The 60,948-nt window shown below is 43.8% G+C and overlaps 6 protein-coding genes across 8 annotated transcripts in view; 2 read left to right on the forward strand and 4 right to left on the reverse strand.

Annotated features, from left to right (window-relative positions):
* The window catches only part of LOC139550511 (protein zyg-11 homolog), a 50,533-nt gene extending 43,259 nt beyond the window's left edge, over positions 1-7,274 (reverse strand). The window contains exons 1-5 of one of the 2 annotated variants that reach the window (XM_071361447.1): positions 6,994-7,130; positions 6,274-6,442; positions 5,223-6,034; positions 4,872-5,015; positions 4,535-4,711 (exon numbers count right to left, since the gene is read on the reverse strand). In XM_071361447.1, coding sequence (XP_071217548.1) covers positions 4,535-4,711; positions 4,872-5,015; positions 5,223-6,034; positions 6,274-6,442; positions 6,994-6,996 — 1,305 coding nt within the window. In that variant the 5' untranslated portion in view covers positions 6,997-7,130. Of the gene's footprint in view, positions 1-4,534; positions 4,712-4,871; positions 5,016-5,222; positions 6,035-6,273; positions 6,443-6,993 lie in introns of both variants that reach the window. The other variant, XM_071361446.1, reaches the window with a different exon arrangement.
* An 8,658-nt stretch (positions 7,275-15,932) lies between these two features.
* LOC139550512 (angiopoietin-related protein 1-like) lies at positions 15,933-23,419 on the reverse strand. Its single transcript, XM_071361448.1, has 5 exons — positions 23,026-23,419; positions 19,737-20,606; positions 18,430-18,623; positions 17,058-17,328; positions 15,933-16,930 (listed from the first exon to the last, which is right to left on the reverse strand). The coding sequence occupies exons 2-5, from the start codon at positions 20,536-20,538 to the stop codon at positions 16,743-16,745; spliced, it is 1,455 nt and encodes a 484-aa protein (XP_071217549.1). The 5' UTR covers positions 20,539-20,606; positions 23,026-23,419; the 3' UTR covers positions 15,933-16,742.
* A 5,968-nt stretch (positions 23,420-29,387) lies between these two features.
* Positions 29,388-37,160, forward strand: tada1 (transcriptional adaptor 1). The gene is made up of 8 exons (XM_071361449.1): positions 29,388-29,797; positions 29,998-30,089; positions 30,437-30,502; positions 30,748-30,845; positions 31,881-32,093; positions 35,123-35,274; positions 35,883-36,039; positions 36,264-37,160. The coding sequence occupies exons 1-8, from the start codon at positions 29,724-29,726 to the stop codon at positions 36,414-36,416; spliced, it is 1,005 nt and encodes a 334-aa protein (XP_071217550.1). The 5' UTR covers positions 29,388-29,723; the 3' UTR covers positions 36,417-37,160.
* Positions 37,161-38,298: 1,138 nt separating this feature from the next.
* LOC139550514 (transcription factor Jun-like) lies at positions 38,299-40,144 on the reverse strand. The gene has a single exon (XM_071361450.1). It carries the CDS (start codon positions 39,767-39,769, stop codon positions 38,804-38,806), a length of 966 nt encoding a protein of 321 aa, XP_071217551.1. The 5' UTR covers positions 39,770-40,144; the 3' UTR covers positions 38,299-38,803.
* Positions 40,145-42,093: 1,949 nt separating this feature from the next.
* fggy (FGGY carbohydrate kinase domain containing) lies at positions 42,094-51,582 on the forward strand. 2 transcript variants are annotated; one of them, XM_071361451.1, is made up of 16 exons: positions 42,094-42,230; positions 44,537-44,743; positions 44,958-45,069; positions 45,202-45,353; positions 45,478-45,566; positions 45,680-45,795; positions 45,961-46,089; positions 47,025-47,128; positions 47,517-47,624; positions 47,994-48,055; positions 48,530-48,683; positions 49,363-49,437; positions 49,692-49,812; positions 50,078-50,172; positions 50,770-50,831; positions 51,074-51,582. In XM_071361451.1, the coding sequence occupies exons 2-16, from the start codon at positions 44,546-44,548 to the stop codon at positions 51,150-51,152; spliced, it is 1,656 nt and encodes a 551-aa protein (XP_071217552.1). In that variant the 5' UTR covers positions 42,094-42,230; positions 44,537-44,545; the 3' UTR covers positions 51,153-51,582. The 2 variants fall into 2 exon arrangements, with proteins under 2 accessions (XP_071217552.1, XP_071217553.1); XM_071361452.1 differs by lacking the exon at positions 49,363-49,437.
* Positions 51,583-52,370: 788 nt separating this feature from the next.
* LOC139550516 (peroxiredoxin-6-like) lies at positions 52,371-60,696 on the reverse strand. The gene is made up of 5 exons (XM_071361453.1): positions 60,538-60,696; positions 54,343-54,499; positions 54,040-54,186; positions 52,911-53,057; positions 52,371-52,647 (listed from the first exon to the last, which is right to left on the reverse strand). The coding sequence occupies exons 1-5, from the start codon at positions 60,627-60,629 to the stop codon at positions 52,519-52,521; spliced, it is 672 nt and encodes a 223-aa protein (XP_071217554.1). The 5' UTR covers positions 60,630-60,696; the 3' UTR covers positions 52,371-52,518.
* Positions 60,697-60,948: the final 252 nt, after the last annotated feature.

Consider the following 60,948-nt stretch of genomic DNA (forward strand, 5'->3'; position numbering starts at 1 on the left):
AGCCTGTGTGATTATGCAACTATCAAAATGATTCCACCAATCTTATAACTCCTCTGGGTAGAAACTCTACCACAAAAGTGTATTTTGAACACTCAAATATTTGGGCACAGCACATACTCATGGGAAACAAGGTCCCGGATGAGCCCCCATTTTGTTATGTTCCCCAGCTAGAAAACCAAATAATGTTGCTCAAACTGAAGGGGGAACTAACAAAGAGTCACTGACAACAACCAAAACAAAACAGGTGGGGTTTTAGGAGGGGTTCGTCCACTGAAGTTGACTACTGTAGTAACAACAACTGGAACCTAAAAGACCCCCCCCCCCCCCCCCCCCCGTGAGTGCCCACTAAATTTGACCACTAAGAGGCAAACAAAAGAAAAGCCCACACCAAACTTAAAGACAGACAGGAAGCAAACCAAAAAGGTGGAGCAATACAAAATCAGATAAAGTATTTGCTTGTCTAGAAATCTAAATAGAGCGAGCCAACTAAAGGTGTTAACCCTCCGCATCTATCAAGACAACTGGAGAACTGGGCCAGTCACTCTTAAATAGCATCTGGGCCAGTACAGGTGAAACACCTTCCCACTATTGAGAAGGCAACCAGCCCAGGAATAACACATACTGACTACCGAAGTGACACCAATTGTTGCGCCCTACGTGCTAACGAGCTATACGTGCTAAAAGACCAACCTCAAAACATAAATGGAAAAACCCAAACCTGTAACAACACAACAATGTAAATCACAAGCAATACAACACGAAACAACTAGTGGGGACGAGTGCATTCGGAAAGTATTTAGATGGAAAGTATTTAGACCCCTTGACTTTTTACACATTTTGTGACGTTATTGCCTTATTCTAAAATGGATTTAATGAAATTGTTTCCTCAATCGACACACAATACACCATAAATGTGATAAGTTTTTCATTTTGAATAAATTCGCTAAAATCTCTAAAAAACAGTTTTTGCTTTGTCATTATGGGGTATGGTGTGTAGATTGAGGGAAAAAAACTATTCTAAAATTGTTTAAATAAGGCTGTAACGTAACAACATTTGGAAAAAGTCAAGGGCTCTGTAGACTTTTCGAATGCACTGTACAGTCCATTGGATAAGGAACATTTCATACAGTTCAAATAAATGAGTGGGGAGGGGGGGGGGGGTCGTTGAGCAGAGTTATTTGTTTAACTGTCTGATACTGGTGGGGACAAATGATTTCTGGGCTCTGGCAGGTTTTCTGTACATAAAATCTGTATCGTGGCCTGATGGCCAGCAGCATATCACCCTGCATCCCACTGCTGGCTTGCTTCTGAAGCTAAGCAGGGTTGGTCCTGGATGGGAGACCAGATGCTGCTGGAAGTGGTGTTGGAGGGCCAGCAGCACCCATTTGTCTGGTCTAAAACAATATCCCAATGCCCCAGGGCAGTGTTGGGGACATTGCCCTGAGTAGGGTGTTGTCTTTTGGATGGGACGTTAAACGGGTGTCCTGACTCTTTGTGGTCACTAAAAGATCCCATGGCACTTATTGTAAGAGTAGGGGTGTTAACCCCGGTGTCCTGGCTAAATTCCCAATCTGGCTCTCATACCATCACAGTCACCTAATCATCCCAAGTTTACAATTGGCTCATTCATCTCCCCTCCTATAACTGTTCCCCATGTCATTGCTGTAAATGAGAATGTGTTCTCAAGTCAACTTACCTGGTAAAAAAAGTCAGAGCTGATAGGGTACTCCTGGTTGAGTGGATTGATGGCAGCATTCGCGTGAAACTGAAAGCGCGAACCACTGCTTTTAACCAGGGCAAGGTGACCGGAAACATGACCGAATACAAACAGTGTAGCTATTCTCTCCGCAAGGAAATCAAACAAGCTAAGTCCCAGTATAGAGACAAAGTAGAGTCGCAATTCAACAGCTCAGACACAAGAGGTATGTGGCAGGGTCTACAGTCAATCACGGATTACAAAAAGAAAACCAGCCCCGTTCCGGACCAGGATGTCTTGCTCCCAGACAGGCTAAATAACTTTTTTGCTCGCTTTGAGGACAATACAGTGCCACTGACACGGCCCGCTACCAAAACCTGCGGGCTCTCCTTCACTGCAGCCGAGGTGAGTAAAACATTTAAACATGTTAACCCTCGCAAGGCTGCAGGCCCAGACGGCATTCCCAGCCGCGTCCTCAGAGCATGCGCAAACCAGCTGGCTGGTGTGTTTAAGGACATATTCAATCAATCCTAATCCCAGTCTGCGGTTCCCACATGCTTCAAGAGGGCCACCATTGTTCCTGTTCCCAAGAAAGCTAAGGTAACTGAGCTAAACGACTACCGCCCGTAGCACTCACTTCCGTCATCATGAAGTGCTTTGAGAGACTAGTCAAGGACCATATCACCTCCACCCTACCTGACACCCTAGACCCACTCCAATTTGCTTACCGACCCAATAGGTCTACAGACGACGCAATCGCAACCACACTGCACACTGCCCTAACCCATTTGGACAAGAGGAATACCTATGTGAGAATGCTGTTCATCGACTACAGCTCAGCATTTAACACCATAGTACCCTCCAAACTCGTCATCAAGCTCGAGACCCTGGGTCTCGACCCCGCCCTGTGCAACTGGGTCCTGGACTTCCTGACGGGCCGCCCCCAGGTGGTGAGGGTAGGTAACAACATCTCCACCCCGCTGATCCTCAACACCGGGGCCCCACAAGGGTGCGTTCTGAGCCCTCTCCTGTACTCCCTGTTCACCCACGACTGCGTGGCCATGCACGCCTCCAACTCAATCATCAAGTTTGCGGACGACACTACAGTGGTAGGCTTGATTACCAACAACGACGAGACGGCCTACAGGGAGGAGGTGAGGGCCCTCGGAGTGTGGTGTCAGGAAATTAACCTCACACTCAACGTCAACAAAACAAAGGAGATGATTGTGGATTTCAGGAAACAGCAGAGGGAGCACCACCCCTATCCATATCGACGGGACAGTAGTGGAGAAGGTGGAAAGTTTTAAGTTCCTCGGTGTACACATCACGGACAAACTGAATTGGTCCACCCACACAGACAGCGTTGTGAAGAAGGCGCAGCAGCGCCTCTTCAACCTCAGGAGGCTGAAGAAATTCGGCTTGTCACCAAAAGCACTCACAAACTTCTACAGATGCACAATCGAGAGCATCCTGTCGGGCTGTATCACCGCCTGGTACGGCAACTGCTCCGCCCACAACCATAAGGCTCTCCAGAGGGTAGTAAGGTCTGCACAACGCATCACCGGGGGCAAACTACCTGCCCTCCAGGACACCTACACCACCCGATGTCACAGGAAGGCCATAAAGATCATCAAGGACAACAACCACCCAAGCCACTGCCTGTTCACCCCGCTATCATCCAGAAGGCGAGGTCAGTACAGGTGCATCAAAGCAGGGACCGAGAGACTGAAAAACAGCTTCTATCTCAAGGCCATCAGACTGTTAAACAGCCACCACTAACATTTAGTGGGCATTGTCGGAACTAGAAGCACAAGCATTTCGCTACACTCGCATTAACATCTGCTAACCATGTGTATGTGACAAATAAAATTTGATTTGATTTGATGTGAGCTCGGTGGCAATCCTTACTGCCGTCCGGTACACAGTAGAGTATTACTTTATATTGTATTTGGCCTAGATTTTTTTTATGGGTACAGGAGAGAGAGTAGCCAACTCTGTGTGATAATTTGTGTTTATGCTTTAAGATTAGCCCAGTATTTGTTATTTATTAGTTGTTGTTTTTTTAAAATTAATTTTCTAATGGTTGGAGATATGCACAGCTTCATTCACGTTGCTGTGTTTGGTTGATTTCAGCATCATGAGTAAGCCTAAAGGATTTCAGTGGTGGTTTAGAATGTTTATAATTGTCCCTTAGAGATCTGTCCCTTACATGGATTCTCCTGTACTTTTGTATACTTTTTAGCCAGTAGTTCTTAAAGTAGCGCTCACAAGCCAAAAGTGGTCCCCGAAAATTGTGTACTACATCACATATGTGCAGATATGTGCACCACGTCATTGCTCTCTCCCTCTGCTGTGTGTGCATCATGCTAGCGGTTACTCAAATGGAGAGAGGCTGTAGCTCATCGACTGGAACTCTGGAATTGCTAGGGGGCTGGCCTTGAGGTAATACAGTTATTCTGCTCATAGATCATGACAAAACCCCATGCACAAAGAAAGGTCCATATATAAATGACTGGCCGCATATAGCCCTGACATCAACCCCATCGAACACCTTTGAGATGAATTGGAACACTGACTGCAAGCCAGGCCTAATCATCCAACATCAGTACCCAACCTCACTAATGCTCTTTTGGCTGAATGGAAGCAAGTCCCCACGGCAATGTTTCAACATCTAGTAGAAAGTCTTCCCAGATGAGTGAAGGCTGTTAAAGCAGCAAAGGGGGGGACCAACTCCATATTAATGCCCATGATTTTGGAATGAGATGTTCGACAAGCAGGTCTCCACATACTTTTGGTCATGTAGTGCATGTTAGTGTGTGTGTGTGTATGGGCACATACCTGTTGGTGGCTGGGGAAGCTTCTCATGGCTTCCAGCACCTGATGCACAACTGCGCTGAGCAGGTGGTGGGGCATGCCCACAGCCATGTCCTGATTGGTCAGGTTGAAGATGCAGGCTGAGGCCACCAGCTGGACATGTAGAGATTCTGAGTAGCTCTGCATCCCTCCCAACACCAGCTACAGGAAGGAGAGAAGGGTACCTACATAAGGACTTCATAACACATTCATGACCCATACATAACACATGTATAAGCAGTACATAAGATTTTTGTATAAATGCTTATGTCAACAACCACAATTTCAGCCATTTTATATACTGACATATTCCGACCGTTACCTTCAGGATGTCTGGTCTGGTCTGGTCGTACATGTCGTTAGTCAGCTGGTAGAGATGGACCAGGGCCTCGCGTGTGAAACACTCTCTCTCTCTGTACCTCCTCAGAGATTCACAGATCTGCTTCTCATTGGCCTCGCCGGTCACCTAGAAGACAAACAAGAAGATTATTCGTCAGTCACTTATTCCTCCTTCTTCTGCACATTTTCTGATAGGCCTCGATAGGTCATAGCTGAAACTACTGCTTACACCTTCACAGCTGTCTCAGATCCACCAAAGCAAGTAAATGACAACATGAAGTAGGAGGCATTTTTTGTAATGAACAATAAAATCCCCCCCAGGCGGTCACCTCACCTTTAAGTTGTCCTTCCCAGACAGAACATCACAGGAGCCAGCCCCAGTAGCCAGAAGCCCCAGGAACAAAAGCCCTCTCCTCCCCTCGACGAAGGCCGTGACCGCCCCTTCAGTCACCTTCTTCCTTCCAGACACATCCAGAGACACAAGTGCTGGGAGAATCCCAGAACCCCCCTCCAGAAGCAGCCTCACTGCTTCATCCCCCTCCCCCCCTTCGTCATTCTCTGCGGATGGCGGTGCAGAGGCGAAGCGGTCGTCAGAGAGGTCCAGGTGCCTGAGGGCGTGGAGCTGGCTAAGGATGGAGATCACCCTGGCGGGTGACATGTCCAGCTGCCTCAGCCCGTGGGCAGTCAGGGATCTCAGGGTAAGCCGGCAACCCAGCAGGGCGCTCAGCTCCGTGACGGGGGTGCTGGAGATGTCCAGGACCTCTAGCTGTGGCAGAGTACAGATGTCCTCCAGGAAGGGGTCTGTGAGGTCTGTGTTGGCCAGGTTGAGTGTCCTCAGGCCCTGCAGAGAGCTGAAGCCCACTTGCTCTTCCTCCATCTCCAGGGACGTCCAGCCCAACTGGAACCTGCTCAGTGTGAGCCTCTGCAGGCTGGCTCTGCACTCCGGGTTGGAGGCCAGTCCTGAGAGGATGTGGGCACCAGTGAGGCCCCCAGGGACCCCGGATGCATCCAGCTCCTGCAGCCGGTGAGCGCAGAGGGCCAGACGGAAGGCCTCTGCAGAGAGGGGGGAGGAGCGGACACAAGCTCTGCGCAGACGGAGTTGTTCACAGCTGCGGAAGATACCGACTGTTCTGTCGTTTAGCGTACCTAGGGGATGAAAAAAGAAGAAGTGAAAACGTGAGGTAAGGCTGAAATGTGGATGAGAACAGTGATGACCAGGAGGTTGACACAACAATATCTTGTTTTAAAAAATTACGTAAAATCAACCCATTGAATAGAAATTCCCTTTTTTAAACCCATAGGTTTGTTAACCATTACATTTATTTAATTCCATTTGTGTGTGTTTTGTTGTTGAACATTCTCTGGCGCCCTCCCTCCCTACTCACCCTGGGCAGCCATCTTGTGCAGTAGCTGATCAGCCATTTCCTGTGGGAGCAGTGGGGCCCAGCTGAGCCTCAGGGAGCCGTCTGGGTGCGTACTGCAGAGGGAGTCCAGGCTGAGACACACCTGGGCCAGACACAGCTCAGACAGGGCCACGGGACAGGACTCCTCAGCCTGCAGTCAAACACAGCTGGCTTTGGTTCTGCAGTGCATGACATTGCACCTGATGCAACCACATTTGACATGAATGGATACTTGGTATGTTTCATTTCCATACAGCAATGATAAATGGATGAAAAATGATTAGGCTTTCAGGTACCTGAATCTGTCACTCTGTTTGAAGTGTTTTGTAACCTAAATAGTTTTCAGAATAAACCTTTTACTCAATCAATATTTGATAACTCAAAACTTGTAAAATGTGTAAATATATATATATTTTTTCAACAAGTACTTAGTCATGTCGAAACAACGAGAGCACGTTCAGAGCCACTGACACTGTGAGTGACACAGTAGGATATGCGATTGCGACATGGCTTGTTTCTAAATTTAACCAGAATAGAGTAATGGCGCATTAGATAGTCCCTTTAAATCACCCTCTAATCCTACAGATCTCTTGACCAACCAAGGTGAACAAAAGCAAGGCTCTTGCTATTTTACTATTTGACAGAGACAGCAAGGCAATACGAAAAGGAACTGGGAAGGGGGTAGCCTAATAACTCACTCACCATTTTTTTTTTTTTTAAATACAAATATTTCCCATCACTTTGCAATATCAAATGACTTTCAGAACAAGTATTGTGGTTCAAATTGCAAGACTATCTTCTGTCGTGGATATGCACATGTATATTCCGTTCTTTTTCCGTCAGTTGACATTGGTAAAATCAAGCTACAAAGTACAGTGTCTACTGCTAGTCAAATTACTGTTGAATGTTGATACAGCGACAGCACTTGATCGATAGTTAACGGTGTGTAACTCCAGAGCTCCACGATGTCGAACCCATAGAAATAGTTGATCCACGAGCCGTCGTACTGTAATACCACTTTGTAATTGGTCGGCAGAAGTCAAATGTCATCCAATGGCAACTTCTCTTTCAAGCAGGTGCTATTCTCCTACAATGTTCTATGATACATCATGATCGATTAAATGGCATTTGATTTGCAGTCGATAATGAAATGCACAATAGTTGTATCTTTGACATTTTAGCACATTTAACTTAGTTTGTATCAATCTTTGACATTTTTGAAGAAGGGATTAGTAACTAGTTTTGCCACAAGGAGGGGCCACTGGCCTCGGGAAAATATTACCGGTAAACTACTGTTGATTCCCCTTCATGACTTTGCTAAAAGATGCTCAGTTGCTCCCAATACATAACTTCAAGAACTGTCTCTTTGTTGAAGATTTTAAATGAACAATATTACATCTAGAAATACTCTCCCGCATCCTTTAATTGTGTTGGGTTTAGAATATTATATCAAATCATTTAGATGTAAGTGTTCCAAGGTGGTTGGATGAGTATATGCACTGGGTGGAGATGTCAGTTTACTATAATATCACTTCTCATAAAATAATTTTACAATTATATTTTTCTATGGCTCCCCTTAAACTCTTTGGTACTGTTCCCTTTACTTTCAGCTCCAGCAGCAGCAGCAGCAGTAGCCTAACCCCTAATTCAGCACATTAGCTCATGAGTTTTCCTCTCCAGGCCAGGGCTGGCCCATAAGGCCCCCACTGTTGTTTTCCAAACTTAACTAGGCCATAAAATCAGCTGAGCTCTGAGCAGGAGGGCAGTATTGGGTCTATTACCAGGGACCAAACAGACATCTTGCCCCAAATTTGAGTCCTTCCTATTATGTCACACATTAAGTAGTCAAATGTGGGGCAGGCAGACACATAAGCCACTCCCAAGTGACAAAGCTGGCTCCATAAAAGTAATGGTTTGGTGGGTGGGGATTGGCAAAAAGAGAGAAAAATGATTTATCTATCTAGAATCTAGAATCATCTACAAATGCATGCCACACTTTGGTTGATGAGGGAGCAAACACAATACCTATGTTTAAGTACATAGGGACTGTGGAAAGCTCTTGCTGACAACTGATATCCTCTGAAGGACAGCTAATAGACGTCTAATAGACTAAATACCTGCTAAACTGCAGCCGAAACGTGATTTTAAGATTTAAGACAGCTCTTTTCATGGCTCAAGTCTCGCTTTTATTTGTTATCCTTGGATTCGTTTTCTGTGCTCAGATTTGCTCTTGTGTGCTATTAAAATAAATGTCATTAAGCCTTGGCAAAGGCTCCTGTGTTTCACGTCTCACTGAAATATCATACCACGTTTTAGAGTTATTTGAATAAGAGAGGCAAACTCCTCCAGCTGCCTTTGATCCAGTGATACTTTACAGCTCTCACTGGTTGACTATCAATCTAAAAACGTTATGTCTTAGTGGAGGAGTTACTTATCTCAACTGGCTCAGTTCAGACTCCAGACAGACATGAGCTCTATTAGCTAAATGGTTCTATTTTTATTCAGGGTTATTTTCTTCCCATCTGTATGGTTTTGCATCCCTGGTTAATATCATTAGCTGGTTGTGGGTGTGTTGTGACACATTTGAGAACTGCGTTGGTAGGGATAGATAAATGGACCTCTATGGAGATTCCCAACAGTGTATGTCTCTCTGAGCAATTGTCGTCACCAGGAACCTGGTGGTTGAAGGTTCCACACATTTTTTCCGAAAGTCTTCCGAGTTTAGCACCGTCATGGTGGTCAAAGACTCCTTTCACCCCTGATGATCCCACAGAGGACCACCAGCCGTCCCCAGAGCCAGGCTGTGGCCAGTGCCTGAGTGTGGTCTCCTCACTGGGGCCAAAGATCTCACCTTCTCCCTTCCAGCTCCTGCATTGGTGGCTCTCTTGTCGAAGGGCGGCAGGTGTGTGGCTAACTGACTATGTAAAGTTTGAGGGTTTATAGTGCAGACAGAGTGACGGGAAGACTCAGGGTGGATCCACTGCGTGTGTTTTACATAAATGGCGTACGTGAGCATACACACACACACACACACACACACACACACACACACACACACACACACACACACACACACACACACACACACACACACACACACACACACACACACACACACACACACACACACACACACACACACACACACACACACACACACACACACACACACAAATGTAATACAGTGATTTTAATAGTAGTGTAGGCAGGGGAATCTGAGCATTTTAACAGCTGCAGAAAGAGCTCTATGTGGTCGGTCCATCTCTCTCCACCACCCTCCTTCATACATAGTTACACACCTTTAAGAGAGGCCCCAGCGCCATCCAATGCAAATATTAGAGAATCTGTAAAGAATGTACCTCAGGCCTCCGGTGGAAAACTCTTTCTCTCTTTCTCTCTTCCCCACTGTACCATAACATAGCACACGGCCCACAAAAAGACTCAAGCCATGCAAATCAGTTGAGGGACAGAAAGTCTCATACTAATGAATGTACACTAGATCATATTAATTCTCAATCGGCTTATACATATAGACCTCTGACATCTTTCCTTTTCTCACGTAAAGAGAATGACCTTGGATGACCTCTCTTAGCCGTCCTCTCCCTAGTTATCACCCTAGTTAAGCTGCTGAATTGTTAAAGTTTGCCCATTACAAGCAAAGTGTCCAAAGTCAACTGTTCCAATAGGCTTTTAAGGTCTCAGTAATTGTTGCAATAGTTAGTGTGTGTGAACATGTTTAATTGGCTCAGTTTTATAAACAAGCCTGTAAAACAGTAAAAAGAGTTATGTTTGGTTTATTACAACTGGTTTCTTTATGTCACTTTTATATTAAACCCTGATGATTGGGCGTGTGCTGTTTAGTCTCTGGCTGTAGTGTATAGTACACTGCTCAAAAAAATAAAGGGAACACTTAAACAACACAATGTAACTCCAAGTCAATCACACTTCTGTGAAATCAAACTGTCCACTTAGGAAGCAACACTGATTGACAATAAATTGCACATGCTGTTGTGCAAATGGAATAGACAAAAGGTGGAAATTATAGGCAATTAGCAAGACACCCCCAATAAAGGAGTGGTTCTGCAGGTGGTGACCACAGACCACTTCTTCCTATGCTTCCTGGCTGATGTTTTGGTCACTTTTGAATGCTGGCGGTGCTTTCACTCTAGTGGTAGCATGAGACGGAGTCTACAACCCACACAAGTGGCTCAAGTAGTGCAGCTCATCCAGGATGGCACATCAATGCGAGCTGTGGCAAGACGGTTTGCTGTGTCTGTCAGCGTAGTGTCCAGAGCATGGAGGCGCTACCAGGAGACAGGCCAGTACATCAGGCGACGTGGAGGAGGCCGTAGGAGGGCAACAACCCAGCAGCAGGACCGCTACCTCCGCCTTTGTGCAAGGAGGAGCAGGTGGAGCACTGCCAGAGCCCTGCAAAATGACCTCCAGCAGGCCACAAATGTGCATGTGTGTGCTCAAACGGTCAGAAACAGACTCCATGAGGGTGGTATGAGGGCCCGACGTCCACAGGTGGGGGTTGTGCTTACAGCCCAACACCGTGCAGGACGTTTGGCATTTGCCAGAGAACACCAAGATTGGCAAATTCGCCACTGGCGCCCTGTGCTCTTCACAGATGAAAGCAGGTTCACACTGAGCACATGAGCACATGTGACAGACGTGACAGAGTCTGGAGACGCCGTGGAGAACGTTCTGCTGCCAGCAACATCCTCCAGCATGACCGGTTTGGCGGTGGGTCAGTCATGGTGTGGGGTGGCATTTCTTTGGGGGGCCGCACAGCCCTCCATGTGCTCGCCAGAGGTAGCCTGACTGCTGATAGGTACCGAGATGAGATCCTCAGACCCCTTGTGAGACCATATCCGGCAGACAGGAGCCGCTAGAGCCGTCCGCCAGACAGGAGCCGCTAGAGCCGTCTGCCAGACAAGAGCAGCCAGAGCCTTCCGCCAGACAGGAGCAGCCAGAGCCTTCCGCCAGCCATGAGCAGCCAGAGCCTTCCGCCAGCCATGAGCATCCAGAGCCTTCAGCCAGTCATGAGCTGCCCTCCAGTCATGAGCTGCCCTCCAGTCATGAGCTGCCTTCCAGTCATGAGCTGCCCTCCAGTCATGAGCTGCCCTCCAGTCATGAGCTGCCCTCCAGTCATGAGCTGCCCTCCAGTCATGAGCTGCCCTCCAGTCATGAGCTGCCCTCCAGTCATGAGCTGCCCTCCAGTCCGGAGCTGCCACTAGTCCGGAGCGACCATTCAGTCCAGAGCTGCCTCTCTGTCCGGAGCTGCCCTCCAGTCATGAGCTGCCTTCCAGTCATGAGCTGCCCTCCAGTCATGAGCTGCCCTCCAGTCATGAGCTGCCCTCCAGTCATGAGCTGCCCTCCAGTCATGAGCTGCCCTCCAGTCATGAGCTGCCCTCCAGTCATGAGCTGCCCTCCAGTCCGGAGCTGCCACTAGTCCGGAGCGACCATTCAGTCCAGAGCTGCCCCTCTGTCCTGAGCTACCTCTCTGTCCTGAGCTACCTCTCTGTCCTGAGCTACCTCTCTGTTCTGAGCTACTTCTCTGTCCTGAGCTACCTCTCTGTCCTGAGCTACCTCTATGTCCTGAGTTATCTCCTCTATCTAGGGGGGACCTGTGTTAAGGTTCCTAGACCAGGGTCGGGGGCGAGGATCGCCACTCAAAGGACGCTAAGGCGGGGGACAAAGACAATGGTGGAGTGGTGTCCTCGTCCTGCGCCGGAGCCGCCACCGCGGACAGATGCCCACCCAGACCCTGCCCTAGATTTTTAGGTGGTGCGCCCGGAGTTCGCACCTTGAGGGGGGGGGGGGGGTTCTGTCACGTTCCTGACCTGTTTTCTGTTGTTTTTGTATTTGTTTAGTATGGTCAGGGCGTGAGCTGGGTGGGTAGTCTATGTTATGTGTTTCTATGTTGGGTTCAATGTGTTGCCTGATATGGTTCTCAATTAGGGGCAGGTGTTTGACGTTTCCTCTGATTGAGAACCATATTAAGGTAGGCTGTTCACACTGTTTGTTTGTGGGTGATTGTCTTCCGTGTCAGTGTTTGTTACCACACGGGACTGTTTCGTTTGTCTAGTCTGTTCCTGTTCGTGCGTTCTTCGTGTTTATGTAAGTTCTTATGTTCAGGTCGGTCTACGTCGTTTGTTATTTTGTAATCTATTCAAGTGTTCTTCGTGTTTAGTCTTGCTTTAATAAATCTTCATGTATTCATCAACCGCTGCGTTTTGGTCCGATCCCTACTCCTCCTCTTCAGATGATTTTGTTGTCAGCACATTCAACTATGTAAAGAAAAAAGTATTCAATAAGAATATTTCATTCATTCAGATCTAGGATGTGTTATTTTAGTGTTCCCTTTATTTTTTTGAGCAGTGTAGTTATATATACTATGTATCAATGATTCTTGAGACCAACATGATATCAAAGGAAAATGTCATCCTGGCATGTTTTAGCAAAAAGGTCACAGTAACTGATGTTTTTCTCAGTACAATGCAATCAATGGGAAAATATGTGTGTCATGGGTTTGATGTTTTTCTAAGTACATTGCAGTCAATGTGAATAGATGTGCCACAGGGCTGATGTTTTTCTCAATACATTGGAGTCAATTGGAAAATATTAGTGTCACAGGGTTGATCTCTTGTCTGTCTCTCTCCCACTCTCTTTTTTATCCCCCTCATTCTCTTCTTTCACCCTCTCTGTCTCTCTCTCTCCATCGCTCTCTCCCCCCCCTTTACCTTCCTCCACCTCCTCTCATCTCCCTCTCCCTTCTCTCTCCTCGTCCCTCCTTCACCCTCTCCCCCTCTCTCTCCCCTTCCCTCACTCTCCCCCTTCTCTCTCTCCTTCCCCCCTCCATTCTCTCTACCTCCTTCTTTCCCTGCCTCCCCCTCTACTCTCTCTATCCCCTCTCTCTCTCCCTCCTCTCCCTTCCCATCCCTCCTTCACCCCTCTCTCTCTCTCCCCCCTTTTTCCCCCTTCCTTACTCTCCCCCTTTTCTCTCTCTCCTCCCCCCGCCATTCGCTCTCCCCCTTCTTTCTCTGCCTCCCCCTGCTCTCATCTCTCTCTCTCTCCCTCACTCACTCCCACAAACAGACAGACATACTCCGACAAACAACCACAGACATGCAGACAGACTTGCAGGCAGATACAGACAGTTTCAAATGAATTCATAACAAGGCTCTTAGTTTCTAGAACTGCAAGATCATTGTGTTCAATGGAGGTCAAAAATGCTTTTGGGTCTATTAACTTCAAAGTTCATAGGCCGGGTCCCGCGGTCACAAATTATCTACAATTTGGGAAGATTAAACCTTTTTAAACCTTTGAAACCGCACATATGACCCCAATTAAGTTACTTTCTGTAATATTGAATGTATGACCCCTATGGACCTTCTTTAACAATGCAAATCTTTACATTAAGAATAGAATGTTCTAGAGGATGGAAGACAGTGTTTTTGTGTAACTGCAGGAAGAGAATAAAGGACCATGTTGAAGATTAATTAAGGAGGACACAGGAAGCTGAACCTAAACACAGGGCATCTCTATAAGGTCATGATTGGTTGTGTGCAAAGACGGTTAGCTAGCTCAATCGCGGGGGCATCATGGTTATGTGAGGGGTGTAGGTAATGCTTTTCTATAGAAGAACAGCCTTGTTCTCTCTGAGACCAAGTTTTCACTGTGAAGAGTTAATTTCACCTGGTCAGATGTAGGCTTGCATTCATTGGGAGTGTCTGTTGAACGATCCCATGAGTAAATTCTGTTTGTAGCCTCGAAAGCACATTAAGTAAAGGTCGGGCTTCAAGTGGGGCCTACTTTTCTACCATATAGTGGGGGGATGTATTAATTGTTCATTGGATGAAGGCTAGGGTTATGTCAAGGGTTGAGGCCCTAACCGTAACCCTCGCTTCATCTCTAACTCTAGATTATACTAAACCTAGCCCTAACAATATCCCTCGCTTCATCTCTAACTCTAGCTTATACTAAACCTAGCCCTAACAATATCCCTCGCTTCATCTCTAACTCTAGATTATACTAAACCTAGCCCTAACAATATCCCTCGCTTCATCTCTAACTCTAGCTTATACTAAACCTAGCCCTAACAATATCCCTTGCTTCATCTCTAACTCTAGATTATACTAAACCTAGCCCTAACAATATCCCTCGCTTCATCTCTAACTCTAGCTTATACTAAACCTAACCCTATCCCTAACTTCATCTCTAACTCTAGCTTATACTAAACATAGCCCTAATCTTAACCCTCGCTTCATCGCTAACTCTAGCTATTACTAAACCTAGACTCAACCCTAACCCACGCTTCATCTCTAACTCTAGCTTATACTAAACCTAAACCTAACCCTCGCTTCATCTCTAACTCTATCTTATACTAAACCTAGCCCTAGCCCTAACCCTCGCTTCATCTCTAACTCTAGCTGATACTAAATCTAGCCCTAACCCTTGCTTCATCTCTACCTCTAGCATATACTAAACCTACCCTCAACCCTAACCCTCGCTTCTTTTCCACATCTTGGCTCAAACCTAACCCTCGCCATAACCCTAACTCTAACTTATTGTCCACATCTCTGAGCCAAGATGTGGAGGGCTAGAGTTATGGCTAGATTTGGGTTGAGCCGGGATATGGACATGAAGCTATGGATAGGTTTACGGTTGAGTTTAGAGTTTGTCTGTCTCCCTGCCTGTCTGTCTCTCTTTCTGTGAGTGGATATGTCTGTCTGAGAAAGAGATGAGGGAGGGAGAGAGAGAGGGGAGGGTGTCATGTCTGTGATGCCTTTCTCTATGCATACATATTGTGATGCTAATCTTTCCCCATTGAACATGATGTATTAATTTAGGCATCAACCTTGTGACACTTATTTTTTCCCCATTGACTGCAATGTATTGACATACGTGTCAACACTGTGACACTCACCTTTTCCCATTGACTGCAATTTATCAGATTGAATTGGTTGTCACTTATCTTTCGCCATTGACTCCAATATATTGACATAAACGACAACCCTGTGACACTCATCTTTTTCATTGAATGCAATGTATTGACATAATTGTCAACCCTGTGGCACTCATGTTTTCCCAATGACTGCAATGTATTGAGAAAAACGTCAACCCTGTGACACTCATCTTTTCCTATTGAATGCAATGTATTGAGAAAAACGTCAGCTACTGTGGCATTTGGATGACATTTTCAGGCTGATAATGGGCTGTTCAGGCAGCATCAAAACTCATGATAAAAAAAGAAAATTCAGTCATGAATTAGTCCCTTTTATTAATTCCCATTAACTTTCAAGTTTTGTGATTTGGATGTGTATGCAGTGTGCCGTGTGTTGCAGACCAATCAGTCAGAGGAACCCGCTGGTCTCCTCTTCTGGGATCGGTTTCCCTCCAGATACAGCCTGTTCTACCGGTGATTACAGACCACAGGGAGTCGTGACTTTTTCAATGAAATATATTCAAAAACATATAGCCCAAGCACTTTTGTATGGAAAGAATGTACATTTCTCTGTAAAGGAAAAAAAGATCACTTGGAAATTTGGACAGATTCCATTCCAGTTCCCCCCTCCCCCTCTCTTCCACTTTTCTTTCTCTTTCCCTCTCCCCCAACCTCCCCCCCCCTCACCTTCTCTTCTTCCCTTCTCTCTGTCCTGTATGGCTTTCAGCAATGCGTTTCTCGCTGGCTGTTCCAATGCCTCTCACTAACTCTCTGCTTCGTCTGCATTTTTTAAGTCTCCAAAACCACACAAAATAAACCATAATTACTTTTCTTTTTTTCCATTAATACTTGTTTTGATCAACAGTAAAATTAGAAAAACATCCACACAGCCTGGAGTACATAAGTCAGCTGTGAAAGCGCAATACATGATGCATGATGCACAAATATAGTGAATAGAAAACCCAATGTTTTCTGTTGGATGAGTTACAGCTTCACCTTGGCGCCTGGTTTATTTCAAACATATAAAAAATATCTTACGGTACATAAATCATAAAAGCATCAGAAGATGGAGAAGTTGGAACAAAGTAGATTGAATGCTTTCTTAAGACGTTATTACAACTAAAGATATTTACACACCTCTAAAATAGGCAACATTTTACCTCTAGAATGGATATACAGTATCAATGCCATACCATAGGTCAGTTGTTTTGATTTCTTCTCCATTGTAACTGATATGTCTGGTACTCCTTGCTCTAATTCTAGTGCTGCCAGTGATGCCTGGATATTAGTAGTTTCTAAAGGAAGTGCTGAGGGTCTCTAGGCCTGCAGGATAAACCTGTCGTCTGCCTGCAAATTAGCTTCACATGTGAAATACTATGCCACCTCACACAATGAGGTCACACAATGTTTGTAGTCAATGTCTGTGAGTGGGTTTGAGATAGGCAGTACTGTACATGTGTTGGTTGAGGGTTAGGATGGTCATGGTTCTCCCTCTCTAGTCTCAGTCTATGGGTCTGACCATCATGCGGACTCCCTTCATAGAGTAGAATCCTCCGCCGTAGTCCGCCCAGAAGATTCCGTCCTGAAACTTGCTGCGGTAGACCCCACCGGAGTACCAAACACCGTTCAGATTGGCCTGGCCACAGGAGTTGTACCACCAGCCTCCCTTATGGAAGTGTGCACAGTTACCTGCATCGAGAGAATATAAATAGTCCATTAAAAGATACCCATTGAGTTTGCTCATATGCGTTCTTAAGGACCTACTGGATGTCTTAAGTGTTTAGCCAACAGTGTATCATTTGATTGATTGACCCACCTGAGAAGGCGTCCTTGTCTTGGTCCAGTGTGGTGAACTGCTTGCCGTTGTGGCTGCTGAGTGAGTCACCAGCGTTTCCCTGATAGGTGCCCAGCCTCAGGCGGTAGCCCTCGCTCTCAGGCTCCAGGTGAAAGCTGCTGTACTCAGCATACACCTTCTTCCCCACCCAGTCCTCCAGCTCCACTAGAAGTCTGTAGTCAGACTGCTTCCCTAAGTTGTAGATCCCAAGCAACCCCAGCCAGTACTCACCGTCTATGTTGCCAAATCCATTCTGAGAAAGGAGGGGACAGAGATAAAAAATGAGTCATTGGTTTTGTAGTCAGAGTGGTTTAAAAAGAGGAATGTTAAAATAAGGAACACTAAATCAACTTTTGTCAAAAAGTACTTTTGGAAGACAAGACCAGTAATCTTGGCCAATCATCTAATTTACTTTTTGATTCTCCTGCAAGTTAGTATTAATCTTCTTTGGACAAAATAATATATAAGACAAACAATAATTTGATATTCGCATTGAATTACTGTACTGTAATTAAAATTGGCTATACAGATGAAACTAAAGACATTGTGGAATCCATACTGGAAAATAATAAGCATCAATCTTAGAAATGGGGGCTTTCATTGTTCATATTTCAACCCCAAACAACAGTTGGAATCCCTGCTAATGGTGATGACACTGGCCCCCCTGTGTGTGCTGAAAAACCATGACCAATCTGTATCTGGCTGTTCTCCTCAGAGCACTTCACACTAAATGGCTGTGGTCTGATTTGGTTTCTGATTGCGAATTAAGTAGTACAGCCGGGAATTATGATTGTCCTGGGCCTCCACTGGTGCTGTGTGTGTGTGTGTGTTCGCGTGTGTATGCATGCATATGTGTTTATATGTGGTGGATTGGTGGTTGAAGATTGATTCACAACCACTCATCTATGTTGAGGAGAGTTATTAAGTTCCAGTTAAACCTACGCTAGCTAGCCTGGCAGAGCTATATGGAACGCTGAATTAAATCATCAAGCAAGAAGCAAGGCCAACGCAGATACAGTTCATCCTTAAGATGTACTGGGTGGATGTAGCTAGCAGAGCTATGGTGGTTTGGAACGTCAATGTTGGAGATTGAGCGATGGAACATACCTTCCTGCTGGGTCTTCCTATGTTTCATAGTGGCAATCTCAAACTTAATCTCTTCAGCATGAATATGCTGAAACACACATTATATTATAAGTGAAAACACGAGGGGACCAGGCCTTGGAAAGGATCCCGAGACACCAGACCAGATGAGTTCCTTTGGATAGGTCATATAACGGCACCATTGTTGTCTCTGGCTTAAAGGTTTTGTAAGAGGCGATTGGACAGGCAGAGGTGTCTTTGTCATTGTCACCTTGTAGGCGTCCCAGTTCCTGAAGAAGTTGACGGAGCCATCCCTCCTGCTCTGGATGACAGTCCAGCCTCCATTGTCCAGGCCCTGCTCACACCACACCTGCATGGGCCTCTCTGCCTCGTCAGGTTTCAGCAGGTACATACCGCTGGTGCTATGGCCAGCCTCCTGCGCCTGAAGACAGTCCCTGAAAGGACCTGGGGCAGGATGGATGGAGGGATGAAGGGAGAGATGGAGGCAGAGATGGAGGAATGGGGAAGAGATGAAGGAACAGAGGGAGTGATGGAGGGATGTAGCTGTTACAGACTTTTAATCACCAACCAAATGTAAGCAGCTAAACCAGTGAGTTTGTTTTGAACCCATTGATTATTCTAGTTTACCTCTTACTACAGTTCATTTGTTATACATTTGTCTTAGAGAAGATGTGGACAGTTAAAAACAGTGACTCACTGGGCGCAGATGTCATTTCAACGTCTAGTTCTGATTTACATTTGGTTGAGTTGTCAATTAACGTGAATTCAACGTGAAATCCTAATTTCATCAGGATTTAGGTTCAACTTTGGGTGGAAAAAAATACTAAGATCCTTTACGTTGATGACTTTTTGCAAATCCAATCAGTTTTCCACGTTGATTCAACATCACCTTGAATTTACGTGGAAACGATGTTGATTTAACCAGTTTTTGCCCAGTGGGTAAGTTGTATAATGTGAGATGAATCTTTTCCTAGTTTATAGAGGTGGGTAGCTACTGTATTAGTCTGTATTAGCCTGAGCAAGCAGTGGTGAAGTAAACCAGAAGTGCTGCTACTTTGTGGTTAGGGGAAGGAAACCATGTCATTCCAGCCTGGCTTCTGTCCATGCTTAGCATGAGAGGGAGCAGTCCTGGAGAGGGTTCGCTTTCATACAGAGCTGCCTTCAAGTCACACATGCTTTATTATTCTAAATGTGTCAGGAATTTTGTTTGATGAGTAGAATCGCACAGGCTTTTCCTTTCTTTCTTCTGATTTCAGACAAGACAACATTTTTATTTCCATCGAGGTCTTTCTTTCTGGTGAGCAGCACCAAACCTAGTTCCAGGTGAACCTAGTTCCAGCTAAACCTAGTTCCAGCTGATATGCAAATGTTTCATAATAAATACTCAGTCTAAGAAGAAAATGAACCTGCTGTTATTCCATTCATACACCCATTGGTCTGAGGTTGTGAGGTTAATTTAGAAATACCTGTTTTACCCTTGGTACCAACCACCCACCCCCCCACACATCCCACCAACCACCCAACCTATCAAATGACTCAATCAATCAACCCACCCACCCTCTGCGCTGAAGTTGCCCTGCGGAGCCGTCCGGAGCTCCAGGGTGCCTCCTGTGGGTGCCGGCCCCACTCGGGAGCCCCTGTCTCTGGGGAACGCCCGGCTATGGTCCCTCTGGATCTCGTTGGTGAACCTTGGGATGCTAACCGGTATGTTCTCCGGCACTACCTGTACCAGCGGTGGGCCCTGAGGAGGCTGCTCCTGCCGCCGGCCGTACACCTGTAGACAGCGCTCCTCCAGGGCACCAATCAGAACCGACTGGTTGTTGACCATGGCGGAGAGCGTGGCGTAGCGGACCTCCAGGTCTCGGTAGCGGGCTGCCAGACGTAGGGACTCTGCTGTGGCGTTGAGAATGCGTCCCTCCAGCTGAGCCAGCTCCAGAGAGTTGTCTCTCTTCCTGATGATCTCATGAAGCAGCTGCATGTAAAGCTGGGTCACCCTGGAGTTCATGTTCCTGCTCTCCTTCCTCAGCAGCTTCATCTCGTTTACCATGTCCCCGTCCACATCTACCACCAGCTTCAGGTTGTCCATCTCCCGTCTCTGTTTGGAGAGCAGGTCCCTCACTGCCGCCACGTCTAGGCGGGTCACGCGATCCTTGTCCGTGTGTAGGCCCCGGCTGGCGCAGATGGGCCCTGTGATCTTCTGCTCAGGGACCAGGAAGGTGTACGAGCACTTTTTGGGTGGTTCTCCTGTGTCCTCTGGGGCCCTTCGTCTCCGGGTCAGGATGGGGGATCTGAGGCCCTCACTGCTGCCCCAGACAGACAGCCCAAGCAGGACAAACAGGCATAAAGCTCTGGGCCCCATGGTCAGTCTCTTGGTTACTCTTCTCTTCTTCTGCTCCTCTGCAGCTGACGGCTGTGTCACTGTTGCACCTAAAACAGACGGGAAAGCGGGGCAATATGTGGTTGAATTCTTAGCAGTGGTGTGTGCACTGCAGAGCAGGCATGCAGAAATATGTTATCACAGCTCCAATTCTGGCTTCAGTTCATTTACTCTTGGGTGTTCCTTCATGCTACTGAGCCTAACCATCTCTGGGTGTGTTTGGTTAGCTCCTGTTCTCATCTCCCCTGCTTAATCAAGCTTCTCCAAAAGCTTCCAGGTTGTATCTTTAGATTTGAGAAAAGGGCTATAGAAAACCTTTGTATTATTATTATGTGGAGGGATACAGTTAGAAAAAGTCTGGACTCTTCCATAGAAAAGTCTGAAAACCAAGTAGAGAATTTTTGTTTGGCATTAAAGGAAGGCAAACATGTAGCCCCAATTCTAAATAAAATAAAAAAGTCTCGGAAAGACCTGTGCACCTCTTTGGCACCAGTTGGAGGACAATGATTGTTTCAGACTGACCCATTTGACTCTCATCCTATTTCTCCTGGCTGGCCTAAATATGGAGACATTTGGCACCGGCTGAATTTGGTACAGAATTAAAGAGCTGGATGTGTGAGACTGTGAGCATGAATCTCCTGGTTTATGAGTAATGTTTTCTGGGAATCTATTTTAAGAGGTGAGGCTCACATTTTGAACTTATTGGTCTTGACAGCACAAAGAATGGAGAGCAGGGAGGGGTGCTGTTAAAAAATGCATGTTAAGTGAAAAAACCCTCCTTTTCAATAGATAGCTTGGCTTGCCTCCGGGCATTCAGATTGCTAACAGCGGGCCAAACGTTAGACTGATGTTGCACTTCGGCCAAACCACAACTAGAATGGCGTATGCAGAGGATGTGGGCCAAAAAGGTTAAATAACCCTCAACCATCCAACACTTTTGACAGGCGCACATTATGACCTACTTCACATCAATAGGCTACCCATCAAAACAAATCCCCTGGATTCAAACATACTGAGGAAGCAAGGACTCACCGTCTCTTGGATGGAAAAAGAAGTGGGGGCACTCAATCATTTCTGCCTGCGGTCTTTCATGAAATATTTTAAGCTGCATTGAAGGGTCCCGTTCCAACAATACTTAATGGGAGGATGGTGGCAGCATTACCTAAACCAAAATGGCTGTGGTGACAAAATTGTTCCCTTTGTCACTATCAAGAGAGAGAAACATTGTTTTGCTGCCTGACTTTGAGCAGTAGACAACATAACATTTTCTTTATTTATGTACTATTGATTTAGTTATTTATCATTACCAGTACAGCACTGGAAATCCATACATTTCCTTTGTGTCAGGCTTTCAGACAAATCAAATCAAAAACACCCAAATACAGACTAACAGATGAAGAATAGTTTTAAGGAAAGTTGGAGGAGAGATTTAGAAAGTGATATTAGAATTTGAGACTTGGTTCTTGAGCATAAGCCATCAGCTCTCTCTGTCTCTCTCCTTCTTTTAGTAAAAACACTCATTCATGATCACTCTCAATAATTTGGCTTCGGTGATTGACCCTTCTTAAAAGTTAGTCCCAAACCCCAATTACAGACTCAGACTCAGGTCGCAGATAAGTGACAATGTTTACACAAAAGGCTCAGTATGAGAATCACAGGACTATTCATCTAATAGTGTGTTATTACTGCTATATGTGTCTGTCGCTAACACCCTAGGCCTGCTGGTCTTCATCAAGTCAGCCACAGTCAGAGCATTACATTTTTAATTGACTTATAAAAAAAAGTATCCAAAGTACATTTTCCTACTCAGGCAGAGCCAGACGAATAGCTCATCAATATTAATGGGGCGGTTTGCATCCAGACAGGTCAAACTTGCGGTGACTGTCCTACAGTACAGTAGGCTAGCAGAGGACAGTGCCAGTCTTTGGGTGAATGCCCTCCAGTGCCAGCGGGTCACTGGCTGTTCTGTTGTGACTCAAGTGTGTCTGTCCATTCACTGGCAGGCCCAGGGGGGATGTTTGCTCAGACTTTTTTCCCCTACCTAGTGTCTGTCTAATGGCTGACGCTTGTAAGTTAATAAACCATTGATAACAGTTAATACACCTTTAATAGCAGCTACTAAAGAGGTAATAAACAGAAAATAAATGAGAACACGAGTGTATTACAATAAATAAATTAACAATTAATTGTGGTGAATGGTGCCAGTTCTGGGAGGCTTCTATTAAAGTACAAGCCATTTGTAATGACATTTCTACAAAATAAATTACTTAAATATAATAGACCCCAATTTGGCAATCACAGAAAATAAACAACCACGTACCCATGGCGATGACAGATAAGATCTACAAACTATCTCTGGTCTGAACAATACCGGAACTGGAATTTTCCATTGAGGCATCTGTTGAACAAAGTTTAAGAAAAGACAGACAGGACAGGATAGGCCACATGAAAAGAAAAGTGTGTACACACCTGTAGCTATGTGTGAAGACAGCCTGTGCGTCTCAACGTTGTTTGCTTCTTCTGCTGGTGCTTGTTAGAGGCTTGTGGGGGCCGATGTCTCAGTCTCAGTTGTGGCTCCTGTATAGCAGCATGCTCTTCACTCTCCTGCCTTCTCCTTAGTACTGGTCTCTCTGTCTCTCTCTCTCGCTGGCCTCACAAACTGGTTAGTGAATATCTGTGGCATTCACACACACACACACACACTCACACACTCACAGTAGGATGGAGGCTGGTCCAGAAAGTTTGAGCTAGCCTGGGGGGATGGTGAGTTTTTCCCTCTGGAGTGGTAGGTTGTCCTGCCTACTACCTCTGTCATAGTGCTCCTAAAGAATAAGAGAACTCCTCCTATTATAAGGTTCCAATTGCTAATGAAAGAAAAAAAGAAAAGAGCAAAATACACTAAGCCTGGGTGCCTGGAATTGGTGTGTGGTGATGACACCCACTCAGGATCACACACACATACTCACTCTTGCCATCGCAGCTTAGAGCATGGAATATGTCTCACTCACACAAACTCTCTCTCAGTCAGGCATAAACATTCAATCTGTGGTTAAACTAGGAAACTTTCCCATATACGCCATACACACACTTGTTATTAACAACTCTCAATCAATTTTATTTTAGCAAAGCTCTTTGAACATTTCTCACTCATACATACTCCATCTCTGTCAAAAACACTGGTCCTAGAAGTCCTCTTAGAAGAACTCCTGATCATAGGGCTATTGGCAGCTGTGTTTATTTGGCTACGGACACAACATGTGGAGGTCTTAGCAGACAAAGACGTCTTTAGACAAAATGTTTGGGACGTAAATCCCAAGGGAGGAAATCATTTTGTAGTGTGGGAGAAGGGTATCACTTGGAAGATATTGGGATGGGGGACTAGTAAACTTTCTTGACTGCGGTGTGTGTGTTTATATGTTTTAGTTTCTCTCAAAGGTGGTCGTTTGAATATAAAAAGAGGTCTCTAAATAAATTATATCAGAATGTAGAAGGACTTAACTCTGGAGAAAAGGTCCCTTATGAAAGTGAAGGACACACACGAAGCATGTAGCATTTATGTATTATATATATTTTTTTATTTAACTTGGCAAGTCAGTTAAGAACAAATTATTATTTACAATGACGGCCTAGTCCGGCCAAACCCGGACGATGCTGGGCCAATTGTGCGCCGCCCAATGGGACTCCCTGTAACGGGTGTCCTCCTCCTCTTCAGACGAAGAGGAGGAGTAGGGATTGGACCAAAGTGCAGCGTGATATTTGGACATAATGAAGTTTATTAAAGTACTGACGAAAACCGAAAACACTTCAACAAACTACAAAATAAGAAAACGACGTAGACAGACCTGAACATGGAACTTACATAAATGCACGAAGAACTCACGAACAGGAACGGACTACATCAAACGAACAAACAAACCGAAACAGTCCCGTGTGGTGCAACATACACAGACACAGAAGACAATCACCCACAAACAAACAGTGTGAACAGCCAACCTATATATGGTTCTCAATCAGAGGAAACGTCAAACACCTGTCCCTGATTGAGAACCATATAAGGCTAATTACAAGTGACCTAAACATAGAAACACAAAACATAGAATGCCCACCCCAACTCACGCCCTGACCAACTAAACACATACAAAAATAACATAAAACAGGTCAGGAACGTGACACTCCCAATCACGGCAGGTTGTGATACAGGCTAGCAATTGATTTCATGCTTTCTCCACCCCTCAAACCTCTTTCAGGAACCTGTTACAAATCACATTCACAGATTATATTTTATTATTGTGCCATAGTCCTCAATAAAAAAGTAAAGTCAGGAATTATAGTCAATGAAATTGTTTTTATTGCCCTATAAATAATTGTGTTGCTCTGTCGGACATAGACACTGTATTTTTTTTAAATTGTATTTTATATTTTTATTTAACCTTTAATTAACTAGACAAGTCAGTTAAGAACAAATTCTTATTTACAATGACGGCCTTGTGCACCGCCCTATGGGACTCCCAATCACGGCAGGATGTTATGGGACTCCCAATCACGGCAGGATGTGATACAGCCTAGATGTGATACTGTAGGCTAGTGATCCAGAGGTACATCTGAATTTTATTTTGCTTCTTTATAGACCCTTTTCCTCCAGTCTATACAAGTATGGATCAACCACAGGGAAAGGTTTTAAATAATTATACATGTTTTTAATGTCCAAGAAACAGCAAGTGAAAGCCAAACTGAGTGATCTTCTATGAGTGCAAGAATGGGTATTAATCATGTCTCGTTGTCTTGAGATTTTCATATTTTTTTGTGGTGAAAAGATAGTCTTTCCAACGGCAACTTTTGTACATAATACACTGGATTGAAAAGCTGTATATTTGTCTAACAGGCATGTATTGAATCACAAAGTGCAATATTTAACCCAATAACAATCAATCAAGAATGAGGAAATTGTCCCACACTAAAATAAAGTAAGTTTAGCTGATTCTTGATCTGTGCCTAATGGCAACGTGCACATGGGTCCACCTAAATTGCACCTATAGCTATGTTCAATGTTGGACTGTAAAACCTAAATCATATCTTTTATTTATTTATTTCACCTTTATTTAACCAGGTAGGCCAGTTGAGAACAAGTTCTCATTTGCAACTGCGACCTGGCCAAGATAAAGCATAGCAATTCGACACATACAACAACACAGAGTTACACATGGAATAAACAAAACATACAGTCAATAATACAGTTGAAAAATAAGTCTATATACAATGTGAGCAAATGAGGTGAGATAAGGGAGGTAAAGGCAAAAAAAGGCCATGGTGGCGAGGTAAATACAATATAGCAAGTAAAACACTGGAATGGTAGATTTGCAGTGGAAGAATGTGTAAAGTAGAAATAGAAATAATGGGGTGCAAAGGAGCAAAATAAATAAATACAGTAGGGGAAGAGGTAGTTGTTTGGGCTAAATTATAGATGGGCTATGTACAGGTGCAGTAATCTGTGAGCTGCTCTGACAGCTGGTGCTTAAAGCTAGTGAGGGAGATAAGTGTTTCCAGCTTCAGAGATTTTTGCAGTTCGTTCCAGTCATTGGCAGCAGAGAACTGGAAGGAAAGACGACCAAAGGAGGAATTGGCTTTGGGGGTGACCAGTGAGATATACCTGCTGGAGCGCGTGCTACGAGTGGGTGCTGCTATGGTGACCAGTGAGCTGAGATAAGGCGGGGCTTTACCTAGCAGAGACTTGTAGATAACCTGTAGCCAGTGGGTTTGGCGATGAGTATGAAGCGAGGGCCAACAAACGAGAGCGTACAGGTCGCAATGGTGGGTAGTGTATGGGGCTTTGGTGACAAAACGGATGGCACTGTGATAGACTGCATCCAGTTTATTGAGTAGAGTGTTGGAGGCTATTTTATAGATGACATCACCGAAGTCGAGGATCGGTAGGATGGTCAGTTTTACGAGGGTATGTTTGGCAGCATGAGTGAAGGATGCTTTGTTGCGATATAGGAAGCCGATTCTAGATTTAATTTTGGATTGGAGATGCTTAATGTGAGTCTGGAAGACACCTAGGTATTTGTAGTTGTCCACGTATTCTAAGTCAGAGCCGTCCAGAGTAGAGGTCGACCGATTAAATCGGAATGGCCGATTAATTAGGGCCAATTTCAAGTCTTCATAACAATCGGAAATCTGTCATTTTGGACCCCGATTTTGCCGATTATTTTTTTACACCTTTATTTAACTAGGCAAGTCAGTTAAGAACACATTCTTATTTTCAATGACAGCGTAGGAACGGTGGGTTAACTGCCTTGTTCAGGGGCAGATCGACAGATTTTTACCTTGTCAGCTCAGGGATTCAATCTTGCAACCTTACGGTTAATTAGTCCAACGCTCTAACCACCTGCCTCACGAGGAGCCCGTCTGTTACGCGAATACAGTAAGAAGCCAAGGTAAGTTGCTAGCTAGCATTAAACTTATCTTATAAAAAACAATCAATCAATCAATCATAATCACTAGTTATAACTACACATGGTTGATGATATTACTAGTTTATCTAGCGTGTCCTGCGTTGCATATAATCGACGCAGTGCGCTTTCGCGAAAAAGGACTGTCGTTGCTCCAAAGTGTACCTAACCATAAACATCAATGCCTTTCTAAAAATCAATACACAGAAGTATATATTTTTAAACCTGCATATTTAGCTAAAAGAAATCCAGGTTAGCAGGCAATATTAACCAGGTGAAATTGTGTCACTTCTCTTGCGTTCATTGCACGCAGAGTCAGGGTATATGCAACAGTTTTGGCCCATTGCGAACTAATTTGCCAGAATCTTACGTAATTATGACATAACATTGAAGGTTGTGCAATGTAACAGGAATATTTAGACTGATGGATGCCACCCGTTAGATAAAATACGGAACGGTTCCGTATTTCACTGAAAGAATAAATGTTTTGTTTTCGAGATGATAGTTTCCGGATTCGACCATATTAATGACCTAAGGCTCGTATTTCTGTGTGTTATTATGTTATAATTAAGTCTATGATTTGATAGAGCAGTCTGACTGAGCGATGGTGGGCCCCAGCAGGCTCGTAAGCATTCATTCAAACAGCACTTTCGTGCGTTTTGCCAGCAGCCCTGCTGTTTATGAATTCAAGCCTATCAACTCCCAAGATTAGGCTGGTGTAACCGATGTGAAATGGCTAGCTAGTTAGCGGGGTGCGCGCTAATAGCGTTTCAAACGTCACTCGCTCTGAGACTTGGAGTAGTTGTTCCCCTTGCTCTGCATGGGTAACGCTGCTTCGAGGGTGGCTGTTGTCGATGTGTTCCTGGTTCGAGCCCAGGTAGCGGCGAGGAGAGGGATGGAAGCTATACTGTTACACTGGCAATACTAAAGTGCCTATAAGAACATCCAATAGTCAAAGGTATATGAAATACAAATCGTATAGAGAGAAATAGTCCTATAATTCCTATAATATCTACAACCTAAAACATCTTACCTGGGAATATTGAAAACTCATGTTAAAGGGAACCACCAGCTTTCATATGTTCTCATGTTCTGAGCAAGGAACTTAAACGCTAGCTTTCTTACATGGCACATATTGCACTTTTACTTTCTTCTCCAACACTTTGTTTTTGCATTATTTAAACCAAATTGAACGTGTTTCATTATTTATTCGAGGCTAAATTGATTTTATTGATGTATTTATTATATTAAGTTAAAATAAGTGTTCATTCAGTATTGTGGTAATTGTCATTATTACAAATACATTTTTTTTTTGTAAATCGGCCGATTAATCGGTATCGGCTTTTTTGGTCCTCCAATAATCGGTATCGGCGTTGAAAAATCATAATCGGTCGACCTTTAGTCCAGAGTAGTGATGCTGGACGGGCGAGCAGGTGCAGGCAGTGATCGGTTGAATAGCATGCATTTAGTTTTACTTGCGTTTAAGAGCAGTTGGAGGCCACAGAAAGAGAGTTGTATGGCATTGAAGCTTGTCTGGAGGTTAGTTAACACAGTGTCCAAAGAAGGGCCAGAAGTATACAGAATGGTGTCGTCTGCGTAGAGGTGTATCAGAGAATCACCAGCAGCAAGAGCAACATCATTGATATATACAGAGAAGAGAGTCGGCCCGAGAATTGAACCCTGTGGCACCCCCATAGAGACTGGCAGAGGACCGGACAACAGGCCCTCCGATTTGACACACTAAACTCTATCAGAGAAGTAGTTGGTAAACCAGGCGAGGCAATCATTTGAGAAACCTAGGCTGTTGAGTCTGCCAATAAGAATGTGGTGATTGACAGAGTCGAAAGCCTTGGCCAGGTCGATGAATACGGCTGCGCAGTAATGTCTCTTATCGATGGCGGTTATGATGCCGTTTAGGACATTGAGCGTGGCTGAAGTGCACCCATGACCATCTCTGAAACCAGATTGCATAGCGGAGAAGGTACGGTGGGATTCTAAATGGTCGGTAATCTGTTTGTTAATTTGGCTTTCGAAGATCTTAGAAAGACAGGGTAGGATAGATATAGGTCTGTAGCAGTTTGGGTCTAGAGTGTCACCCCCTTTGAAGAAGGGGATGACCGCGGCAGCTTTCCAATCTTTGGGAATCTCAGACGATACGAAAGAGAGGTTGAACAGGCTAGTAATAGGGGTTACAACAATTTCGGCAGATAATCTTAGAAAGTGAGGGTCCAGATTGTCTAGTCCAGTTGATACATACACAGCCACGGAGGGATATAATTAATACACAGCACTATCTCCTGAGGCACGTGTGCTCTCTGCTGGCAAAAAAAGGCTAATTGCACGTGTGTTTGCTTATATTCCAAGTTCATAGGTGGTACTGTTACACTTTTAGCTAATGCACACACTTCCGAGTATAGAAGAAGAAGATGCAGCGCATGACCGGAATAAGTACGTCACAGGGTTAGTAATGCCGCGTTCAAAACAACTGGGAATTGGGAAAAATACGTGGTCAAATCATGACTTCTGTGATCTTCAGGTCGGAACACTAGAAAGAGGCCAGAGTTCTGGGGTTGAAATTTCGAATTCCATGACTGTTTACATTTATTTTCCACAGTCGGAGATCGTTTCTCCCGAGTTCCCAGTTGTTTTCAACGCACAACGAGTTCCTTTGAACGCGGCATTATACGAACCTGAGTGCGTCACACAATTATAGTCGTTATGGCAGCCCATGCTAGTGAGCTTGAAATTGCTAAGAAAAATTTAACAGAAGCAATTGGTGATAATGTCAAACAGTAAGTATGCTACCGTTGGTTTATGTTGTCCTTACACTGTATGTTTGTTTTACTTTCCTATTTCGCAAGTTGGTTTAAACGAATAGATAGCAAAGCTAGCTAACGTTAACTGTCTGCAAACGGCTATGCAGTGACCAGTGTAACCTTAACGTTAGCTAGCTTACTGAATGTTTATTTCCTCAATTGCATATCTTTTAAAGTTACTGGGCGAACTTGAAACTGTGGTTCAAACAGAAGATAAGCAAGGAAGAGTTTGACATCGAGGCTCGTCGCCTTTTGGCACAAGACAACGGTTAGTGCAGATATTATTCGACATTATCTGTTTCTGTGTGTTGGACCTAGCTGGTCCGTGGAGCCCTGCATCTTTCCATTAACCTCATTTTTAGTGACTGGCTTCATTATACTTTTGTTACTCACCAAAGTCAAGATGTTACTAGAGTGCTGATGAACTTTTCTCTGAATTAGAGAGCTGTCGTTTCGTTAATCCAAAATATGTATTGTGAGTACTTTATTTACCGCCACTAGCCATGCGTCCGATCTGCACAACGACCTGACACACGTGCATGGCCCAGAGCTACAGTTCAATGCAAAAAAAGAAACCATTTCAAAGCTAACTCTCCCAATTTCCCCCCCTCTCAGTTCATGTCCACAATGACTTTCTCCTGGCCATTCTCACTCGTTGTCAGATCATCATCTCCACACCAGGTAGGTTTTCCAATGTAGAATGTATCAATATCTTAATTGATACAGTTTCCTCACATCTGTATTTTTTTTATTTTACCTTTATTTAACTAGGCAAGTCAGTTAAGAACAAATTGTTTTAATTGACGGCCTAGGAACAGGCCGTGTTAGCTCGGGGATTTGATCTTGCAACCTTTCGGTAACTAGTCCAACACTCGAGGTTTGTGCCTTGACCACAAACCTGACTGTAACCTCCTTCTCTTTTCCAGAGGGTGCTGGATCTTTGCAATGGGCAGGTGGCCCAGCCTCCAAGCCTGGCAAGCCCGCCAAAGGAAAGAAGAAGTTCTCCTCCAGACAGAAATTTGATGTGAGTTGTTAATAATAATTTATTAATTTTGTAAAGTGTTTTTCATTATCAAGTATAATCTCAGTGCATAAAATAGAATAGGGGGGAAATAGATAGATATATCTCTAATGAAAGCAACAATCAGTCTAGGAAGAACGGTAGGCCAGCCGATAGAGATTAGTCTTAAGGCTTGCTTTAAAAGCAGTCTGAATGTGTGGGTATAATTTGTGGAATGTTCCAACAGGAATCTGTTCCAAAAACTTTGAAGTACAAGGTTGCCAACAAATGCATACAAAGTAGCATGATCAATTCACCTAACGTTAGCTAAATAGCTGCCGAATAGGCATCAACTCATCACGTAGCTTATTCTTAATGTTTGTCAATAGGCTACCAGAGTGAGGACATACATTTTTCAGAATAAACATGGTGAGTGAAAAAACGTAATTAATTAGCCCACTCCCTACCCGGTATCATATTCTGCCGCTATACAACTTTATATGCGTTATTTGTTGGCAACCTGGTTATTTACGAAGTTTTTGGAACAGATTCCTGTTGGAACGTTCTACAAATTATACCCACCCCCCTAAACAGCCCTAAGATTATCTGGAAGTTCCATAGGCGTGGTGCGTGGGAGGAAAGGCCACAGTCGCCCATTGTGTGGAGCCTGGTCCTAGGGGCATGGTCCTAGGAGTAGTTTGGTGTTGCTAGAACGTAGGGTGCGTGGAGGTTCATAGAGGGAGAGTAGGTCAGACAGGTAGGTGGGTCTGATGTCATTTAGGGCTTTGTAGACAAGGAGGATCATTTTATATTAAATTCTTTGAGGAACAGGTAGCCAGTGGAGATCAGCAGGAATGGGATTGATATGGGTAAACTTGTTTTGTTTGTCGGAATCCTTAACACACGCGTAACAAATGTGATCATACTTCCTAATTTTCTTCCGTAGTGTTTATAAAGAATATTGTTGCCCTTGCATAATGGGAGGTGGCAATAATATATGGTTTAGATCATCTTTCTGTTGAAGTATATTGCTGTGTGTGTGACCCGTTGCATCTTCAGCATCGTTTCCAGCCCCAGAACCCTCTGAGTGCAGCCCAGCCCTTTAGCCCGCGGGAGGCGGGGGGTGAGGAGGACGAACTGAAACTTAGTGCCCATACCTTGCTGCTGCCCACCCGTGGCCAGCTGGAGGCCCGCATGATGGTCACCGCCTTCGAGCTGGGCCTGGACAACGTCATGGAGGACGCTGTCAGCACCATGATCCACGCTGTGGAGGTATGTGTGCGCGATACTGGTACAAGATATGAGAAGGGTTGTAGAGTTCATGTTTTCAGTCTAGGGCTTTATCCCAATTTCCCCCCTCCCTTAACCGTCCCCATCGTTTGAGTGTCCCTCGGTGGGGGAGTATCCCTCAAATGGAGCAACTAGTGGTAGGGAGAGATATCATAACACTAGGAAATGGGACATCTCTACATCATTGGCACACAGCAGAAACCGCCAAAGGATTGTTTACCACGCAATTCATTGACGTCGAGCCTTGTTTATCACAATGCCTGGCGACAGGTAGCCTAGTGGTTAGAGCATTGGGCCAGTAACCAAAAGGTTGCTGGATCGAATCCCTGAGCTGACAAGGTTAAAATCTGTAATTTTGCCCCTGAGCAAGATAGTTGTTCATGGGCAGTTAACCGACTTGCCTGGTTAAATAAAATAAAATAAATACATAGCTTTTTTTATTTTTACATTTCTCATGCAGCATATGTTCTTACCATATGAGCAACAAATGAAAGTACTGCAAAACAATGTGCCCTAATGTACATATCTTCTGGCTTTGGTTCAATGTGGAGTAGTACTGAAGTAGGACTTTAATTCCATAATAACAGTTTGACAAGTAACAGTCGCATTTTCTTCACTGTCATTTTCTGTAATTTCTTGGGGATTAATGGTTAACCAGTGGAAGTAATTAAAACTACTGTTTTGAATTAATATTTATACCAAACATTTGTGTCCATATAGAGATTTTGTACAAAGCTTCACATCCATAGAATAGTTTTTTTTTTTTTTTTCATCCTGCACTACACATAAGTAAGAAAAGAGTTAGCTACGTTACTTCAGCTACATTGCATGACAAATATCGTCAATCTCTAACGTTACTACGAGGAAGATCAATGATTTGAATTTGAAACTTTTTTTTTTAATGACCAAGGCAAGCTTACAAAAATTGTTTATTAAATTTGGGGTAAATGCTTAAGCTAGATTCTTTACATCCACCGGATTTCACAAGGTGACAACCTGGTTTGCTCAGGAGTCCCTAACGCATTAAACACCATGAATTACATTCATACACATGTCAAACACCATATAGCTAGCTATAGTTGCTCCTATTCTTCCCTGCAGATCCCCTCAAGCTCTGTCAGGTTGGATGGGGGGGGTGTCACTGTACAGCTATTTTCAGGTCTCCAGAGATGTTCAGTCGGGTTCAAGTCTGGGCTTTGGCTGGGCCACTCAAGGACATTGAGAGACTTGTCCCGAAGCCACCCCTTGTCTTGGCTGTGTGCTTAGGGTCATTGTCCTGTTGGAAGGCGGCAGTCTGAGGTCCTAACTTGCTCCATAGCGCTTTTCATCAAGGAGCTCTCTGTACTTTGCTCCGTTCATCTTTCCCTCGATCCTGACTAGTCCCACAGTCCCTGCCGCTGAAAAACACCGTAGGGATGGTGCGAGATTTCCTCCAGACGTGACGCTTGGCATTCAGGCCAAAGAGTTCAATTTTGGTTTCATCAGGCCAGAGAATCTTGCTTCTCATGGTCTGAGAGTCTTTTAGGTGCCTTTTGGCAAACTCCAAGCGGGCTGTCATTTAATTTTTATTTTATTTAACTAGGCAAGTCAGTTAAGAACAAATTCTTATTTACAATGACGGCCTAGGAACAGTGGGTTAAATGTCTTGCTCAGGGGCACAACGACAGATTTTTACTTTGTCAGCTCGGCGATTCGATCTAGCAACCTTTCGGTTACTGGTCCAACGCTCTAACCACTAGGCTACCTGCCGCCCCGTCATGTGCCTTTTACTGAGGAGTGCCTTCCGACTGGCCACTCAACTATAAAGGCCTGATTGGTGGAATGCTGCAGAGATGGTTGTCCTTCTGGAAGGTTCTCACATCTCCACAGAGGAACTCTAGAGCTCGGTCAGAGAGACCATTGGGTTCTTGGTCACCTCCCTGACCAAGGCCCTTCTCCCACCGATTGCTCAGTTTGGCAGTGCGGACAGATCTAGGAAGAGTCTTGGTGGTTCCAAACTGCTTCCATTTTAGAATGCCTCTGTTCTTGGGGATCTTCAATGATGCAGATATGTTTTGGTACCCTTCCTCAGATCTGTGCATTGACACAATCCTGTCTCAAAGCTCATGGAATGGTTTTTGCTCTGACATGCACTGTCAACTGTGGGACCTTGTATAGACAGGTGTGTGCCTTTTGCAAATCATGTCCAATCAATTGAATTTACCATAGGTGGACTCCAATCAAGTTGTAGAAACATCTCAAGGATGATCAGTTGAAACAGGATGCACCTGAGCTCAATTTCGAGTCTCATAGCAAAGGGTCTGAATACTTATTTAAATAAGGTATTTCAGTTTTTATTAAATTAGCAAATATTTCTTAACCTGTTTTTGCTTTGTCATTATGTGGTATTGTGTGTAGATTGAGAAATATTTTATTTAACCCATTTTAGAATAAGGCTGTAATGTAACAATTTGGAAAAAGGGAAGGGGTCTGAATACATTCCGAATGCACTGTAGCTTGATAAATAGCAATTTTCATAAGTTAACTTTGACAAAAATATGCATAATTGTTTTTCTACATTAACTAATATATTCCTCTTAACTACATTTTTTTGCATGATTTGTTATGAAGTTATAATTACTTACATTTGCTTCCATCCTAGTATTTTTTGGGGGGGGGTTTTGGAAGCAACTCCAGCCTTGGGAGCTTCTTGGGAGTTTTGGGAACCTCTCAGTCTGACTCGATAGGAAGTCTGCATCTCTCTTCGCTTTGTTTGGAAGGCCAACTGGAGGGCTGAAAAGCCACTACGCCTCGCTCAAAATTGAATTTGGATACCACTCTGACTCGATGGGGCTCGCAGGATCGTGCAAAACTGAGGGGGGGTGTGTATTGGGATTGAACCTAGGACAGATTATTTTATGCTTTGATACATGCTTTGTCTTCCCCCTTTGTACCCCCTCAAACATCAGCAGTCCACTCAGGATTCTTTAGTTTACTACAGTAAGTAACCTGTTGTCCCTCCACTACCACAGAACCACCTGAAGGATGTGCTGACTGCCGTGGTGTCCAGGAGGAAGGCCTACCGGCTGCGTGACGGACACTTCCCCTACGCCTTCGGCAGTCATGTCACCCCACAGCCCTACTTGAAGAACAGCCTGGCTGCCTACCAAATCGTCACTGAATGGTAAGGAAGTCAGAGGTCAACTGTCTGCAGCTCTCCACTGTCATCTACCTCACATCAACTAGAAGAATGTTCAATTAAATATCTAACTATTTGTGTCAATGAATCGCAAAGAAACTGAAACGTAATTACAATGCTATTATTAGAAAATTACATCCTGGTAAGCAGCCGACTGTAGAATAAAGTGTAACCAATTGTTCTGTTCCAAGTAAACTTCCAGGGTCAACTTGAAGGGCCATTTATAAACATCAGTAGTAGCTAGCTAAATGGTTGTTCAAACAGCATATTGTGCTGTATGTGCATGAAGCAGCAGTAGTAACAGTTAGGTGAGGCAGGAGAGCTGCCAGTACAGCACCCTGCAAAAAGGATCACTGGATATAGGTCTGTCAAATAGCTATATTTTAAATTTACAAATGACAAGGTGCAAAAAGGGCAACGTAGTGCGTACTTTTTGCACCATTCTGTAAGGTTTTCTTATTATTCCTAGAGAGAACTCCTTTGCGGTGTTGGGGCCAGGCAGCATTCCCCTTTACTAATAGATGACCTTTATGCTCTTGTCATGCTCTTGACTCTATCCGTACTGACCCGCTGTCTTTCTCCTCGTCCCCCAGCCCACCTCCCAGTGCGTCTCTCCCGGCGGGCCCACCCCCTCAGGTGTCACCAGACAATACTGAGCAGCAGGCTGCTCTCCTATTGGCCTGTTCCGGTGACAGTCTCCCTGCGCCCCTCCCTCCTATCAGCATGTTTGATCTCTTGGAAGCTTTACAGGTGAGGAGATTGCAGCTTCAATTGGCTGTACCATCACATGATATACCTATAACCAAAAACATTGACATTTTAATTGATTTCCTTTTCACTTGCATTCAACAAACTCATTATTCTGTTTAATCAAAAGGCAAAGCTGAACAGAAGGTATTTATGTAAATGTATGTGAAATAAAAAAGAAACTGAAACTACTTTATTGCTAATGTATATGTTTATCTTTGATGTAGGTCCACCGGGGTGTGATGCCCTCTCACACCATGTATGCCCTGAACATGGAGCGTATCCTGTCCCGGCTGTGGCACCCAAGTCACGAGGAGCTGGAGCAGGACCATGTGCACCGCCAACGCCACGCAGGGAAGGACGGCCTGCTTGTCAGCTGAGACACACACAGACGGTCAGGTGGACACGCAGACAGGTCGTGGTTGGGTAGGGGAGAGACAAATGGAGAGATGAACACAGTGTTGAGGCACCTATGTGGGCCCTTTACCCTGCCTTGAAGCAGAGGGAGAGGATGATCTCTAAGACTGGATTAACACTCCACTAGGGGGGCTTTGCAACCAATTCACCATGCAACACAACTTTACACTAGTGTCAATAACGTTTTAGAACGCTTGGTGGAGTGTAAACCCAGCCTTGGATGCATATCGGTGTGGAAGACTCACAGATCTGTGCTGTAATGTAGAGACAGAAAGGAAGTCCCAGTGTTGTGGTATTGTCACAGACATGGCTTGTTAAGGCACTAACATGTCTACACACACAGAGCTATATCTCTCCCATAACCTCTGACCGTTTTTTAAATGCACTGTTAACAAGTTAGGGAGCATTTCTGACCTTTGGGTGAGTTTGTTATTTTGTCAGTTAATTTGTCAGTGTTACTTTTGTTGTATTTCCCACACCTCTGTGAACAAATATTGCGGCCCCTTTTATTTTGATATTGACATGCTCTTGCAGAATTATGCCTGAACTACACTTGGGTCCTTGTATACTGTATTTTGTCACAGCGATGCATGCATCACAGTATGTATGCAAATATGTATATATGATTTTGTATTTTTTTCACCAATCGTTTTTAATATCAGTCAAAAATGGCAAAATGAAATAAAAAAATATTACACTTCTGTTAACACAAGTTTTATTGAATAAATGTTTTCCTATTATATGTTCATAATTTGCTCATTTTTAATCTTCAATTAAAATAGATTACTATCAATGAAATAGTGTAACGTATCTATTTCTATGGTGGAATAGAAATGTCATCTTTGGGAATAGGTGTGTAGAATGTTCCCCCTCATTACTCATGTGCACTTGAGCTCCGTAAAACACCACCAGAGACTGAAGAGGAAGTGCGACACCCCACTTGTTTTTTTCGGTTCAATTAACTAAGTAGGCCAGACCCAGCTGCTATAGAGCTTGTAGACCTAAAAAACTAATGATTTACCTCTGGTTGTTCAGCCTTGGGCAAAATTAATGGGGAAAGAATAGTTATTCGGTTAACATGACCTTTATGAACTATGAAGCCTTTATGTGCGTTATGTGGGTTTGGTCTTACATAAAAGCTTCAAAGTGTAAAAAAGCGACGTTAGCTGATGAAGATCTCATAGAACAAAATGTATAAGCTCCCCTAAACCTGTGTTTACCCCACCTTATTTTAAGCGTTTATCCAAAAACTCACTTTTCCCGTTGGCTTTGTTCAACGAACCATAGCGGAGTTTCTGCCTACAAAAAAATGCATTACTAATGCTCCATTTTTTTTCCAATGGTAAACGGCCTGCGTGAACCATCTTAATTTATCCACCATCTTTGGTACGACTACTAGGTCTACTACCGACCAGCATTTTCAACAGGACGCCGTATTTTAGGCACACTTTCGCGAATCCTACCTCTTTTCCTAACCATAACCTGCTACGTTAATTCTCCTAACCTGCAACGAAAAAGTAACTTGGGTATCAAAGTGCCGTGAAAAGAGTGTTTACAACACCCATCCGTCATAGACAAGGTAGCTGCTCACAGAGCTCTCTTGCCATATATGGCTTGCTTGCTGCTCATTTCCGACACGGTCGTCCAATCGTTTGTCGAGGAGTACGGTCCACTACCAAGCGATTACACTACACAGAAGTGACTCAATGGTCTGTCTGTCATATTTCACTGTCAACAAACATTGAATTAATTCACTGTTCATCCTAGGCTGAACTATTGAGCTATTTCCCTGTCAATTAAACGACATTGAAAACCCCCTTCTGAGTAATTATAACCGCGACAATATCCTTAATGAGAAGTTTTATTCCACATATTTGTCGTTTATACATACATTTTGCATAAAAGGCATAAAAACAGTTATGATAAAGTATTAATTCAGATCTAACATTTGTTATACCCCTTTCACAAAATGGTATTAATGTGTAAATGTTAAGAAAGTAAGGAAGTTGTATCAGTCCTAGTAGCCTAGCCTACACACACCTGTGAGTCAGTCCTTTCACAAGGTGTGTCAATAATGCAATGTCTCATATAGTGTTACATTGTACAACTTGTTGCTGGTGAGAAAACTCAGTGCTAGACTTGGACTATTTACATACTAGACAATTCATAGGGCAACAGGCACTGGCACTGTTTGTTGGCCTTGGCCACCACTAGCCTAATTATTCCACGAATAAGTTTATATTGTCCCCACTCTGTCAGGCGCAAAGACAAAGTAATGTATCACGCCTCTAGGAGCTGCGTTTGGTCCCATAAGGAAATGTCTCTCGCTCAAAGCGCAGTCTTTGGCCGTTCAGAACGCCTGGAGCTGCTGCGTTAATATGAGTTGGCACCCGCTGTTAACATGGTCCATGACCTTCTGTTTGAGCAGTGCCAGTTCGTCCCGGAGCACGTTGGCAGAGGAGACCAACTCTGTGTGTTGGGTCTTCAGGTTTTTGACCCTGTCCTCCAGCCTCGAGATTCTCTCCAGTTTCCTTTTCCGGCATTTGGACGCGGCCACCCTGTTTCTCAAGCGCTTTCTCTCGGCTTTTATCCGCTCCTGGCTCTCCATGTTGATAGGAGACAGCGGAGGGGTATCGCCGCTCATCTCGGGCACCGTCTGGGGCTCCTCTTTGAATGACTGTAGCCGAGCATGATGTAGCCGTGGATGCTGGGGTGGCCGCTGGGGCTCGATGTGGGTTTGGGACGGGACGGCCGTGTAACTAACGGAGGAGTGTCTGTCGCCGTTAAGTGCCGACGCAGAGCTGACAGCCCGACTGAAAGTGCCCAAGTTTGTGTATTCAGGTGGCTCGGGGCGCACGGTGCAGCTGTAGGGTATAGGACTGTCCGACACAGTAGATGAGGGTTCCATGTCGTTGGCAGCATTGGCTTGAGCGTCTGAGCTGCCATTGGGCATATGCTGTTGATAATGAAGCTCCGCGAGCGCCTTTACGAATCCCTCGGCAAAACCCTCTTGCTCGTCGGTGATGTTCTTGGGACAGAGGAACTGAGTTGGGGTCGGAGTCGTCAGCCCATTGCAGGACTGGATGATAAGCCTTTCCAATTCAGGGGAAGCCAGTTTTAATAATCCCACATCAGGGGATGTCAGGATGTCGATAGCTTTCGCCCGCAGATGAGGTTTAAACATTTTAGGGTCGTTGAGGTTCAGTGTCATGCTCTGCTTCAGGGTTTTCGGGTTAAACCCATGATATCCGCCCACTGCGCCTTGCTGACCATTTACAGATTCGTCATATAATGTAGCTTCCATCTTGGTGGGCATCAATTGACGGGTCTTTATCGCGAATATAATTGCTGGAATAAAAATCCAAACATCAAAGGTCGAAATTACAATAAACAATATGGAGTGATAAATTGCAATCTGATGTCCCCAATCTTTTTACAGTCTTCGGACAAGTAGTTTTCGAATTTCAACTCGGAGGACAACTCCTGATGTCCGATGTGGAAACTTTTCTTGAGACTTTATAAAATAATAGTATCAAACAAACAAAATAACTTTACTTCCTCAATCGATAGGCGTCTTTGTTTCAATTAGGATTTAAAAAATATTCGATTCGCCTATTGAAATAAGGTTTTTCTTCTCTAAGCAGATATTGTGTCTGACTCGACACAATGTAGTTTCTACCACTTCCAACGTGGAGACGAACTTTATCCACTTCTACGCTGCTGCTATACTGAAAATAACAATGATGTCATGTATCAGGCTTCCTATTGGTTTGAGATGATGTGATGGGCGTTACTTTTTTAATGACATGCACGTTGCGTTGACAACCAGCCATATTCCCGCCTCCCGCAAAGGCTGATGGGATTAGGTAATGCAGTAAAAGGAACGTTGTCCTCTGGGATTACGTTTTGTTTTTGAATATCTTCTTACCCGCTTTATTTTGTTACCCAATCTCAGTCAGGTTGACCAGATTACCTTTTAAAATCAGCTTTCACAATATTTGCTTTCTTTCTTTTGCTCTTTGACTTTGTGGGTGAAAGCATGGAACTGTGATATACTTCTGGTGCGTGTGACAGAGTGATGGTGGGCAGGGGGCAGGGGGCTGTTTTGTTTTTCAGGTGATACTTTATGCATTGGTTATGAAGGGGAATGATGATGTTCAAGTGAATATCAAATAGAACATTGTGCCTCACATTTTAAGGGGTGTTTAGAGTACAGAGTATAGGTATAACAAATAAGCAACTGTAGCAACAATGTGTTCCTTCCTACACTGTAATTACACGGTTACTACCATGCAACTACATAGCCTAGGTATTACCATTCCTGAATGTAAAGTGGAGCCAAGTCTGTAACTTTATTTTTCATTATATATTTCCCCAAATAGATGTAGTCTATGGTTTATTATATTTATGACTTTCATGTGCAATATGAGTTCCAGTAGAGCTCAATGGGCTTCAAAGAGGTGCTCCTCAGTCTCAAGCAAACTGTCTGACTGATAGTGCTGGTATTGTGTCTCTGCTCGGGCCTTGCCGTGAGCTTTAACTCTGTCTGCTCACTCCTTGCAATATTCAACACATTCTATTTAACCCTGACTATAAATAAGTGGACAGACCTCAGCCACAGGCCACAAACTGAGGTTAACCCTGAAGTGACATGCTTGCCCTCAGGTTGCCTTGACGGCACAACAACCACCACCATTTGAAGGTATTTGACACCTTCACTTGGAATTCCAGATTGGAATATTTAGGAAAGTCTGTTCCTCCTGTCACAATAATGATACTAACAACAAATGGGTTCAATGACAACGTTCCAATCCCACAAGCATGTACACAGTCACAGGGACACACCAGATGAACACAGGCCAAAAAACAAAAACATGTGCGCATGCTCTCTCTCTTTCTCTCTCTCACACACTCATGCATTCTCTCTATGAAGCAAGTAGTACTTGAGGCTAGTTTCACAGCAGTCCCTCAGCAGCAGCTCCCTATAGAAGATAAAAAAGGTTTACACATTTCCCCCAGCACGCACCTGTGTTTATAACTGTAGCGGGGAATTTTCCTATCAACCTACCGCTGACCCGGCCATACTTCCTGTTTCTCTGTCCTTGTTTCCTGTCCAGTGGCCTGATGGGTAACCTCTAGATAACACCACCTTCCTCCCCTGGCTCAGCCAGCTGCTTCCACTGCATGGAGGTTTCTAATCAAGAGTTTAGTTTAGAACCCGGCCCAGCTGCTACAAGCTGTCCTTTGTTGTAGCGATGGACCCTCAGTACATGAAAACACTCTTCCTGTCTGTGCTCTGCCCAGACCAAAATGTGGAGAGTTCACTTAGCATGCGTTGATCATAAATAGAGGAAAGTTAGATTACTCACTAACCCGTGTGTGTGTTAAACATGTCTACAGTGTTTGTTAAGGACCATCTTTTTCTTCCTGTCCTGCTGCTCTGTTTCTCTGTCTTCTCCTTCCTCTATTCTCCCTCTAATAAAATAGGGGTTTCATGATATCCTCACTTTAGAAATTAAACTAAAATTGTAAATCTGATTTAGTGGGCTAGTGTAAATTCAGATTTTTGTGTGTACAATGACGAGCTGCCAGTGTTACAAACTCTCAGTTGAACAAACCAAAGAGATCCCCCGCTGCCTGGCCTGCTATGCGAGACCACAACGACTTACCATTTTTGGACACTAACGCGTTCCGTTGGAAATCAAAGTACATTTCGCTAATCATCAAAGAGTGATTTCGTGGAAGTTATCGACATAAATTGTGATCTTGGAGGTCAGGTAATGTATCGAGCAAGTTGTTAAAGTTTCGTGTCGGGTTGACCCTGTTTCAATCAAATGTTTAGCGAGTCGCTTTTTACACCATGAATTATCAAATGTAGCAGACTGAACCGAGACCGGAATTATATATAACAAATTGATTCCAAAAAATGTAAAAGCAACATTGTATCACTTCAACGATCACTCACGCATAGTGCAATGCTTTTAGTACTTTCACACTCTATCAACAGGAAAGCGACATGATCCCGTTGCTAGTGAATAGCTATCTATACTGTTTTATGCGTAGTACACTATTTCCAGGGTTGGGAAGTAACGAATTACATGTAATCCGTTACATGTGAAGGATTACAAAAACGGTAACTGTAATCCGTTACATTACCAGCAAAAATATTGTAATTGGGTTACAGATACTTTTGAAAAACGAGGATTACTTCGAGGATTACATTTAAATTCAGAAAGGATGTTTGCGAAAAAAAAATCTGACACTTCTCTGTTTTCCAATGACATTCAAAACACCATTGAAAAAAGGCGAACATTTTAATTTGTTCCAGTTGAGCGAGTCTGACCAGAAGTCAGAGACTACTATGATGACACACCAAATGGGTTTGATGGATCGCGGGAAAAGAGCAGGAATAGGTTTTTGTAGGCTACAGTCCAAGTTATGTCTTCCAATGGTGCGACTGCTGTCGGCATCCAAAGATGATCCAACTTGAATAAACGCTTGGAGGGAAGGATGACAGCAGTGGTGTAGTCTACGGCGATACGGATGCCACTTATTATTGATATCTACACAGTGCATTGATGTGAATCCTGCTCGCTCATTTAGCTATTTGCGCCTTACGGATTCTGGTTGTTGTGGATGGCTGTTCACAAATCTAAATGTGTATTTGAACCCAATAATGGTTCAATTCAAGAAGTTTAAGCTGCCTATCAATCATCGTTTTTGAAGCCAGTGGACAGACTGTGAAAAATGCGCTCATGCAACAGCTGCATAGTGGGGATCCCAGCCTATGGAATATAAATGGGGCTTTTATTGCTCAATCTAATTCATGCTGATAAACAAAAAACATAAGCCTAATGGACACGTGCTCAAACTCGCACACTTTTTATAGACTTAAGGGGCAATCTGTACTTTGCTACATCCAATTTTGGACTCATAAATTATATATATATATATATACAGTACCAGTCAAAAGATTGGACACAACTACTCATTTAAGAGTTTTTCTTTATTTTTACAATTTTCTACATTGTAGAATAATAGTGAAGCCATCAAGACTATGAAATAACACATATGGAATCATGTAGTAACCAAAAAAGTGTTAACAAATCAAAATATATTTTAGATTCTTCAAAGTAGCCACCTTTTACCTTGATGACAGCTTTGAACACGCTTGGCATTCTCTCAACCAGCTTCACCTGGAATGCTTTTACAACAGTCTTGAAGGAATTCCCACATATGCAGAGTAGTTGTTGGCTGCATTTCCTTCACTCTGCGGTCCGACTCATCCCAAACCATCTCAATTGGGTTGAGGTCGGATGATTGTGGAGGCCAGGTCATCTGATGCAGCACTCCATCACTCTCCTTCTGGGTCAAATAGCCCTTACACAGCCTGGAGGTGTGTTTGGTCATTGTCCTGTTGAAAAACAACTGATAGTCCCACTAAGCGCAAACTAGATGGAATGGCGTATCGCTGCAGAATGCAATGGTAGCCATGCTGTTTAAGTGTGCAAGTCCTATTCTTGAAGATCAAGGGATATAACATTTATTGGGATGACTCGAATTCTGATAGACTTTGGTTTTTTAATGTAAAGATATAATTTAATCGTATTATTATATGTAGTAGAAAGCGATGGGTTAGAAGAAGCCTACATAACCAACCCATAAAGTAGAATTTAACGTCCATAAATGGCCAGCTATGTAAACTTTAACATTGATTTATCCTGCAATAGATGTCGTTCAATTGGTAACATACATTTTTGTCTTCTAATGCCTCTTAAGGGGAAAGTAATCTAAAAGTAACGGAATGTAATTAGATTACGTTACTGATTTTGGGTAATCCGAAAGTGACATTACTGATTACAATTTTGGACATGTAACTGTAACGGATTACATTTAGAAAGTAACATACCTTGACTATTTCTTATATATATTTTTTAGAGAAACACAATAGGTTTGTATGTTTTGATTTAATCTTTTAGACCATAACCTATATGCATGTCTAAAAACAGATCCCTAGACATGTCATAAAAACCTTCTTCACCAGTGATCTATTTTTAATGATTCCGCTCTCTCTGTCCTGCAGGTGTTTTACATGGCTGGGTCGGACTCAGTAGAGTGGTACTATGTGGGGGTGGACGTGGGGACAGCCAGTGTGAGGGCTGCTCTAGTCACCAGGGAGGGCCAAGTAAAGACCACTGCAGAGGAGATGGTCACCATCTGGAAACCTCACTCAGACCATTATGTCCAGTCATCCACTGACATTTGGGCTAAGTGCTGTAGCACAGTCCGGGTAGGTGTTAGAGACTGTGTTCAGGTGTGACTAAAGTGCTCTGCAAAGTGATGTACTCTCTTGGAATTTCTTTAATTATTGGCGTAGATTAGTATGATGTCTAACTCTAAGACCTTTTTGAATACTTTTTGCAGTTTTGCAATGTTTTCTCATATTTAGCAGCAATACAAAACATAAACATCAACATGTAACCAACACCATATTCCTATGACAGAAAGTGACCCAGGGAGTGCAGAGGAATCAGGTCAGAGGGGTAGGTTTTGATGCCACCTGTTCCCTAGTGGTCCTGGACCAGAACTTTCAGCCTGTAGCTGTCAACCAGGATGGTGAGTGAGAGAATTATTAAAAATAGATAGAATACTCTAACACTGTTGAATGCTCACAGTGTTATTGAGTCCAACGTTTCAACTACGTATTTGTCAAAATGTCTCCTCCCCTCTCTGTTACCCTGTGTGTAGGTGAGGCTGAGAGGAACGTGGTGATGTGGATGGACCATCGCGCTGCAGAGCAGGCTGCACGCATCACCAGCACTGGCCACAGGGTCCTGAGCAGGGTGGGAGGGGTAATGTCACCAGAGATGCAGCCCCCCAAGCTGCTCTGGCTAAAAGAGGTTAGAGGTCACCCACTATAAGTCAACAGACAGTTTTATTGTTGGACACCGCTGATTGGCTAGTGCTGAGGTTTATTGCCCTGTTTTTATGTAATTTTCCCCCTACCCATAATTCTTTGGTCAGAACCTGAGAGCGACATGCTGGAGGGACGCTGCCCACTTTCTGGACCTCCCTGACTTCTTGTCCTGGAAAGCCACAGCTTCTCTGGCCAGGTAAGCTTTAGAACAGAAGGAGAGAGGGGTAGGAGGGGTTTATGTGTGTGCGTGTTTGTGTATCTTGACCAGTCCCAGTGTGTGTATCAGACAGATTCTCCCTTATCCTTCAGGTCCTTATGTACTGTGGTCTGTAAGTGGACCTATTGCCCCACAGAAAAATGGGACACCAGCTTCTGGACAGCCATTGGTTTGGAGGACTTACTGGAAAACGACCATTCCAAAATAGGTGAGCAGAGTGAACCGGTTTTCAACATCAAGGGAGTTTTCCTGGATAAATTAAAGATAAATAAGAAATACCAAACTCAGCACTGGTTGGTTTTGGTTTCTCAATGGGAGTACCTACCTGTGGTTGTTCTCTGCAGCCAATGTGTGTTTCTCCACACCCACCTAGGCAGTGTGACCTGCTGTCCAGGGAGCCCAGTGGGAGAAGGCCTTACCCAAGAAGCTGCAGCCGAACTGGGGCTGGACACGGGCACCGCAGTGGGAGCCTCCCTCATCGATGCCCACGCTGGAGGCCTAGGTAGACACTCATTCCAAGGGCCTCCTGTTTTTTTATTTGTAGTCACAAAATAGTTTTTGCGAATACCACTGGTGCTTCATATTGCCGCTAACAATTTATAGATGAGAATATAATAAAAATATAGATTACAACTGAAGATGTTTTTATGAGCAGCTCAGTTTGTTTGAGTTTATTATCATCACCTGGATGAGTCACCTAACCAGACCATGGTCATCTGGTTTCGTTTAGGCAGTTAAACTGCTCATGAACTTCGACTTTTGACTCCTGCTGGGACCTCTGCTGATTACAATTGCATGGGGTCAAACGTGAAAGTTTAAAGCTCTCCGTGCTGTTCTAAACTTTTGTACATGTCAGACATGTACATGCACTCTGCTCCTTCACCTCTGTGTGACTCCTCTTCCCCACCTCCTCCAACATTTAAAACTAGAACCAGCTTGGCAAACATTATCCCAGCAGTAAATGTCAACACTATATTCCACCATGGAGGTTACAGACCCACTTCAAAGAGTGAAGATACTGATTTAACAATCCTCCATTTTGTGGCCCAGTTCTCCCCATTGGCTATTATAAAACCCATGTTTTGGAATCATAAAGGATGTTTTATTCTGCTTGTCAAACCAATGTGTTCTTAGTGATAAAAAGAGAATAAGTAGAAGCCTTGTGCACAGCTTCCAACGGGCAGGTTATGGCAGGAACAACTTAGAATCATTTTTTTATTTTGTTTTTATACATGTGTTTTGGGTATTCTCAGTGAACTTTGCAAAAGGTCAAAACGTAGTGGAAATGTCAAGTAGGCAGGGGATTTGAGAAATACATTTTTTCCACAACATATTGTACTTGACAGAAATGTAATTGTACAAATGTTCTTGGTACATGACCTACCCACATTTTTAACCATGTAAATAATGAGAATATGGTGTGTTTTGTGGTTCCAGGTGTGATTGGTGCAGACGTGAGGGGGTTCTCCCTGCCCTGTGAGGACCAGCCAATCACGTCACGCATGGCCATGATCTGTGGAACATCTTCCTGTCACATGGCGGTGAGTTGGTTAGACTTAAACAGCTCTTGTTGTCATATAATATAATATGTGCCACTTAGCAAATTTGATCTAAAGTGACTTACAGAACATTGACAGTGACAGACATATTAAGTATGTGGGGCCCATGCAGGAATCCAACCCACAACCCAGGTTGCATCTTAGCCAAGTATGTTTATCTAGCATGGCGAATAGTATTGCAATGCCATTCGTCAGCAGTCCTTCCTGGTGACCAATCATGAGGGGTAGACCCTGACCTGCTGCAACCTCTTGAATCCTTCAGCTGGAGTCTAGTGTCATGAGCTTTAACATCTAGCTCTAGTAGGGGGAGGTGAGGGGGCCTGATGCTGTGTTGAAGCCTCTATGTGTTATTCTGTCCCCATGTGTTCAGATCAGCCAGGGGCCCCTGTTTGTACCGGGTGTGTGGGGACCGTACCTGTCCGGCATGGTGCCTGAGTTGTGGCTCAACGAGGGAGGACAGAGTGCTACTGGAAGACTGGTCAGTTCAGCTCTGCTCCCCTGGGTCCTACTCTACTAGACCAGGCCTATTCAACTACTGGTCTATGGCCCTGCAGAACTGCTGCTTTTTCTTCTCTACCCAGTAGTTAATTGATCAATTCATGTCACCGATTGGCCCAAGAACCCATACACCTGGTGTCTCAGTCTCCTGCTCAGAAGGAGAGAAAGAAAACCAGCATTGCCTCAACCCTGTAATTGTGACTTTGTCCATGTGTGAACTGTGACCTGAAGTAATCTGCTACATATGCATTATACACTGAGAACTGTCTAACACAGTAAGCCTCGATGACTAGGGTTGCTCAAACCAGATCCACAAAACCATAATGTATCTTTTTTTCTCCTACCTCAGATTGACCATGTGGTGAAAGGTCATGTAGCCTACCCCCAGCTACAGGAGCAGGCGGTGAAAGGGTCAGCTATTTACAGCAAAATCATATCCATTGAAACAACAACATACATTTCACATGGAATAGTACAGAATACACACTTAATATGAACCGCATACTCTATCCAGATATGTAGGCCCAGAATGATCAGAATCCATATGAACACACTAACCTACTAAGAGCACAGTGTAACTGTCTGTTATCACCTGTCCTGGCATGTCAATTGACAAACTTCTTGGGCAATGGGAAAACCAGTTTTTCTCGCTCGTAAACATTTTTACATTTTTGTGCCGTCTTCTGTTGTGAGAAAATGATTGATTTACTATTGCTCGAAGGCATTACATAGTTCCAATAGCAGCTGAGAAGTCAATTACTTGATACACTTTACAAAATAAATTCCCAATCAGAAACCACCTTTCTACACAAAGAACTGTCAATCAGCAACATAATACAAAGTAGGTTTCAAAAAGTGTAACATATCACCTATATTTCCCTGCAGTGGGGAGCATATCTACAGTTACCTGAACAGACACCTGTCCTCCATGGCTAAAGACCTGGGGGCTCCCGTAGAGCTGCTGGCCTCCAGCCTCCACGTCTGGCCAGACTTTCATGGCAACCGCTCCCCCCTGGCAGACCCCACTCTGAGGGGCGCGGTGAGGAGAGACCACCTCTGGCTCAGGGCTCTGATATACTGCTCCCAGATCTGTTTATGCTATCTTGCCTAGTCTTATCATCATTGGGCAAGGACAATGACAATAGGAGTTGGCAACACACACATACACACTTTCACACACATCATATGCTGCCACTACTCTAGTCTTTATTTTTACTATTATTATTATCTATTCTGATGCCTAGTCACCCTGCTTTTTATGTACATATTTACCTCAAATACCTGGAACCCCTACACATTGAACTGGTACTGGTAATACCTGTATATAGATAGCTTAATTCTTGTGAAAACATTTTTTATAATATTTTTTTTAAAACTGCGTCGTTGGGAAGGGCTTGTAAGCAAGTATTTCACGGTAAAGACTACACCCGTTGACAAATACTTTTTATTTTATTGGTATTTGATTTGAAGACAGCACAAACCGATCTGGGACCAGGCTAGGGCTCTGACCCTCTGAGCTCAGAAATCATTCAGAAACAAATGTCATCACACGATATAAAAGCCAATGAAGGCTTTTAAGCCAAAGTGTCAAAATGACAGACCTGTATGACTTTGCTTATAAATGATTTGTGAAGCATCTATTTAGATCTTATGAATCCTTTATGAATGCCCAACAAAGCTTTTCTAAGTGGTACTGAAGGTGCTCTGTGTGTGTATAGGTGGTTGGGCTGCCATTGTCCCAGACCCTGGATGACCTGGCCCTGCTTTACCTTGCTACTGTACAGGCACTGGCTGTGAGTTTCACAACTAATAATCCATAGCGCTTTTCTGAAACCCCAAAAAGCTTGAATACTACAATTTAATATAAACATGTCACACATTACTTGAAATATGTACCTAGATTATCCTATCCTAAATGATTGTGTGTGGTTATGATAGCCAGAGGAGTACGTCCTCCCTGTAAGTTGTAAAAGGGGCTTTATAAACTAATTAGATTAATTGATTGGTTTTATATCGCAACAATCCCCTCCTGCCTCTCTCCTTTCAGCTGGGCACCCAGCATATCCTAGAGGCCATGACACAGGCAGGACATGACATCACAACCCTCTTCCTGTGTGGGGGGTTGAGTAAGAATCCTCTTTATGTGCAGATTCACGCCAATGCCACAGGTGGGTGATGGAGGGTGATCTAGTTTGTGTCCAGCAGCTGTAAAACGTGTGAAACGGGAAGTTGTACCTAACCTGAACTTGAGAAACACCCCCACTGAAAACTGACCTAGATTATTTCAGTTGAGCTTCTGAATGATTATTTAGAAATGTATATTTCTCATTATGAAGAGAGTGAGTTAAACACCCCTATTAATTCCTTATTTGTAAAATATCTTGAGAGAGTGCTTATAAAGGGATGTAACAATACTGCGTGTTGTCTCCTCAGGGTTGCCCTTGGTGCTTCCTGCCCAGACAGAGGCTGTGTTGGTGGGAGCAGCAGTCCTAGGTGCCTGTGCTTCCCATGATTATAGCTCCATACTGGTGAGTGCAGAACACACACATACACAATAAACACAGCAGTAGAATATTTAGTTCGACATCATAGCAGCTCATTCCTGACTCCATACTACCATCTACTGGAGAGGAACTAAGGTAAAGGAGAAATGCATAGATTCCCTTGCTGTGTCTCAAGGAGGAGACTTGTGCAAAGTCTGGTGAGATGACATGGAGGTGGCTAGATAGCTATCTAAAGAGAGGGCTCTGGGGGTGTTGCTCTGTGGCATTCAGCAGCATACCTCTGAACACCGGGTAGTGGCCCACCCATTATTGTTTGGACTGGGTCGCACCTTTGGAGTCATAACTGCTCATGCAGTTGGTGCTGTCTGAGGATTTGAGCTAGGGATGACGGACTAGGGATGACAGGGCAGTGTGAACTATAGAGCTTATACAGAAGGATAACTATAAGGGCAGGAAAGGAGAATTGTACTGCCTATGTACTGTATGTCACAAACTTCATAGACAGTTGAGCCTTCCCTTTTCAAACCAGGTCATGGGCTGTTCTCGACCTCAGCTCTCCAGATCAAAACTCAATGTGTATGATTTATTGATCACTGCTTGGTTTATGAATGCATGTTTTAGGAGGCGATGGAGAAAATGGCCAAAGTGGGAAAAGTTGTTCAGCCTGACCACGAGCTCTGGAGGTGAGAAGAGAGACTGGCCTGCATCAGTGTTGGGTTTCATTGGTAAAACATCTGTGGGTTGTGCTGGAGGCATGTGCTGGGTACAATGATGAATTAACATTAATGTTGGAAACATCACTACTGATATATGAAAGTATATTTTTTATCAGGTCAGTTTGTAATTTTGTTCTAATGATGTCATTCTAATAATGTTTTTATAATGTTCTAGTATCTGACTAGAGGAACTGTGTTCTCTCTCTTAGCTTTTACAGGAAGAAGCACTCTGTGTTCCTGCGCCTCCATGTCCACCAGAGGGAGTACATGGCCCTTATGAATGACTGACTGAGAACCAAGAGGTGCCACTGTCTAACCGGTTGAAATAGCAGACAGTAATCCCAACACCGAGGTTGGATTACACTGAATGCAATATCAAGTAGAGACTGTGGATACGACTATGATATCAGACACCCCAAATGAGTTGATTCCAAAAATCAGCTGGACCCAGATACCCAATACACCGATTAGGAGAAAAGAGTCTGAACTCGAACGTGATTTATCAAATGCAAAATGGTGGTAACACTATCCATCTTGAGTTGACGCATGGGGGAAGATGTAGGAAATGAATGCAATTTTCCAGTTTTTAAGATGTGAAGTCCTGGCCTGAAAATCTAATATGACCTACAGTACCATCCACAGGACACTGAAGAGTTCAAAAGGCACTGACAGAAAGTCAGCCTGTGAAAAGCAATAAAACAGTCATCTTGAAATATTATGCAAGTTTATAAGAATTTGAAATTGTGCCCAATGTCACTTTTTCACACCTAGGCCTATTTGCTATCATGAATCCCTATCTCATGTCCTCTCTTTGATCTCTCTATCACAAACATTATTTCTCTGATCTCCTCTTATCACATCTCTAACCTCTCTGTCTCCTGCTGTCCAAGCAGGCCGTAGAGGAATGTGTGTTCCTGTTCCCTGTGCTGTACAGGATCAAAGACCATAATCTCCTCTGTTGCCCTGGTGACACAGAGGAATGCTCAAATCCCACACAGCTGAGTTAACAGGACTGGTTCACGTCCAGACCCAATGGCAGAACATCCTGGACCAACCAGACCTGTATTTGATTTATTTCTGTCCAGCTATGTCACATATAGTCTCTCGTGGCGGCGGGCTGAGACTGTTATTTTAGCAAATTCAGGGTTAGCCCCAACCGGGACTCGAACCCAACACCTTGAAACTAAAGGCTGTGTTGCTGTTGAAGGCATTTTATTAATCGTCTCACTATTAGAAGTAAGGCAGCACACCTGTCCAAAGTATTTAATACATCTTAAACCTGACAACTGCACATTCAACTCAATAAATTGAGTTGTCAGCTATGTGTCTTTGAACATGCGAGTACTACAACAAATGCAACAAGAACACGTCCTGACACCATATTATCAGCAAAATGCTACCAGTCAATCTGTGATATGATCGGCACTCCACCATCGTAAGGAGAATGGCAATCCCTTTCATTGTCCTCATCATCTCCCTCCCTGCGCTTGCAACGCCAGGGTTGTGGGTTCATTCCCCACGGGGGGACCAGGATGAATATGTATGAACGTTCCAATTTGTAAGTCGCTCTGGATAAGAGCGTCTGCTAAATGACTTAAATGTAAATGTAAATGTGGGAGGCTGTGTGACTATAGGTGTGATCCTCTGCTGCCCCTCATGGCTGAGGTGTGTAGCGCAGGTACTTCCTTTCTGAAGGTAGCTCTTTGGTGTAGACCCCTGCAGGGAACATGGCTGCTGCCTCCTCCTCAGGGATGTTTGGAGGAACCATCACGCGCTCACCAGGCTAGACAGAGAGAGGGAATGAGAAGGGGAGTTAGCAGAGAAAATAGAAATGGGCATAAGTGGCATGCCAATTGATATTGGACTGACAATAGATTCTAAGTGTTTGGAGAACAATAAAAATAGTTGTGTGATGAATGATGATGTTACCTGATTGTCTATTGGGTAACTCAAGCTTCCATTTATATTTGACTGATAATACTTCCTGAAGGATGCTGCAAATTCTACTGTCAGGCTATAGAGCTTAACAGGGATTGGCTGACTGACCTGCCAATCAGCAGGGGTGGCCACCCGGTTCTTTGCTGTGAGCTGAAGGGAGTCGACCACTCTCAGGATCTCATCAAAGTTACGCCCCGTTGTGGCAGGGTAGAGCAGGGACAGCTTCAGCTTCTTGTCTTGGCCAATCACAAAAACCTGAGACATAAAAACATGTCACACTTTGGTGGGATGGCATTAGGCAGGTAGGGGCTGAGCAGTGGTGGAAAAACTACCCAACTGTAATTCTTGAGTAAAAGTATAGATACCTTAATAGAAAGTTACTCAAGTAAAAGTCACCCAGTAAAATACTACTTGAGTGAAAGTCTAAAAGTATTTGGTTCTAAATGTACTTAAGTATCAAAAGTAAAAGTATAAATAATTTAAAATTCCTTATATTAAGCAAAGCAGATGGCACCATTTTCTTGTTTTTAAAATGTATAATTTACAAACGATGCATTTATATTTAGTGAGTGCCAGATCAGATCAGACTTGTGTGAATTGGAACATTTTCCTGTCCTGCTAAGCATTCATCATATAACAAGTACTTTTGGGTGTCGGGGAAACTGTATGGAGTAAAAAAAATATTATTTTTTTATTAATATTATTAGATACCCCAAAAAACTACTTAAGTAGTACTTTCAAGTATTTTTACCTAAGTACTTTACACCACTGGGGATGCATTTACTCACATGGCAAATGGTTAGCAGGCGAGAAAGTGTGTGTGTGTGTGACAGAGTGAGAGAGTGTAGCAGATAAGGGCTGTGTTCACAAACAGGCAGCCATCATGCAGTGATATCACCCTCACTGATTCATATAAAAAGATTACATCATGCAGCAAGGGGCTGAGGTAGTGAGTGTTTTTGCCAGACGGGGTGGTGGGGCTTGGGGGGAGGGGTAGTTAACTCATACTAGCCAGTGAAGGTAGGCTGTTTGCATCAGCATGAATAAGTAATGTTTATGGAAAATAGAGCACCAGAAAGAGGACGATCTCATGGTGGGCAATGACTTACCCGAAACTGAGAACCGGTAGAGAGAGATACTGACAGGAAGAAAGCGAGAGAAAATGTGGCTGAGAGTGTGTGTATTTTGTTTGTCTGTACCTGTGTAGGTGTGTGTGCATGCATGTTTTGACACTCACACAGCGGGCAGTGAGGGGCATGCCGTCCTTGTCCTTCTCATCTGGGTCCAGCATGCCCAGGGCCACTGCCAGCTCCCTCTGATTGTCTGCTATGATGGGGAAGGGGAACGCACAGCCAGACTCCTCATCGTTGTAGGCCAAGATGTCCTACAGGACCACAGCACAGCCGTCCATTACTAAACACTGGTCATTGGTTTACACACTCAAAACTGGGTGTCCCAAATGGCACCCTATTCCCTTTTGACCTGGTCAAAAGTAGTGCATTATAAAGGGAGTAGGGTGCCATTTGGGAACAGCCTATACCTTGGTCCAGCCACGGTGATCCTCCAGACTGTCAATGGACAGGGCGATCATCTTCACGTTGCGCCTGCTGAACTCGTCACTGAGTTTGGCTGCTCGGCCCAGCTCTGTGGTGCAGACAGGGGTGTAGTCACGGGGGTGGGAGAACAGGATACCCCAGCTACAGAGAGAGGTGGGGAGTGATGGACAGAGGGAGAGAGAGGAAGATACAGAGAGATGGAGAGATTAGTAGGGGCCTAGCATAGGAATGTCAGCCTTTCTGTCTCCCTGCTCCTGTGTTTCTGTTTTAGTGGAGCAGCTAAGCTGTAAAATATGACTCAATCGTTCACTTTGTGATAAACGCACCACATTTGGTACAGAGGTAGATTTAGGTACCTTGTAAAGATTTAGATATGGAGTCACCACATATTTGCGTCCTGAGGGGCGTGGCAGCCCTTTTTCAAAATGGCCCTCGACTGTAACACTATGTTACAATTCAGAAGTACTGCTTTGACGAAAAGGCAACAAATTAGTCACGGTGCTAGATTTATTGACTCTGAAAAGATTAAGATATGTAGCCACCACATATTTGGCCCCTGGGAGCCATGGCAGGTATCTTACAAAATGGCCACTGTTGGTAACACAATATTGTAGTTACTAAGTCATTTTTGTTGTTGTTGTTGATAAACACCAAATTTGGCAGAGTTCAATTTATATATCCTGAAAATATTTAGATAGGGAGCCATCACTGTTAGAGGTCCCTTCACTGTTAGAGGTCCCTTAGGGAGCAGTAAGGACACATTTACCCGATGCTGCCTCAGTCACCACCAGAAGTCCATGGCATACCCAACTGTGGCATAGCCTTTACTTTGTTGAAATAGCAGAACATATTCAAATGCAAGTAGAAAAACTAGTGGGTCATACTTCTGATCATGAAATTGGTTGAAATAAATATATTACAGCTTGAGAGATTTGTTGTCCACAGCAATTGTGAACTATTCCAACTCAATGGTTGGGGATATTTTCCCAGGTACAGCTGAAGTTAGTGTATTTGCTCCTTGCATTGCAAAGTAGCTTTAGTAGCCATTTTCTCAGGAACCCAACGTCTTAACCAGTAGACCAAAATAATATTCTGTTCTGGGCCGAAGCTGGTTGTCGCAGGCAGGGCTACCTCATCTATAGAGCGTTCTAACTCACCTCCGATACACAGTCTCAGAAATATTATTTTTCCTACAAAAGATAACTGCTGTATTTCCCTATGTACTCATTATATTGTACTGTGTTAAACATTTTAAACCGATTCAGGCCAATAAGTATAGGCCATGACTTTTACAAAAGTCAAAGAAGTATAAGCCATGACTTTTATACAGTGCATTTGGAAAGTATTCAGACGACTTCTCTTTTTCCACATTTTGTTATGTTACAGCCTTTTTCTAAAATTGACTAAATAAATTTCCCCCCTCATCAATCTACACACAATACTTCATAATGACAAAGCGAAAACATTTTGGGGGAAATATTTTCACATTTATTAAAAATACAAAACAGAAATAGCTTATTTACATACACTACCGTTCAAAAGTTTGGGGTCACTTAGATATGTCCTTGATTTAGAAAGAAAAGCACATTTTTTGTCCATTAAAATAACATCAAATTGATCAGAAATACAGTGTAGACATTGTTAATGTTGTATATGACTATTGTAGCTGGAAACGGCTGTTTTTTATGGAATATCTACATAGGCGTACAGAGGCCCATTATCAGCAACCATCACTCCTGTGTTCCAATGGCACGTTGTGCTAGCTAATCTAAGTTTATCATTTTAAAAGACTAATTGATCATTAGAAAACCCTTTTGCAATTATGTTACCACAGCAGAAAACTGTTGTCCTGATTTAAGAAGCAATAAAACTGGCCTTCTTTAGACTAGTTGAGTATCTGGAGCATCAGCATTTGTGGGTTCGATTACAGACACAAAATGTTCCGAAACAAAGACCTTTCTTCTGAAACTTGTCAGTCTATTCTTGTTCTGAGAAATGAAGGCTATTCCATGCGAGAAATTGCCAAGAAACTGAAGATCTCGTACAATGCTGTGTACTACTCCCTTCACAGAACAGTGCAAACTGTCTCTAACCAGCATAAAAAGAGGAGTGGGAGGCCCCGGTGCACAACTGAGCAAGAGGACAAGTACATTAGAGTGTCTAGTTTGAGAAACAGACTCCTCACAAGTCCTCAACTGGCAGCTTCCTTAAATAATACCCGCAAAACACCAGTCTCAACGTCAACAGTGAAGAGGCGACTCTGGGATGATGGCCTTTGGAACCACCAAGATTCTTCCTAGAGCTGGCCGTCCGGCCAAACTGAGCAATCGGGGGAGAAGGGCCTGGGTCAGAGAGGTGACCAAGAACCTGATTGTCTGTATGACAGCGCTCAAGAGTTCCTCTGTGGAAATGGGAGAATCTTCCAGAAGGACAACCATCTCTGCAGCACTCCACCAATCAGGCCTTTATGGTAGAGTGGCCAGACGGAAGCCACTCCTCATTAAAAGAAACATGACAGCCTGCTCAGAGTTGCCTAAAGGACTATCAGACGATGAGAAACAAGATTCTCTGGTCTGATGAAACCAAGATTGAACTTTTTGGCCTGAATGCAAAGCATCTGGAGGATGGTGGTGGCAGAATCATGCTATGGGAATGTTTTGCAGCTGCAGGGACCGGGAGACTAGTCAGGATTGAGGGAAAGATATACGGAGCAAAGTACAGAGAGATCCTTGATGAAAACCTTCGCCCCAGAGGGCGCAGGACCTCAGACTGGGGCGAAGGTTCACCTTCCAACAGGACAAAAACCCTAAGCACACAGCCAAGACAACGCAGGAGTCTCTGAATGTCCTAGAGTGGCCCAGACAGAGCCTGGACTTCAACCCGATTGAACATCTCTGGAGAGACCTGAATATAAACTATAACTATAAATCCAAATAACTTCACAGATCTTCATTGTAAAGGGTTTAAACACTGTTTCCCATGCTTGTTCAATGAACCATAAACAATTAATGAACATGCCCCTGTGGAACGGTCGTTAAGACACTAACAGCTTACAGACGGTAGGCAATTAAGGTCACAGTTATGAAAACTTAGGACACTAAAAGAAGCCTTTCTACTGACTCTGAAAAACACCAAAAGAAAGATGCCCAGGGACCCTGCTCATCTGCGTGAACGTGCCTTAGGCATGCTGCAAGGAGGCATGAGGACTACAGATGTGGCCAGGGCAATAAATTGCAATGTCCGTGCTGTGAGACGCCTAAGACAATGCTACAGGGAGACAGGATGGACAGCTGATCGTCCTCGCAGTGGCAGACCACGTGTAACAACACCTGCACAGGATTGGTACATCCGAACATCACACCTGCGGGACAGGTACAGGATGGCAACGACAACTGCACAGGTTTGGTACATCCAGTACACAGGTACAGAATGGCAACAACATCTGCCCGAGTTACACCAGGAAAGCACAATCCCTCCATCAGTGCTCAAACTGTCCGCATTAGGCTGAGAGAGGCTGGACTGAGGGCTTGTAGGCCTGTTGTAAGGCAGGTCCTCACCAGACATCACCGGCAACAAGGTCGCCTATGGGCACAAACCCACCGTCGCTGGACCAGACAGGACTGGCAAAAAGTGCTCTTCACTGACGAGTCGCGGTTTTGTCTCACTAGGAGTGATGGTCGGATTTGCGTTTATCGTCGAAGGAATGAGCGTTACACCAAGGCCTGTACTCTGGAGCGGGATCGATTTGGAGGTGGAGGGTCCGTCATGGTCTGGGGCGGTGTGTCACAGCATCATCGGACTGAGCTTATTGTCATTGCAGGCAATCTCAATGCTGTGCGTTACAGGGAAGACATCCTCCTCCCTCATGTGGTACCCTTCCTGCAGGCTCATCCTGACATGGACCTCCAGCATGACAATGCCACCAGACATACTGCTCTTTCTGTGAATGATTTCCTGCAAGACAGGAATGTCAGTGTTCTGCCATGGCCAGCGAAGAGCCCGGATCTCAATCCCATTGAGCACGTCTGGGACCTGTTGGATCGGAGGGTGAGGGCTAGGGCCATTCCCCCCAGAAATGTCCGGGAACTTGCAGGTGCCTTGGTGGAAGAGTGGGGTAACATCTCACAATAAGAACTGGCAAATCTGGTGCAGTCCATGAGGAGGAGATGCACTGTAGTACTTAATGCAGCTGGTGGCCACACCAGATACTGACTTAGTTTTTTGACCCCCACTTTGTTCAGGGACACATTATTTCATTTCTGTTAGTCACATGTCTATGAAACTTGTTCCGTTTATGTCTCAGTTGTTGAATCTTGTTATGTTCATACAAATATTTACACATGTTAAGTTTGCTGAAAATAAACGCAGTTGACCGCGAGAGGACGTTTATTCTTTTGATGAGTTTAGTTGTGCAGCGACGCTCTCCATCCAACCTGACAGGGCTTGAGAGGATCTGCAGAGAAGAATGGAAGAAACTCCCCAAATACAGGTGTGCCAAGCTTGTAGCGTCATACCCAAGAATAATCGAGACTGTAATCGCTGCCAAAGGTGCTACAACAAAGTACTGAGTAAAGGATCTGAATACTTCAGTAAATGTGATATTTCAGTTTATTTTTATACATTTGCAAAAATGTCTAATAACCTGCTTTTGCTTTGTCATTATGGGGTATTGTGTGTAGATTGATGAGGGGGAAAAACGATTTAATCCATTTTAGAATAAGGCTGTAATGTAACAAAATGTGGAAAAAGTAAAGTGGTCTGAATACTTTCTGAATGCACTGTAGATTAAAGGTTTGTGAAATAGTGGGTCAGTCTGTAGTAATTTAGTAAAATGGCTGCCACAGCTCCCAGGGGCCAAATCTGTGGTGACTCCATATCTAAATCTTTGCAGGGTCCATAAATCTAGCTCTGTGGCAAATTTGGTGCCTTTACCTCAAACAGTCCTTCTGAATTGTAAACTCATGTTACAGTCGTGGGGCATTTTGTAAGATGGCAACCACAGCCCCAAGGACCAAATCTGGGGTGGCTCCATATCTAGATCTTTTCAAGGTACCTAAATCTACCTCTGTACCAAATATGGTGCTTTTATCACAAAGTGAACGATTGAGTCAAATTTTACAGCTTCCACTAAAACAGAAACACAGGAGCAGCGGGGCAGAAAGGCTGACATTCCTATGCTAGGCCCCTACTAATCTCTCCATCTCTCTGTATCTTCCTCTGTCCATCACATTTTCAGGGTACATAAATCTGCATTTCTGCCAAATGTGGTGCTTTTATCAAAAAGTGAACGATTTATCAGCTTAACCACCCTACTATTTTGGTGCTGTACTCAAAACACTTCCATTCTATGCATCAGTACACGCCTGGCCCTGGCTGCTTGTTGAGCCAATTGTAAAATACTGGATTTTTAATACAGTTTGTCTTTGCATTGCATACATTATTTGAGCACTATTGTTTTTTTAGAGTAAGAAATAATGAAATGTTTAATACAATTTAATAAAACATGTTGATATTAAACCCGATTATGCCAAGCAGCCTAAAGATTTATTTGATCATGAAAAGAACCAAGAATAAAAATATAGGCGGCCTTAAGTGTGCCCACAGAGATCTTGTCTTGTTGCAGCAACTGACATTTCAGTGTTGTCAGCGTTTTCATTGAGTGGGTTTAGAGAACAAATGATTTGAGCTGCAAGCAAGCAGTTTTTTTCTGACGTCTCAACCTAGTTAGACTGACACAACCAACTGGCCTAGATCAAATAAAACCACAGACCATAAGTAAAGATACATGTCTAAATATTATTCAAATAGGGGGAGAATAGCTGTTTATTATTATATCTACGAAAAAAATTGATGCCAACGCATCCTCGCTATACCCAATAACGTTAGGTATCAGATTCAAATTCACACCAACACAGTTTGAAAGTACAGTAGGACATGACAGCTATCAGCATAATCAACCTTACGACCTTTGCCAAACTATACTAAACCTTTATTTTTACAAGTGAATGATTCAGGGCTAATGTCTTTAGAAACAGGTGCCTTATTGAATGCAAATGATATAGTGAAATCGAAAAGAGAACATCAATTATATAACGGAAAACAGGAATCTCAGGTAGTATCTTCCAAAATGCCAACACGTGATTTCAATCGATGTCATATCAGCCTTTAAAATTACTTACGAGTCACCCAAAAAATCGTGGAATTTAATTTTGCCGTTAGTGGTTTCGGCCTCAAAATTAGGAAACTCATCTCCTAGCAGTAGTCCTGGCATGGTCGCAATGAAGACCCGCGCGCTCCAGTAGCAGCATACTGATGACAGCAGGTTCAAATCGTCTAACCCGGAACAGGTTTTAACCACTTATAATTATCATTTTTAACTGTCAAATGTCATTTTTTTTGTAGACGTTATTTTTTTCACTTGTCCAGTGTTCGTTTATAGGTGATAAAAATACAAAAACTATTTATAAAAAGCGTTTACAGGTGACTTGGACGCGTTATTATTTTTCACTTGCTTTTTTCAAGTGTCAATAGTACATTTTACACGTGTTCTTTACACCTGTCCAGTCCGCATTTACAGGTGATTAGAACGC

The sequence above is a fragment of the Salvelinus alpinus genome, chromosome 23, assembly GCF_045679555.1.
Source record: "Salvelinus alpinus chromosome 23, SLU_Salpinus.1, whole genome shotgun sequence".
In the NCBI taxonomy this organism is placed as follows: Eukaryota; Metazoa; Chordata; class Actinopteri; order Salmoniformes; family Salmonidae; genus Salvelinus; species Salvelinus alpinus.

Excerpts from the sequence above, each read along its gene's own strand:
- LOC139550512 (XM_071361448.1), bottom strand. The coding sequence starts at position 20,538 with ATGGGGCCCAGAGCTTTATGCCTGTTTGTCCTGCTTGGGCTGTCTGTC. Across the intron at positions 18,624-19,736 it reads GGGCAACTTCAGCGCAGAGG|GTCCTTTCAGGGACTGTCTT; the intron begins GTGGGTGGGTTG and ends ATCCTGCCCCAG. Across the intron at positions 16,931-17,057 it reads AGACAAGGACGCCTTCTCAG|GTAACTGTGCACACTTCCAT; the intron begins GTGGGTCAATCA and ends CTCTCGATGCAG.
- LOC139550516 (XM_071361453.1), bottom strand. The coding sequence starts at position 60,629 with ATGCCAGGACTACTGCTAGGAGATGAGTTTCCTAATTTTGAGGCCGAA. Across the intron at positions 54,187-54,342 it reads ATCACCGTGGCTGGACCAAG|GACATCTTGGCCTACAACGA; the intron begins GTATAGGCTGTT and ends GTGGTCCTGTAG. Across the intron at positions 53,058-54,039 it reads TGCCCCTCACTGCCCGCTGT|GTTTTTGTGATTGGCCAAGA; the intron begins GTGAGTGTCAAA and ends TTTATGTCTCAG.
- tada1 (XM_071361449.1), top strand. The coding sequence starts at position 29,724 with ATGGCAGCCCATGCTAGTGAGCTTGAAATTGCTAAGAAAAATTTAACA. Across the intron at positions 30,503-30,747 it reads GATCATCATCTCCACACCAG|AGGGTGCTGGATCTTTGCAA; the intron begins GTAGGTTTTCCA and ends TCTCTTTTCCAG. Across the intron at positions 32,094-35,122 it reads CCATGATCCACGCTGTGGAG|AACCACCTGAAGGATGTGCT; the intron begins GTATGTGTGCGC and ends CCACTACCACAG.
- LOC139550514 (XM_071361450.1), bottom strand. The coding sequence starts at position 39,769 with ATGCCCACCAAGATGGAAGCTACATTATATGACGAATCTGTAAATGGT.
- fggy (XM_071361451.1), top strand. The coding sequence starts at position 44,546 with ATGGCTGGGTCGGACTCAGTAGAGTGGTACTATGTGGGGGTGGACGTG. Across the intron at positions 48,056-48,529 it reads CAGGAGCAGGCGGTGAAAGG|TGGGGAGCATATCTACAGTT; the intron begins GTCAGCTATTTA and ends ATTTCCCTGCAG. Across the intron at positions 50,832-51,073 it reads CCTGACCACGAGCTCTGGAG|CTTTTACAGGAAGAAGCACT; the intron begins GTGAGAAGAGAG and ends TCTCTCTCTTAG.